The 72089-nt window shown below is 31.7% G+C and overlaps 3 protein-coding genes and 1 long non-coding RNA gene across 5 annotated transcripts; 2 read left to right on the top strand and 2 right to left on the bottom strand.

Moving 5' to 3' along the window:
* The first annotated feature begins 12703 nt into the window (after positions 1-12703).
* LOC143048687 (uncharacterized) lies at positions 12704-19875 on the top strand. Its single transcript, XM_076222494.1, has 3 exons — positions 12704-13327; positions 17225-17380; positions 19631-19875. The coding sequence occupies exons 1-3, from the start codon at positions 13268-13270 to the stop codon at positions 19802-19804; spliced, it is 390 nt and encodes a 129-aa protein (XP_076078609.1). The 5' UTR covers positions 12704-13267; the 3' UTR covers positions 19805-19875.
* Positions 19876-28821: 8946 nt separating this feature from the next.
* Positions 28822-38027, top strand: LOC143049434 (sulfotransferase 1B1-like). The gene is made up of 6 exons (XM_076223070.1): positions 28822-28979; positions 31010-31203; positions 32019-32342; positions 35850-35950; positions 36205-36376; positions 37057-38027. Exons 2-6 carry the CDS (start codon positions 31044-31046, stop codon positions 37164-37166), a joined length of 867 nt encoding a protein of 288 aa, XP_076079185.1. The 5' UTR covers positions 28822-28979; positions 31010-31043; the 3' UTR covers positions 37167-38027.
* On the bottom strand, positions 33344-35181 carry LOC143049433 (uncharacterized). 2 transcript variants are annotated; one of them, XR_012970239.1, is made up of 3 exons: positions 35051-35181; positions 34621-34698; positions 33344-34056 (listed from the first exon to the last, which is right to left on the bottom strand). It is a non-coding gene; the product is annotated as an uncharacterized LOC143049433 (long non-coding RNA). The 2 variants fall into 2 exon arrangements; XR_012970240.1 differs by lacking the exon at positions 35051-35181 and adding an exon at positions 34843-34909.
* Positions 38028-55576: 17549 nt separating the features above from the next.
* On the bottom strand, positions 55577-60140 carry LOC143049436 (uncharacterized). The gene is made up of 3 exons (XM_076223072.1): positions 59709-60140; positions 58048-58203; positions 55577-56840 (listed from the first exon to the last, which is right to left on the bottom strand). The coding sequence occupies exons 1-3, from the start codon at positions 59772-59774 to the stop codon at positions 56667-56669; spliced, it is 396 nt and encodes a 131-aa protein (XP_076079187.1). The 5' UTR covers positions 59775-60140; the 3' UTR covers positions 55577-56666.
* Between the last annotated feature and the right edge of the window lie 11949 nt (positions 60141-72089).

Below are 72089 nucleotides of genomic sequence, written 5' to 3' on the forward strand. Positions count from 1 at the left end.
AGGGTTTGTTATAACATGAACAACACGACGGGGTGGATGTGGAGCAGGATCTGCTTACTCTTCCAGTGCATATGAGACTACCTCAAGTTTTTGGTTGGGCTCGTGTTGATTAGTCTTTAGTTTTCTATGTTGTTTCTTTTGTACTATTCTTTGTGTTTTTGTCCCTTTTTTTTCAGCCATGACGTTGTCACTTTATTTTCGATTTATGAGTTGGAATGTCTCTTTTAAATCATACATTTAGTTATGAGAAAATGTAAAGCGGGAACAAATGTTCAACTTTTCTTAAACTGTCTGAAGTATAATTTTGAAATACTACACTCAATTTCTAATCAATTGCTTTATGATGACCTGATTAAGACTATATAACTATATAGTTATTTTATTTTGTCAATTTTACTCTTAACGGATTTGGGATATTTGAAAATCGTTAAACTAACTTTGCTACTTTTTCTCGAAGGAAAACATTTAATTTACAGATCACAAATCACAAACTGACAGATCAGAATGCTTACTTATAAACTTAAATATAAATTTTAGGTTATCAACTGTGTTGTTTAGAAAGAACTTTTAAGAACATTTTTTTTAAATTCGACATCTTTTATTTATTCTTTCAAATCAATAGTTTGCGTAGTGCATGGATGTTGAGTATTCTTAAATACAATGTTTCAAAATACTGTGGAAAAGATTGATTTAAGTTTTCTTTTTATTCATCATCTTGAATGTTTGAGCATTAGTATAATATATCATGGCAGTAAAAACCACTAGTTTTCGGGCTAGAGAAATCAGCAATGGAAAATGACTATGTAATTGTAACTCATCATGATAAGTGTTACGCATATACATAAGAAGGCTACATATAATGAGGTATAAAGGAAAGAAAGGAATAATTCATGATGAGAACCCTTCGGTTTGAAATAGTAAGAACGTCCATTGTTGCGTTTTGAAAGTAACACTAATGTAAACCAACCGATTTTACCAAATGAAAACAACCCTCACCTGTATCAAAAATTCTTATACCACAATATTAGACTGTTGGAGATTTTAAAATGGGGGGGGAACCTTGAAATATATATTACTACAAGAGGGACGAAAGATACCAGAGGGAGAGTCAAACTCAGGAGGAACTCAAAATGTAAAATTCATCCAACTTTATTTTTGTAATTCATTATTTGTCTGAGTGGGTTAAAACCAAAATGATTTGATATTATACTTCAATATACAAGTCATAATACCATATAAATATCTTATTGGCTAGTACGCATTTCAAAACATGGAGAGTCGTGCTGTTTTTTCTGTACAAATATACATGATATCATTAATTTTTCAACCTTGAACATTTCTTAAGCTTGTTATTCCTTTGTGTGGTTGATGAAACATGACGTCCATTATTCCCATGCGACAGAAGCGACGCTAATGCACTAGTTCTTTTTTAAATTAATTCTAAGTATGACACAGTTTTTATGCATATGTTCAGTGGTTGCGTTATATATTGTGGTTCATAGGTGTATCTCTTTACTCGTTTATATATATATATATATATATATATATATATATAGATTAGACCGTTAGTTTTCCTGTTTGAATATAATTATTTACTCTTAAAATAGTGTGACTTGGATGGAGAGTTGTCTCATTGGCACTAATACAACATCTTAGTATATCTATATTTGTTATTTGAATTGGTACAAGTATATGGAGTATATGCATATATAATCAATTTTTTATTCTTAGATATCAACACGTCTTTAATTTCCATAGTTTTCTATGCTGAGGTATTGGTTATTTTAAAGAGTTGCATGTGCTACATATCTTTTGAGAATTGGTTTCGTGTTCTGTGAGCTGTATTGCTATTGAATAATAGAAAGTTATTACTTGAAAATGATGTCTCGATTAGAAGTATGGTAATCATATTCCCTTATATATGTAATAATTGGGAAAGTCATATCTGCATTGTTGTTATATTAAATAGAATATATGTTATCATTGGTATTTTAGGTTCATGTATACATGATATTACTTTTTAGACATCTTTTCAAACGACAATTACAATTCCATTTTTTATTATGCTTGAAACCTAAAGTAACTTAGTGTATTGTTTTATGTCTACCATGACTCATAGTGCAATTTCTTATATCTTCCGTACCATGTTTACATACATTGTATCATAACATAAAGACAGTATGGTATTATATAATTTGATAATGCAAACTTGGAGAATAATGTCTAACTTTATTAACTTCCTCATGAACAGTTCACTGTACTTTAACATTTATCTATTTGATCAAACATAACCATATAAACACTAATCGCTCATTCATCATTTTCCTTTGAGTTGCAATTTACTAAAGTGAACAAGAACAAAGACAATTACGATTACAGAACTATAAAATGATCCTTAGCAAAGAAAACCGTAAACGTTATCATATTAAAGTTGACTGTCGGAATGCATTGCAGAAATACATATCTTTGTTACATTTGTGCACTTTACGGTACAATAGATCTGTCTGTCCTGAACTGATCGGACGACAATATACTGTTATGTAATACAACACACATGTGAAACTATATCTAGATTATATTCAAAAAGTAAATTGTTCTATTTTTAGTGGCCATCAATATTTTATTTCATATCTTTGTCAAAAACAAAAAATATCATTAAGTAGAAACCGGAATCAATAATTTAATGAAAATCAAGTACGTTTGAATTAAGATTAGACCGTTAAGACCCCAGAAATACGAAATACATAAGCCAACCGTACGTGTTAAACTAGTAATTTTGTCATAAAACATTTTTCCTACTTCATTTATGTTATCAGATCTGGAGTGCTTTTAATATAAATTCAGGCTAATATTTGTTCCTAATATTTTATTATGCATTTGCATTCAGATATCGCAGATCAAATTTATTCGTTCATAGTGTGTTAATTTGCGTTTTTTTATTGAGTTAAGCCTGCCAATTGATATTTTAACGTGTGTTTTTCTATGTTGTGATGTTATGCTATTGTTTCACAAAAAAGAAGAAGGTTTGGTACCATCAAAACGTTTAATCCCGCCGCAAATGTTTGCACCTGTCCTAAGTCAGAAATCTGATGTACAGTAGTTGTCGTTTGTTTATGTAATTTATACGTGTTTCTCGTTTCTCGTTTTTTATATAGATTAGACCGTTGGTTTTCCCATACACTAGTATTTTATGGGCCCTTTATAGCTTGTTGTTCGGTGTGAGCCAAGGCTCCGTGTTGATGGCCGTACATTGACCTATAATGGTTTACTTTTATAAATTCTAATTTGGATGGAGAGTTGTCTCGTTATACTCTTTATATATTTTGCGCGTATGTTTATTTTCAGTTGACCTTTATCAAAATTTTACAAATAGAAAAAGAAAGTTGAATAGAAGTATTTGGTAACATGCATAATGTTTTGATTATTATGACGTTGAATGATTTATAAGATAAAACGGATACGTCTTATTGTGCATTCTACAGTATTAGTATACTAATGTTTTATCTGTGTTTAAAGATTTACACTCTGGGGACCTTTAAAGATGTACACCCTGGGGACCTTTAAAGATGTACACCCTGGGGACCTTAGGTGATTCATAGTTATTTCTGGAATAATGTACCGTCATAGGAACAAATCAAAGTAAATAGATAGAGAGTTTATTTTATTTAAACCAACTCTTAACTTTTATCTCATTTGATTATAGGTGTTCAGATAATGATGTTAAATCAAACAGATTGCTTGCATTTGAAGTGAATTCTGTTTTCAGTAAATTAAATGCTTTGGATACAAAACTAGCTCATGTGCTAGTCTTAATAATGATTCAAAAGTCTCAAATATATAAAGGTATTCAAACATATAATCAGACAATGGTTAAAGGCATTATATATAATATCTTATTTGACATATACATGTAAGCTTATACTTTAGAGTGATATTTGAAATTGGGTTATAATCGCAATTCGAAAATATCTTAATATTATATGTAGTTTCCAAAATGTTATTTCAAGCGATATTTTAAAAAATCAATTAAATTTTCTTTGTGTTTTCTGCATTACAAGAAGTACATTAGCGTCCTTTTAAGAGGTATGTATTACAGTGGCCTGATAGCTTTTGTCGGCTTCTTGAATTTCGTATTCTATAGATAGAAAATGAAAATGAAAAAATGAAATATGTTACCGATTGCGTCTGTCGGTCTGTTGTTGTCGCACTGACGTTTATACACACTAAAGATACACGACTTGTGGTTGCAAGAACTTTAAGTGTAGAAAGATACCTATGGTGTTATAAACATGCATCGTTGTCAATATAATCGAATTGATGCGACTGTCTTACAAGTGAGATGCTTAGCGCTAAAAAAAAAAGGTCCAATCTACCATTTTCTACATAAGAAAATGCCTGTACCAAGTCAGTAATATGACAGTTGTTGTCCATTCGTTTGATGTGTTTTTTCTTTTGATTTTTCCATCTGTTTGGGGACTATTCGTTTTGAATTTTCCTTGGAGTTCAGTATTTTTGTGATTTTACTTTTTTGTAGCTCAAACATATATGATCAAGAGCGTAGGACAAATAAATATGTGATTTTTTTGTATTTGTAATCAGTTTTGGGCCATTACACCAATTAAAGGTTTCTCACAGGGTTGGGTTCGTCAGTCTCTAGTTTTATAGGTTGTGATTTCTGTACTGCTGTTTGTTTGACCTATTTGCTTTCTACCGAGGCGTTTTTTTAGTTTGAATATCCCTTTTGTATTTTTTTGCCTCTCTTTTAAGATTTCGTAACGTCACTTACCTAGAATTAACCGAACTTATTTTCACGCTATAACCTGTCTTCCCCAATATGAAAACATTACTATATAGTTTAGTTTGGACCTTATGTTCAAAGTATTTGTAAACTGAAATTGCCATTTTAATAATAAAAAGTCTGTTACCTGTCTTTAAACACTGTTATTTGTAAATAAATTTTATATCCCTTAACAAATGTTTCATTTGACAGGTTTTCTGCCAAGCTATCCCTAGCGACATCTGTTTTCAGTATTCAATGTCCTGCTTTTTTGTTTCTGTGAGGGTTTTCTGAAAATCAAGACGTTTCAAAAGTTTAAAAATCATGTAGAAATTTAAAGACATATATTATGTTGCAAATATCAGACAGACTAATATCAGCTGAGTATAGGAATGACGTGCAATTTATTTGATTAATTCGTACTATTTATTGTTTGTTTATAAGTGACAAGGGATAAAACATGGCTTTGTCATTAATTCGTCTTTGCTTGCAGGGTCGAAAAAATGTTAGCCTAAATATTTTTCTAAAGTTCTTTCTTTATGTATACCAATCTTCATACAGTGAACGATACACTTCGGAATTTTGTAATGAAATATTTTCAACCAGTGGTAACAATCAAATATAGATTCTTAAAAAGTCTAATGCTATACTCAAAGATAGAAATTAGACTTTAAGATCTACGCTTTCTCGTGGACACTTGAAAAATCGGCTACGCCTTGAGAATTAATACACCTGTACCTTGTAACAATGGAAATACGGAGATGCAAAGTCTATCGTTTAGTTATGAATAATTTGACATGATTAAACATATTTGCCAGAGTTATCTTACCTGGCTATTTTGTCTGTCGCGTAGTCGTGTATGTTCTTTCGCATTTATAAAACAACGATACTTATGTTAATGCAGTCATCATAACGAGTTGACTCATTTGATATATGAAATATGGATATATATCCCAGATATAACTTTGATTACGACTTTGTTCGTCTGAAGATCTGAGTATGTTTTGTTTAGTCACAGTGTAGTTTGCCTTTAATCATTCTTCGTTGGGTTTTTATTTTTATTTTCATTTTTCATTTTTAAGGAAGATATAATTTACCTGAAACTTTGATCTCTAAATTATTTGTTATTAGTTTTCGAGTAAGACATATGAATGACATGTGAATTTTGCATGTACAGTAGACTTTTTTTATTACCTTATTTCTGTTTTACTACAAACGTTGTGAAACTATAAGTGAAGTTAATGACAAGGATGTTAACTTCTAATTGTTATAAATTAACTTCGCTGTAAACTAATAAAATCGGCCAGTTGTGTTTAACATTACCCTCGGGGAAAGATCGTAGTTCTCCGACATGACATTAATTAACTTTAGTATGATAAAATACATTAAAATAGATAAAGTTCGAATGTAACTTAATCGTGGGATGAAAATATGTTTTAAGTGCAGATGGACCACATAGAAAAGTACAAACATCTTATTGGGGTCCCTTTTATTGTTGTGTTGGTATAAACATGATCTTCATTTAGAAAGGAAATGTGCAGGTTAAAAATAAAACATTCAATTCTTTCTTTTTCTTATATACTACAAAATCGGTAAAATTCGTTCCACTATATAAAGTTTGTTTTCAGATATCTCTTATTCATATTTTGAATGATACGGAAAACAAAAGGGGGGAAAAGAACTCGAGCAACTGAATTTCTTTCGAAAATATAAAGATTGATATGATCTGTCATAACAAACTGCAGGCAATCTTAATCACTTTGAAGATAAAACAACTATGTCAACAAAGAAAACAAAACAGCATATAGAGAAACCACGTAGGAAACAATGAAAGACTAGAATATAAAACAATACCATAGCAAACACAGTAACACAATATCATAATGTGTAAATACCGAGCCACGCAAAAAGGATTATATAAAAAACGGACTAAACAGTAAAGGTTTATTATATACAAAGACAAATAAATATTACACCATTACACGTAATTGGGGATTCAGAACGTCAGTACCTAGAGTCTTTACCTCAAAGGCATTATATAGTATCGTGAAGTGGATAAGGAATATTCATCAATAAGATCTTGATGAAGCTGTTCTTTCACACTACCCTAGTTCATCCACTTTCTGCTCAGACACTGGCGACGTTGTAAACCAATCTGAGTAGCGACTACAAGCTCTTGAATGCCGAAAGTGGTAGAAATTGTATAGGCATTATGCAAGACAATTTGATATATTGTTACTAAGGTGGAAATTGATAATAAACATCATACGCATTGGTATATGAAACAAACAAAATAAAAAATAAAGTCTGCCTAATGGAATGTAAGAATGAAAAGAGAAAATTGTTTGATGTTTTGAAAAGAATTACATTTAAAAACGTTTGAAATTATATGAACTCTACTCAAAACAAAAACCCAAGTAGTAGATAAATAACAAAATGTTGAATCGTTTAGTATTCATGCATAACCTTAAATAAATACGATTCCAGACATATTGCGTGTCCAAAATATGACAAACGCTTGTAAAAAAACAAAAAAGTTGAGACAAATATACAGAACACGAAAAAGTTTATTTTGGTATTAAGAAATGAAAAGCTACAAGCGTAATAGTCATGAAACACTCCCTAGGGCCGTGCCTTTAGATAAGCATAGACTGCTGCATGTCAGAATTAAGATACATTAATTGTCTCGAATGATTAAAATGGTAAAGAAATTTTTCTGATGTCTATTGTGATGTAATATGTACTTTTTTTGTAATACTAATATGTTTTTATTATATCATGTAGTGTGTTGTTTTGTCAGCCAATTCACTTTGCAGAAAGACTTTTCATGCATTTTGATATCCCTCTGGCCATGGTTCATTAATGGTTGTTTGACTCAATTGTCGAATTGTATTGGAAGATTGGCTGAAAAGGGTCAAACTTGTTTTTAAGTAAGCAAATAGGTTTATATCCAAACGAAAATAAGGTGAATCCCGTTAACAAGCAAAACTATTATTTGAAAGAAAAAAATTCTTAGAGGTTTTTGAGTTTTCTTTATTTTTTACTTTTATTAATTTACAATATTTACAATACTTGTTCTGTGAAAGTAAAATCACAGAAATACTGAAGTCGGAGGAAAATTTAAAACGGAATAAGTATTGTTACTTGTACAAAATAATTGCCACAATGTAAGGTCTGGATCGAGACTGCTACATCTTAACAACAATTTAGGATTCGCATGGCGGGAAACGATTGAAAGCACTGTATACTTAATTGCACATCTCCTAGGCCCTCTTCTAAGAATTCGTATGATAGTTATAACATTTCTAATAAGTTATGAAAAATTCATTTTCTCTGTCATTTCAATTTTGAATTATTATGTAGGCGCAATAACTATTTATTTTTAGCCTGTCGTTTTCTGTCTTATATGGGTCAATTCGAAATTTTGATACCAAATAAGCTCATTTCATTCTCTGTTGGGAAATATAAAAGGATGCATTTTAAATTATAAAATCGAAACTGAAATAAACCAAATCAATATAGTATTAAATCTGAATTTAAGATGTGGTTTGATAGCAGTTTTTCCTTCGACAAGGGAAACATTTAATGGCATAGACCTTTATACAATCATTGTTTGTGACATGGTTTTTCTCTCTGAGGACACAGATGACGTTTTTTAATTTCTGATTCAGATTACAAATCTAATGGAAAACCACTATTTTTATATAGTTTTATTAACGCAATTTGTCTTTGTGTGAACGTCATGATTCATTGTCCATCGGGCGGGCTGATAGTCGAACAAAAGCGATTTGGTAAATACTCCTGCGTAAATCGAAAAAGTTGAAATTGATGATAACACCTCTAAGTTTATTACTTCATGTAATGTTTTTTTTTTTTGAATGGAGGTACAGTTTAGCTACAATTGTCAAAATCAATTGCCCTTACAAATAGCTCTCGACTTGTATTATGATATTACATTATTCTGTTTCAGCCATGCTCAGTTAGAGATCAAAAGACGATTTAAACCTTACATAGGTTACGGACGGACATGGGCTACATAGAACAAAATCATTTGTTCTCGACAAAAATAAAAATTTCGAGGATGAAAATAATAAAAGTTCGTTTCATCAAAAGGATGGCAACCATTGGAAGATGGTATATATGGAAAACTAACGTGAACATTGCAACATCTGTCGTGTTGGAGTGCGGCATTGATCTGGTCCGTCAAAATGCGAGTGACTTAGCCTTAGACATACCCTAAATTGTAGATAAAAGATAGTTTGAGTTGCCTCTCGTAATAATCTGTGAACATATGTAAGCAATGTTGTATAAATGAATTTATCTAGAAAAACAAATAATTTTCAAATTGCATTTTAATATATTAGTGACACCGAAATGCATTGGCGTAACATTAAATTGATGTTACCGTAGACAAAAATATTGTTGTTAAGATTTATCAGTCTTGAAACCGACATTACATTCTGACAATTTTTTTTAAAAAGTAACAATCATTTTTCATTTTGTTACGTGTTTAATCTTATCGTAGCTAGTGCCAAATTAGAAAGAAAGCAGTAATCGCATGACAAATTAATACAATATTGTAAACTATATACAACATATGCATTAAAATGATACAGCATAGATACATTTAATCAAAACCACAACAAAGTCAGGTTGAACGCATCTATACTATTAAACGAGAAGACCTCATTTTGTGTGTCGCTTCTCTCCCTCCCACAATAAATTAATCATCATGCCTCTGTGTCCTATAGGTACCATGCATAGTCGCATTTGTCATCCATTATTACGACTATTCAGTTTGGGCTATTTTGGGAGAAAAACGATAATTTAAGGCGTCCGAATATTGCTTCCGTCATCAAAACCGACTTTCATGTCACACATGACTTCCGGTTTGAACATTGAGAACCAATCGTATGATAGATAACAAAAATGACAAATAAACAAGCCAATCAAAGCGTTGTCCATATCGTGGTTTTTATGTCGTAAGAACCACTACTATTATACTTCTGTTTTAACTTACACATACTTTTCATAAGTTCTCGGACGGTGGAAGGACAATTATTGTTGGGTGTTTATCTCCATGTATACTATGATTAATTTACTATTATAATACCTTTTTTGAAATTCTCCAGACACAAAATCTCACAAGCTTTAATGATGCCCGCGATTTCGCGGGTGTGTTCTGGTATAAATTAAGGCGACTCACTTTATCGCTGCTTGAATTTCATAAATCGATAAGAAAGAGACACAACAACTCAAGGTAACAAACAATAACTGAGATTTTATGAGACAAAAAGCATCGAAAGTGAAAGCATTATATGCTATGTATGTATCAGTCATATTGCAAATTCACACCAATTCAAAAGAAAAATAACCAAAAAAAGCAAACTTCAAAAACAATTTAAAATGGCAAAATCAAAAGCTCAAACACATAAAACGAATGTAAAACAGCTGCCGTATTTAAAAATAAAATAGAATACATTATCTTAGGCTGTATTCACACCAAACGCTATGAACAGTTAACATGTTTACAATTAGTTTAATGTAATGTACACTGGTTTCACATTAAATTTGGTTACATCTATACACCTGGTTTAGTTACCTGTGCATAATTAATAGTTATCCCATAAGGACGCGGTGTGTCAGTGTAAGATCACCCCGATGGCCGGAGGCACCAAGTCCGACTGGGATAAATATTTTACACCCCAGCTGTTTTAGATTAGACGAAAAACCATTTACAATTCATAAAATCTAGTTTAGAACGCCACACAACCATAACAATATACTTTATATATTACTATATGATGTATACCCATGTTGAACCCCAAACACGATGAGTAGATATCAAACAATGTCAACTCGCCCCACTTGCCAATCGGCCCACACTATATCGCCACTTTTTAAAAATATCGTCCCACTCTTGTTTTCCGACTTGCCTCACTTTGAAAAAGTGTAAAATCAAATTGAACAATCAGTCTGAAAACTCACTAATTAACGAAAATGGTTAAACCCCACTGAATAAAGGTTTCACAACTCGCCCCACTTATCAAAAGATCTCACTTCCTTTAAGTATTTCAAATTACTATTATTTCGTATCAAGTCGTCCTGGTGTAGTGGTATGTGTCGTGGCTTGATATGCTAAAGGTCTTGAGTTCGAATCCCAGCATATACACTGGATTTTTTCTACGTGAATTTTAATAGATAGTCGTATAATTAGTTATAAGTTTTATAGTGGATTTTACATTCCCGCCAAAATGTTACAGAACAAAGGAAAGCATGCATAACAAAGAAACTCAAACTGGGGTGATCTGGCAGGGGTGATCCGGCTCAGATCACCCCTGTTAGAACAAAGGAACTGGGATGTAAGTTTTGTTCACACTTATTAACTATATGTCATTTAAATGTTCATTGCATAAAATCGAATTAAAGTTTCTTGGATAACTTTTTCAGCAGTGATGAAAGGCATTTTGATTATTTGCACCTATTTTAAAGATACTAAAGATGTTTCGATTACCAGAAGCGGATAAACGGATTATTAAAATGCATGGGGTTCCAAACCTTGATCGTCCAAAAAGGGGGGTTCCAGCCCACGGAACCCGCCGCCATCTGAGTCCGCCACCAATTACGCAATACATCACGTAGGCTTTAAACAAGAAGGATTGAGATGTTTGTGGTGTTTTGAAATGCATTTATAAGTGAATCGTTGATTGACCAGTGACACATATTTCTGTGTATGTTCAGTCAATTTTCAAGTGAATTATGTGTTTGGCAATGATGATGCTTTGAGTCTTGATTAGGGGTTCAGGAAATGTAAATTCAACTATAAAAAGGGGGGTTGTTTTATTTTCGATGCAAAATATTCTGATTCTAAAATTGATGAAAAAATATTTTGTTCAATGAGAAAAACACATTTCTGAATCCAGATTTTCCCCATACCTTAAAGTGTTAAACTTTAACAATATTATTTGATTGATAGCTTTGAAAAACTATAATAACGTTTGTATTATGCGCGAAAAAAAATAATCTGTGTCGAACATTAAAACCATAACCCCCTTCCCGCATGTAGTTAAGTGGTTGCTCCCTAATAAAGAAGAAGAGATGATTTCAGCTTTCCAATTGTGAACTTTCCATTTCTAAGTAGCAACATTCCAGCAGCACCTGCATACGGGGTATATACATGTATCTCCCAATTGATACGATATTCCCGTGCTTGCATTTCCTATAATGATTTTCTTGATAGAGGGTTGCTGCTCACAAGGAAGCTATTAAACCAAGAGTTTCAAATGGTGAAGTTGAAATTATCTTTTCGTAAATGTTACGGACGCCATCACGAGTTGGTTGACCGTTATGGAATAGCCGTTTCACAAATGATATCGGATATGTTCCTAGCGTCGTAACTACAATCCCCTTCCCTTTCATGAATGTGACCTACCGAATTAGACTATTTACCGGATTTGTTATCACATAAGCAACACGACGGGTGCCACATGTGGAGCAGGATCTGCTTACCCTTCCGGAGCACCTGAGATCACCCCTAGTTTTTGGTGGGGTTCGTGTTGTTTAATCTTTAGTTTTCTATGTTTCTTTGACACATTAAGTCTCTTGTTAAAAATTGTCTAATTTCCAATCATACCGCATCTTCTTTCTTTATAGATAAACAGATGTCGAAATGGTCAACTATTAACTGAAAATATATTACCCTGACTATTTCCAGTTAACAATTAAGCAATTAACTTATATCATACTGCTAAGATATTCGATAAATAGAGGTATTGTAATTAGAGTCAGCAGACAGTTGTCTGATTTTATCGATAGAGCTATAACGTTTTCATTGTTACACTAGAGACTGCTTATTGGTCAATAATAACATTATACAATTACTCAGACGATAAAACAATTAACAGCTATACTACTTTAATCACTGCGAACTTTGTTCCAATGAACACAATGTCTTTTATTGAGTTTATCTGTTCTTGATGACACTTATATTTTCCATGTCGTTTACATATATTCGGAGGACTACAATGTTCTTTATTGAATTTGTCTCTCCATGATGACAGTTATATTTTCCATGTGATTTTTTTATATTCCGAGGAACACAATATTATTTACTGGATGTGTCGCATCTGGATGTGTCATGTCACATTCAGATTGTATATGTAGTTTACGTGGATGCTATTGATTGGATGTGAGGAGTTAATCCATCATTTTGTTTTACAAAAACAAACATGTAAAGTTTTTTAGGATGACTTTTTATTTCCAACATAAAAATTATGTTTAGGGATGTTTAAATTTTGATACAACGGGTTAAAGAAAATCTAACGTCGTAATACTGTCATCATTAGACCTCAAGTTGTGACAGACATGAGTGTTGCCAGTTTTACTGACACGTTGGAATATAGAATTTAAAACAAGAATTATTCTATCTATGACAAAAGGTGAAAAACAGATTGATATCTTGGAAAAAAACTGTTTCCATATAAATTAAGGATGGACGATGCACTTCTAGGAATAACAATACTTATCGTGTTATCAGAGATTTCTTGTCAGGTAAGAGTAATCTTATTCATAATAATTAGCAAAGCTTATCACTAAAGGTCTATGCGAACTGCCGAATGCTTCGTGGTATTGTACTCGAGATCGCTCTGACTGTGGAAGTTAAGTTACCTTAACCCGTCCATGTCAAAGCAAGAACATTACATTCGATAGTTGTTGCTCTATAAAATGACAAGTTATAAGAGACTGGCAAGATAGAGTCAGAATAATACTTCCGAAATTTGTGGCACTGTCTTAACACATGTCTATTTTTCTAAATTATATTAAATTAAAAGTAATATGGGTTTATCTCAAATTTGATTTGAATTTGCCACATAACATTAAACAGCCTGTTGTTATGATAATCCCTGTAAACTATTTGTTTTAAGTCATACAGATAGCAATAATACAACAAACACTGCGACTTTTGTTCCTATGGACGGAAAGACAATGCAATTTATTCTCATAGTCTTTTCTTGTTGCTTCTTATACTTTACATCTCATATTCATATATTCCGTTTATTCGATGTGTCTCTTTACTTAAAGATACTTGCATTTGCCATGTCACATTCTGATTGTTTGTGTCATTTTTGAAAGTATTTTGATTGGGTATAGAAATGTAATCCTTCATCCGATTTATTATAACTGATATGTTCAATTCTTGAAGATAAATTTTACATCCAACATTAAAGATATCTTTTTAATCATATACCGTCATGCAGACGTGTTTAAACGTGACAGACTGATTAAACTAAATCTCAAGTCGTAATACCGTCATCATCCGACCTCAAGTTGTTTTTTGGACGAGTGTTGCCAGTTCTATTGATCCATTGGAATATATAATTTAAAACATGGATTGTTCTATCTATGTTAAATTCGATAGGCCACACTCATAAAAAATCTGTCTCAGCATGTCAGTCAAGTATGAGGCAGGATTCGTCATTTTAAAATTTGGTTGATAGAAGTATCATTGTTGGGAATCATGTTATAGCTCCACAATTCGATATTCATATAAATCATGTGAATGTCCCATTTACATGTGTTATGCTTGAATATGACTGTATTTGACATTTGACGTTAAACAACCATTCATCACTTTCATAATTCAGGAAGACTGTAGCAGCATAACTTTCGGTAAAATTTTCAGTCCTACATTTTCTTACATGTTTTGTACTAAGATATTGGTTTGAAAACGTCTGGCGAACAATAACATTCATTAGTAAATAGGGTTTGTTTGTGTTCATCTCTAGAATTAAAGAACCATTAATTTGTATTTTAAACCGTCATAACATATCTTCTTTAAATCAGCTGTTAATGAATTTTACAAATATCGAAGACTATATGGTTGCCAAAAAACAGATGTTTATCACCTCTCTTTAGTCTAAGCTTGGATTTAATTTTTCAACCTCAAACAGTCTAACTACATACAGAAATATTTTGTTATTTGTGTTTTTTGAATGATATTCGTTGACTTATGTTTCTCGCCGTGTTTTTTTCTATAAAAGAAAAATATATAAAAAAAAATTAAAAAAAACACTCAACACAAAAATAACAGTATCTTGGTTAAACAAATCAATATGAATTAAGTGGAACAAAGATATGTTAAACAATTAAAAAATATCTGTACAAACAATTGATCTATTAACACTTTTGTTTAAAGCGTAGAACATATCAGAATTATTTCATTGTTTACTTCTCCTCATGACTTATGATCTGACCATGAATCTCCAGGGAGATATTATGTATAGTCTTTATTGATATATACTGGAGATGTTAAAAGTAATAAATAACCTACTCAATATAAGCTGTGACACTTCAAGGACTTTTGTCTAGATCTGCTGCCTCTGAATCAAAGAATCCGTTTTTCTTATATCATTCCATGTTACATTTTCTAGATTTCGCGACGTTTTCCTGTGCATCGGTAGAGTACACTTTCCGTCCATACATTGCCTACGCCTACCATATGAATTTTATGCATCTGTCACACAAGTGAGAGGTTATGCTTGCTATAAAACCATATTTAAACCATCATGTTTTACATAAGGAAATTCCTCTAAACCAAGTCAGGAATATGACAGTTGTTTTCAATTCGTTTGATGTTACGGTATTGGTGCTTTTTAATTTCTATTTGTTCCGTATTCTATTTTTCCTTGGAGTTTTGTATTTTTGTTACGTTTCTTTTTTACATACTATTTTTTTCTAAACTATATTGTTTGTTCTGATTTAAATTTGCTTGCTATCTATCAGGTGATCACCTCTTCCGTCGCTCTATGTAAAGGTTGTGACTATGCCATAGGGTAATGTTCGTCACCTTTTAATACACAGAACCGACGTGGTCTAAAATTAACATTAATTAAAATAGTAAATGGTAAAATACTGATTGGTATAAGCCAGACAAAACATGTAGGCTTATATGTACGTCATTGTTTTCTCTTCTTAAATTCTCCCTCGCCTGCTCGTCCGAATTTAATATACATATTTATATATAAATTATTACGAAACTACCCCTTTACAACGGGGGCAAGCGCCAGCGGGGTACTGACACCTGCATCATCAAAAATAAACATCATAGTATTTACAAACCATATTATATGATTGTAATAAGAATGGTACAAGATACTTGCAAAAGGCTTTATAAGTCTTATAAATAGACTAACGCTAAAATATCATAATACATTGGTTATTTCGTAAAAGTGCATGACAGTAACAAATTCATATGCATATGTAATCGGAAATCTTTCGTCCATAAAAGACTATAGTTCGTTCTTATGTTGTACTGTTATACCACTGTCCCAGGTTAGGGGGAGGGTTGGGATCCCGCTAACATGTTTAACCCCGTCACATTATTTATGTATGTGCCTGTCCCAAGTCAGGAGCCTGTAATTCAGTGGTTGTCGTTTGTTTATGTGTTACATATTTGTTTTTCGTTCATTTTTTTACATAAATAAGGCCGTTAGTTTTCTCGTTTGAATTGTTTTACATTGTCTTAGCGGGGCCTTTTTTAGCTCACAATTAATGCGGTATGGGCTTTGCTCATTGTTGAAGGCCGTACGGTGACCTATAGTTGTTAATGTCTGTGTCATTTTGGTCTTTTGTGGATAGTTGTCTCATTGGCAATCATACTACATCTTCTTATTTATATAAAAATTACAATCTTGAAACTAAAAACGTTAGCACACAGTTCAAGATATTATACATTGGAAAGTTATCAAATAGAAAAGAAACTTCATTCATAACGTCTACAGGGTATTTTTTTACGATTTTATCTAAACTATTACCTAAGTCTGGAGAATACAAGAAACCCAGATCACCTATAATGAACTGTATTTGTGATAAGGGCGGGAACTCTGAAAAGCAGACTCTCGAATCATGCTTGTATGTCAGAACTTGTTCTTTTTCTGATAGCTGACAAAAAAGGACAATCTAACATAACGTGAAAGATATTCTCAGTCGCATTTGAGGAACATAACTGACACTCATTATTTGTTATCAGATTCATTCGATCAGGCGTTGCATTTATAGGCAGACAATTCGTTCTTGCCAAAATTTTAGCCTTGTTGAGCGTAAAGCATTTCTTATCCAAATTTCGTAGGTATAGGTTTGGTAGCAATAACTTGTTCTTTTTTCTTGCGAAAAATGTTTTATAACACAATATTTTGATGAAATGAATAACCGACGCTCAACATTTATATAGTGGTATTTTCAATTAATGATTAGGCTCTTTGAACAGAATAAATCTCAACTATTTTAAAAAGTTAGCTGTTTGGTCAATAAATAAGTAAACTCCTACAGGAATGTTCATTATTACATAGTTAGTTAAATGTATGTTTTACAAAGTGTGAGAGTAAAAAACGCTTAAATGTATTATGATATATATAATATTAACGTATTGTATATATTTATTTTTTCTAGATATATGAATTTGATTCCACTGGTGCCTGTTGTAACGGTACACTGGGTTACGCCTTTTATGACATGCCGTGTTCCTCACTAAAGTGTTGTGATCCTATTGAGACTGTATCCGTCTCTCCTGTCAATGCTGCCTTGGGATATGTATTCCGTTGCACGGTATGTTATCGAAGTATTGTATAATTAAGAAATAATTCATGGCAGCCGTAGATTTGTTTTCATTTAACCATCGGTTGGGCATTTATAGTCGATTTTTTTTTTAGCCCTCAGTTTTAGGAAATAAGGAAGTTTGGTATGGCTGTTAATTCGACAACTATCAAACTTTCCAATTAAACTTTAAGCACTTCTTGGTCACCTTTCGATTTTTAGCAATGAGCAAAATTCAAACCTTGTAGTATGCTATACTAGGACACATGTTCAGTTTACCTTTACTACAAACTAATGCTGGCGTCTATTATTGTGGAATGTCAAACAAACACAAATTGAAGAGCCAAAATTTCAAGAGTACCATTACAGAACTGTTTCAATTGAACCCATACATCTTCAAAATAGAAAATGATATAGAAAGAAGCTTATTTTTTCCATTAACAAGAGTAATACTCCAACGGATCTACTTTCATTTGTACAAATATAACATGAACAGTATCTACTATCTTTTCACGAATTGTCCGTGACGTAATATCTGTTAAGAAAGCTCGCGGGTACAAAAATTTCAGCATAAAATTTTTTTTCATTACAAATTTTATTTATAACACTATTAGTTATTACTTTATGATATGGTACAAAAATTAAACAACAAAATTGTTTCCGTTTGGCCCCAGATGACTTTTCAAATGTTTATTTCATTGAAAAAGCTCCAAATTATCTCCCTTTGGTGCAAAAATGCCATTTATTTGGCAATAAAATTGAAATATCTTTTTTAACATATCGATGACCTATATTTTTATTGTTGTTTTCAAATAAGCTACATAAACTAAATAATTGTAAAATTTAAGCGATTTCTGTAATAAGGTTATTTTTTTTTTTATTTCGATGTTACCTATATTTCTCCTATTAATTCAACAGAAAAAAAAGTCATTTACAAAAATGCATGCTTCCTTCAGGTGTAGATTGTGAGCTTAAATGAACGGTGAACCCACTTTTTTAAATCATTTTTCTATTAAGTATAAATATGATAAAGTTCATTTACGAAAAATATAGCGAAATCCTATATTAAAAAAAAATATTTATACCCTCGAGCCCCCTTAACGGAAGATTTTCGCCGACTTATCATTATCATTGTTCTTTAGTAAATGTATCTCCCGCCTCTTTTATATAGTTTGATCTTACTTCGTGCTGTAACACATATCAAGTTTACTTGAGGAAAACGTCCTCTAACTGTGTTAAGCCAGCCAATTTCTGTATGTGGCTGTCCCAAGTCAGGAGCATGTAATTCATTGGCTGTTGCGTGTTGCTTTATGTCATATTTGATTTAGGTTTTGTGTATTGTGCACTATTTAGATAGTTTGGATTAATCTTTTTAATGGTTTTTGAATTTTTTCATGTTTCGGACTTTTAAAGGTTGCTATACTATATGAGTTTTTGCTAGTCGTTTAAGTCCATATAGTGACCTATACTTTTTAACATCTACGTCATTTTGGTCTGTGCATGATAACTGTCTCAATGAAAATCCAATCGCTTTAACATATAGTATATATCTACAATATAGGATTTAAACAAAGTTATTATATTGCTTATTTATAATGGTTATGATATTTGCTTTCCCTATAATGATAGCCAAATTAATCATGTAAAGAACTGACCAAATCAAACTGCATCTTTACGTACAGTTTATTTGGAGAAACAAATCGATACCAACAAAGACAAACGACAGGACGTATTAATGTTAACGATACATAATAGATGATCTTTGTTCTATTTTTACTTGAAGATACCTTATAATTATTTCGAAGTGATTCCCAGGAGACATATTTAAGAAATCATAACAAACTTCATTCCTCGACAAGCACACACAAGTAATAAATTCTAGAATGTAATTTGATTGCCCTTCACGAGAGAACATATGTTGTATGGATGAAATGTTTTCTTATAATGGATTTTCTAGCTTTATATATAATAAGCAGTAGTGTGATTTCTTAACTTGTCCTTTATGTTTTATGTTGGATATGATTTACTCAGGTGATTGGTTAGATCTATTACGTAAACAAACCACGTGGGTTCAGATAATACATGACAGTTCGTAAATCATTATAGAGTTAAAAAGATATGGTTTTACATATAGGTCCTTACGTAATCAGTTGTTTCTACATCCTTAGCTTTCAAATTTGTGTGAAAGGAAAGTAGTTAGAAAAATCTAATTTTTAGTGTAGTTTTCATACTGTAATTTTCTTTTTTTCTGTTTTGTTTCAGACACGATCAAAAGTAAAGAATAAATGTGTAAAACGTGGGAACTTGCTGATAAGTACAGACGAGCCTGGAATCAAATATGGCTCTCGTATATGCTGTAAAGGATTAGAACTAAAAGTGTACTTTAACCAACCATCCGCTGCCTTTTCTGTAAAATGTGTTGATAGTTATCGGTAGCACTAGTACTGTGTGTTTATATTTTAGTTGTTCGAGATTCCATGTTTTTAATATAAATGTTAAGTACCGGTGATTCATGATATATGTTCTAAATGCTTCGTCAGTACCTGATTCAATATGAATAAGAAGATGTAATATGATTGCCAATTAGACAATTCTCCATTGAAGTCACAATGTTAAAAAGGTAACAATTATAGGTCAAAGTACAGACTTCAACACGGAGCTTCCGCTCACACCCAAAAGTAAGCTATAAAGAGCCATACAATCACTAATGTAAACTAATTTAAATAGGAAAACCAACGTTCTTAATATCTATATTTTTTTTTAAAAGAAACGAGAAACGCCTATGAACCACAGAAACAAACGACAACCACTGAACAACAGGCTCCTGACTTAGGACAGGTGCATAAAAATGAAGCTGGTTTAAATGTGTTAACAGGCGCCAAACTTCACCCTAACTTTAGACAGCAGTTCTAGTTTCATAAGGATGGCTAGAGTTTACTCGAAAACATATGTGAATCATCAAGCTACCCTTTTGATGATATCCTGACTGTCTAATTATTCTGCACCAGTCCTATTTTATAAACTTTTTACAACTCATCAACTTTTCCGACGCATATTTTATCTAACCCTGGTCAGTTGTATAAGTCAGAGTATTGACAAATATGCAATGTATTAATAACTTTACTCAGATCAAAGGATGCATTTTCTGAGGAGATTGCACGCTAAAAAATCGTAGGTGTTTCTACAATAATTGCATGTATGAGAATAAGACACACAAGATGACTCTAAATTGTTATGCTGGTATTAAATTTTGTTTTATCCGCAGAGTCAAACATAACCTTTTGATTAAGATTTACAGCGATACACGAGTGGCTGAGATTTCCGATATATTCAATCTGCTCAAAGGAAAAGCAAAAACACACTTCACAAAATTTGTTCGAATATAAAAAAAAACTATTAACATAACATAAACACTATCTACTATGCCAGTAGGAATTGGAATAGATTCAGAATATTTAGAAGTCGCAGAAAAACTGACATCATGGCGACAAAAAACGAAACATGAGATAGCTTATCATATGTATGTTTATTGCCGTGGTTGTTAAGATTCTTTTATTATTTTGTATTTAACAGTGGGATTTTTCAGGCTATAATTTATTACGGTGTTTGTAAGATTCCATGTCATTATTTAATCATTTGCAGTTGCGATCTGGAATTACAGTTTGTGTCAATTCATGATGCAACTACGACTTTGAGATGAAGAACAGCAATACAATTGCTGTTGTTTTGGATATTTTTGGAATAAACTGATACGCCATATCCTTACTTCTGTCGTTCACAAACATTCATAAAAGTGAAACATTATTCAACGGTCAGTCTTGTAAATGGCATTTCGCATGTAAATTTAAATAGGGTGTAGGGTACATAAAATACATCGATGTATACATTCTTCAATTTGCAGAATAAAATTCGAATCTTTAAGTTATAGCAAAACATAGCAGATGTGCATAAAATATTCTAGTTTTAGTCAAATACTGCTAGCGAGTAACACCGGCCATACAGCCAACTGTTTGAGATATCGCAAGCAATATTTGACTGTAATTGACAATACTTTTTGAAGTTTGGATCCTAATTGCTCTTCAACTTCGTACTTTAGAATTTTCAACGCTAGATGCGCGTTTCGTTTACAAATGACTCATCGGTTGCGCTTGAGCCAAACAAGTGAAAATTCTAACTATATAAAGTTGAAGAGCATTTGAGATAGTATTGCCAATTACAGCTAAATAAAGAATTATAACTGTCAGTGAGACAACTATCCACCAGTGACAACACTATCGTTTCTGTTCATATGGGCAGAAAAATAAGTTACTCCTTCTAACTAATTTCAACGTATCCTTTTGTTGTATTGTTAAACCATTATAAGAAAAGGGGATGGTGAAGATCTTGCAAGCATGTTTCAGTCTACTTCATTCTGGATGTGCCTGTCGTAAGTCAGGAGGACGTAATTCAATAATGAGATTTTCTGTGCTGTCCGTCGTATTTGTTATTCGTTTGATACAGATTATTCCGACAAAGTTGATTTATTTATAACCTGTATGTGCAGATCATACTTTTCACATTTATAATCAACCGCACACTAGGTCGCGCTAATGTTCCTATTTATCTTGACCAAAGCATGAAAAATTTGAAACGCCTCTGTGTGCTTTTTAATAATTAGAACGTAAAATGTAAGACACAAATGGCTTCCATATAGATATTCTATAGACGAGACTCCTTAAAGAAATATATATGATAATACATACATTTTGAAAACAGAGGTTGGACATAAAAATAAAGACTATTTAAGAAAAATAAATGCCCGATGACTGGAATAAAACTTTCGAAATAGGTGGATTGATTGATTGATGGTTGCTTAACGTCCAGTGGCAAATATGTCATGCATATTCAGAACGAGAAAAAATTAATAACAAACACAATAGGTATGTTCTGTAATAGAAGCGTCGGGATTATGATCTGTGAAATTTAGACTATCATGGGCAATGAGGGTATATTGGATAGGAACAGATATTCAGCCTTGCAACAAGTCACCTACGGACCCATTAAAGTGCTGCTGCATTGGTTCTTAACGTTCAAATAGTGTGTCACTCTCTTCACACGAGGCATCGGATTTAACGTCCCCATTTTGATCGGACGTGGCAATTTTGTACACACACAGCTAAACGGACGACCCACTTTGGTGAGGGTTTAACTGCCGTTCGGAGGAAGACCAATGGTGACCATACCTATATCCCTATTATCTTCGAAATAGGATTGATAATTTGTGGGAAATTGAGAGTTTACTGGTGTGCTACTCCTGGGGATTTATATGATCCTTATATATTTACTACTCTTTATCAGATACGTTTGGGACGATATCTTTCTAACGCCTATATATACATATGCATAGATAAATGTAAATAAAACGACAACTAACCAGCAGATATAACAGGTATCGGATCGTCTAGAAATGACACCACTACACGAATAGGAAAAAAAATATAAAAATGAGCAACGTTACTAATGTAAAATACCAATATACCACAATGTTGAAATAGGATAGTTATGTAAATTGTCTTCTTTTAGGTAAATATCTTGAGTTTTTTTTTTTTTATACGCAATAACACTAGTACTAGTACCTAAATATGTGTTATCTATGTGTTAAATGAGCTAAATTGAATCATAAGTGTACATTTGTTTTCAAAATGCAATTTACAATATGGGTTCTTTTTTATTTGTTAAAAAAATCAGGAATTTGATGTTCAGTAGTTGTCGTTTGTTGATGTGGTTCATAAGGGTTTCTCGATTCTGGTTTTTTATATAGATTAGGCCGTTGGCTTTCCCGTTTGAATGGTTTTACACTGGTATGTTTTGGTTCCCTTTATAGCTTGCTGTTCAGTGTGAGCCAATGCTCCGTGATGAAGACTCTACTTTGACCTATAATGGGTTACTTTTATAAAGTGTGACTTGGATGAAGAGTTGTGTCATTGACACTCAAACCACATCTTCATATATCTATGTAAATGTTTCACTTCCTAAAAAAAATATTGAGAAGTCAAAACGTAAATATATACAAATATAACTAATGAAAACAACAAAAACGCCTCTGGTGTTGTGTTAAAAAGGATAAATATAACACTAAATGATATATGAAACAGAATTGCCGAATCAGTATATTAACACTTTTACCTAAGTATTCATTTTCTTCCTATTGAACAACTATATGAGTAAGTAAATGATATGTTTTAAATAATGGTCTAACCGGGCACTTATGAGAAAATTTTTTGTTACCACAGATTGTACTTAACGTATTCATTAATAATGCACTTTATGAAGAAAGCTATTGTATTTCCAAGTACAGGATAAATAGCAAAGAATCGCAAAATTGCAATAAAATGGAAAACATCAAGGAATTATAGAAATATGAGGACAATACAATTAGAAGAACATATGGCGTTACATTAATGAAATATTAAGTTTCTATTTCAGGAAATATATATTTGATCTTTTTAGAATTTAAGCTTGCAATGACTTGTTACGGATTTCCAAGTTCATATCAAGATGCACTTTTAATACCGTAAATAAGGTTAAGCTAGAAGTTAAGCTAGAAATCCAATTTTCTAAAATGGCATGACAAACGAATCAGTTAAACCTTTGATTGATCGGAAGCTGTACTCTGTTTTTTAGATGATAAATTACTGATCAGTTTTAATGACAACAGACCGTGTTATAGAGTCAAACGCAAAGAATCAGATGAGAAGGAATCGCCGATCTCTAATACATCGGAAGTCATTATCCTATCTTAATACGTCTACTAACAAGGGAATCCGATGTCTTATGGAGAAGCATTAACTCTGATTTTCTCATTCTCTCATAATCCTCTATGAAGTCTTGTCAGAAGCGACAAATATTAATTTAAAATAATGATCCATTGTAGACAAAGACATTTTTACGTGTCACAGCATATTAAGTATAAATTATGATATAATACGAAAATGAGAACTTAGAAATCGAAAAAAAACTAGATGTACCATTCTTACTTGTACAAGAGGAAAGAAAAAGAACATAGAGAAAGGAAATGGGAAAATTGTATTGTGGAAATGCCCTCAACATGTCTCTTGGTGCTGTTTTTTTTTTTTTTTTTTTTTTTTTGTTAGGTTACTGTCTTATTGACGTATTATCCTCATCTCAGTCATGTTATTAACGGGAGTTATATAAATGCTGTTTGCTTTGCCTAAATACGCTCATCTACTTTTCTTGACACGGGATCAGAATCATTTTCCTTAAGGTTCTATTATGATCGAGCTGCCAGTTAATGTTGTAATTAGTTCTTTAAATATTTGAATTCTAATCAAACTTTGACAAGCGGTTGTACTGATTTTAACTGATATTAAAGAAATGTAGAATTCTTAATATTTGTTTTAGTCCCACACTGAACTAAAATATAAGATACACAGCATATATTGTTGTGTACGTGGAAGGGTTCTACTTTCATAGTAAAAAAGGAATAAAGAGATAGATAAAAACGATATACGGAATGTATTAGACCGTAACTTAAACAAATTATCTCCTGTCTATTTTTTTTTTAATCTTTGTTGGACTTTCTGTATGATGAATATCAATGGTTGTAAATGTCACAAAATGAAAACATGTGTTTTTGGTAGAATCCAGCATCCTCTCATATTCATTTTAAAAGTTAAAATTTTACAAAGTCACCAGATTCTGATATGACCGGGTTTTTTTTTTTTTCTCTCACTTGTTTTACTTGCCCACATCAGTCTCGATGTATGTGTAGTTAGCAGCCGGTTTGTTATTCGTTATTCGATATTTAATATACAACCGGCTGCTTGCAGTCGGTTGGATATTCAAATTTATTTGAAAATCATAACAAAATACAATATGTGATAACATTAAAAGCATGATTTTTATAGTTGAAAGGAACGAAAAGATACATAGGAAATCGTATTATGACCCCATCGAATTGTCTTAAACTCTCGTTGTCCTCGAATATAAACACTTATCAATGCTTAATTAAGTTGCATATTTGTCTTTATGATGTATATGTTTTATTAATAAAACGACGCCAAAAAATGTTGTTTTATATCTAATATTTCTTAAAACAAAAACAAAAACCGATCGCTCTAGAAACATATAGAACTATAAATAGAAATAAATATGGAAAGCCCAAAAACAGAAATATATAGTGTAAACCTACGTAAAATCGCTTAAATGACGGTCAGACCTCTCTGTTCTTTCAATATACGAATATATAGACTCTGTATATAAAGCTTTTATAAAAAGAATTTCCCAGAATAATGTCATCTTCGATATCTACGGAGGGCTTAGATTGTAACTTTTCAGCTAAAAAATGTCAAAACTTCAGGACAAAGGGCACAGGGCAATGGGGAAAGCCCCCTGATCTCTCAATCTTTCTAATATTATGCAGACATTTAGATAATATGTAGATATAAACGAGACTCAAAAGAATTTTGGTAAACTTCCTGTCTTCCATGTTTACGGAGCGCCCAAAGTGCCAGTTGGATATTCAAATTATATAGTGAAAACCTACCTGAGTAAGACTGTTTAAATGAGAGTGAGACCCTCCTGGTCTTTTAAAGTCCATAAAATTCAAGTAAATCATAGACTCTGTATATATATAAAGGTTGAATCAAAAGGATTTCCCAGAATAATATCATCTTCGATATCTACGGAGGGCTTAGATTGTCACTTTTCAGCTAAAACTTGTCAAAATTTCAGGACAAAGGGCACAGGGCAATGGTGAGAGCCCCCTGATCTCTCAATCTTTCTAATATTATGCGGAAATTTAGATAATGGGTAGATACAAACGTGAATAAAAGGAATTTGGGTTCACCTCCTGTCTTCGGTGTATACGGTGCGTCCAAAGTGCCAGTTGGATATTCAAAATTTATAGTGAAAAATCTACCTGAGACCGCTTAAATGAGAGTGAGACCCCTTGGTCTTTTAATGTCCACAAAATTCAACTAAATCATAGACTCTGTATATATAAAGGTTGTATCAGACGGATTTTCCAGAAAAATGTCATCTTCGATATCTACGGAGATACAAACTTTGCACAAGGAAGGCAACCATATCTGACGATCTTGCTGGACTTCAAGTCTGCAAGACTCAAAGTGTTAATACGAACAAATTGTTTACTTGTAAACAAAGTCTTGTATAGGGTGAATCTTAGCGAGAGTCCCACTTGCCAAATGTGTTTATTTAATTCTGAAGAGTCCATTGAACATTTCCTATTAGAGTGTTCTGGCTTCTCCTCAATCCGTAATAAATACATATCTGATATAAATGAATGTCTAAGTTTTACTTTCCCGGGCCTCTGCTTCACAAAGTTATTGTCCTACGATGAAATACAAATACTGGTTGGTGATTGCTTTTATCAGGTTGATCCCTACATTAGTAAAACATTGGACAGTTTGAGTAAAAAGATGTTCAGTGAAATGTACTCTAAGAGACAATTGGTTTTGGAACCTAAACTTTAAATGTTATTTTTTTACGTTACTTTTAGTTCAGTTCATATTTTTATGCTGTACATTATGTTTATTTTTCTTATGTAAAGATGATGTCTTATTTTACTATGTACGAATTTTAAGTCTGAAAATGTTTTATGAATATTTTTACTTGTCTGTATATATTCATTGCATATGTTGTTAGACGCATTTGTGGATACCCCGTCCGCAAGTGCCCCCGTTCTGAAGGGGTAGTTTCTAAATAAATATATATATATATATAATATATACAACTCGTCTAAACATCAACCCAACAATGTTAGATCTGTAAATTTGCTTTCTCAAATTTTTTGTTCTTCCCTCGCCGGGATTCGAACCCATGCTACTGTGATATCGTGACACCAAATCGCCTGCACTGCATCCGTCCAGCTAGACAACACGACCACCTGGGCTCTATATCTATCTATCTATCTATCTATCTATCTATCTATCTATATATATATATATATACGGAGAGCTTAGATTGTCACTTTTTAGCTAAAAAGTGTCAAAATTTAGGACAAAGGGCACAGGGCAATGGTGAGACCCCCCGGATCTCTCAATCTTTCTAATATTATGCAGATTATTTAGTTATTAGGGGTAGATACAAACGTGACTAAAAGAAATTTGGGTACATTTCCTGTCTTCAGTGTATACAGAGCGCCCAAAGTGCCAGTTGGATATTCAAAATTTATAGTAAAAATCTACCTGAGACCGCTTAAATGAGAGTGAGACCCCTGGTCTTTCAATGTCCACAAAATTCAACTAAATCATAGACTCTGTATATATAAATGTTGTATCAGATGGATTTTCTAGAATGTCATCTTCGATATCTACGGAGGGCGCAGATTGTCACTTTTTAGCTAAAAATTGTCAAAATTTAAGGACAAAGGGCACAGGGCAATGGTGAGAGCCCCCTGATATCCAAATCTTTCTAATATTATGCACACATTTAGTTAAACGGTAGATACATACGTGACTAAATGGAATTTGGGTACACTTCCTGTCTTCAGTGTATACGGAGCGCCCAAAGTTCCAGTTGGATATTCAAAATTTATAGTGAAAATCTACCTGAGACCGCTTAAATGAGAGTGAGACCCCTGGTCTTTCAATGTCCACAAAATTCAACTAAATCATAGACTCTGTATATATAAATAAATAAATGTTGTATCAGATCCCATTAAACAGTTATATTTAACTAAATCATAGACTCTGTATATATAAATAAATGTTGTATCAGATGGATTTTCTAGAATGTCATCTTCGATATCTACGGAGAGCGCACATTGTCACTTTTTAGCTAAAAATTGTCAAAATTTAAGGACAAAGGGCACAGGGCAATAGTGAGAGCCCCCTGATCTCTCAATCTTTCTAATATTATGCAGACATTTAGATAATAGGTAGATAAAAACGTGACTAAACTGAATTTTGGTACACTTCCTGTCTTACATGTTTATGGAGCGCCCAAGGGGGGTCTCACTCTCATTTAAACGGTCTCAGGTAGGTTTTCATTATATAATTTGAATATCAAACTGGCACTTTGGGCGCTCCGTAAACATTCAGTCTTGTCCAAACTTATTTATCTTAAATATAAAAAAAAAGGGAAGATGTGGTATGATTGACCATGAGACAACTCTCCAAAAGAGACCAAAATGACACAGAAATTAACAACTATAGGTCACCGTACGGCCTCCAACAATGAGCAAAGCCCATACCGCATAGTCAGCTATAAATGACAATGTAAAACAATTCAAAAGAGAAAACTAACGGCCTAATTTATATAAAAAATGAACTCCTTTGTAAAAATATAATATTTTCATATGTAGAACATATATCCTGTTTATGTGTAGTTATGGTATTCCCTACGCAATTCAACATTTTTTGTTCACATATCTACAGGTATAAAATCACACACCAACACACTTCCCATTAAACAGTTATATTTAAACCTTTGCTCGGACGGTTGATTTTAGAATATCGTATAAAAAGATTTTCAACGAACCAGAAAAAAAGCAGAAAAGGTAGCTATTTTTAGATCTATGTTTTACTGTTTTAAATGTAAGGACATACCAACTGGAACTTGAAGTATTTATTTGTGTCGGACTTTAAAGGTTAGTGATGTTTTATTTTATTATTTATTCACTTAGATTATGTAGATAATTCATGTCACCATACTAATTAATACACTTAGATCATACAAAATGTATGGCGTTAAAACAGTTTAAGAAGATTCATGTATAACTTTTACATATTCATACACACACTAGCTGCTACTTATGTATTCCCATTGCATGTTTCAATTGACAATACAACTATAACAGAACAAATGCTGTAATAGTAAGATGATGCAAATATCAAATGCACATTTAGTAAAATTGATTTGTATTGTTTAGTGTAAAGTATATATGGACGATGCGTGTTACAAATAAATATAAATGTAAGGCAACGTAGAAATTTTGTCAATGAGACATATATCCACTATGCAGTATTACAAAACGAGAAACTAGTATTTATAAAAGAGAAAACATACTACCCGAGTTGATCTTGAAACAACGAGCCAAACATCATTTTGATCGTAGGTAACCCAGTTCGTGGCTCAAGAAAAGCATGTTTACACATGGTACAGAGTTTGTAAGCGGTCGCCATTCCTTTAAGTTTGTGAACGGACGCCCCTCCTTTCTGTTTGTGAGCCCTCCTCTCCATTCTTTTATGTTTGTGATTCCTCTCCATTCATTTAACACTGGAACGTAATGAGACAAAAGGGCATAAGTATACAAAAAGTAAACATCAGTTGAATTGAGCTAAGGCCACACAAAGTTGTATATATTTGTAGTTCTGTTTCCTATACTTTCTACCGTTTCTGGCCTTATCTCATAACAACAAAACAAAAACAAAAATCAGAATGAAAAAAGGCATAAAAAATTACACCTTATAAGTTCAATGCTTCCTAAGCGCGATGTTACATGTACCGAAAGCGAATTCAAACCCCAATATCAACTAGTAACAAATTGACGTTATTTCCCCACACTTCAATGTTTATAAGCACATCTCTCTTACTGGTTTTGTGCAACGGCTTAATAAGTAGTAGAGTGAAATATGACCATGTATAATAAAACAAAAATATTTAAACATCCCTTGTAGGATCCTGCTGTAAACAGGTTTGATTATTCCAAATGGGTTTGCTGGGGGTGGAGGGTGGTGGTTGCGGGACATTTCACCAGCACGTTTAGAGGTATATTGACAAGAACTATACATTAGGCTTTTGAATAAGTCACACGAGGACAACTAATGGATTATTTTGTTGTTTTTATATCCATCAACAACGCATAGTCTTTAACAACCTTGATTTCCCATACTGAAAACCCTTTTTCTAAAAATAAAAATGACTCTCATAAACAAAAACAGTTTTAGAAGATAACTTACACAAATTATAACAGTTTGCAGTTTATTTTATCATTAGGGCAAGTCATATTGAGCAATTTCTAAACTAAAGTTGTCTATTTCTTTTGAGAAGTAGCGATGACAAGAAAAATACCGGTTCGAGGAAATAACTCCCAGAAATACATAACAAGACATTCTTTAAAATATTTCATTTTTAAAAGTATTGAGGTTAAAAAAAACAAAATTAGATTGAGGTTATAAATCAGAGAGCTATATTTTTAGTTTTGTGTTTATTTTTTATAACACGAATCAGTGTGTTAACGTCACATTCTTGTGTAATTATATATACATTTTCAGCACAAGTTTACTTGTTTTTTTTCATATACAAAATATGTGCATTCCAAAGTGCTTCTATGTTTAGTACCAGTAACATTGATCTTTGACCAATTGACCTCGAAATCATTGTCTTCTAACCCTTTAATTTATCTTTCATCTGTCTGAGTTTTATTCCATTCAAGAGAGTGGTACAGGAACACAGTTGTGTTTGAACACATAGATGAACGACGGTCTGACGTTCAACGTGCTTGCAATATACTCCAGAAACGTTTTTGGTACCTTAATAAAATTGAAAAAAACCTTGAATCTTTACATTTTGTAAATCTTACTGATTTTGTATTGAAAGGGTACAAATGTAATGCACAAAGACACAACAGGCTCAAACTAACATAAATGTTATGCAATTATTATTGTCATTATGTAGAATTGTATATATTTCCGCAAGATAAAAAAAAAGAATGCCAGTACTAGAACCCGTACCTTTACCAGAGTATGAAGGTGTCACTTATATATCACTAAGAGCCTTCAGAGAGAAAGGGCCAGAACAAACAATAAAGGATGTCAAAGACTTCCAGTCAAGGGAAACAGATGTAATCATTTGTACTTACCTGAAAGCAGGTAGGACCCATATACTTTTATTTGTTGGGATAAAGATAATACTGAACATAACAGTTCCTTTAACAAACTAAAAAGAGCATTTGTCACACGAAGTCATCGACATTATCATTATAAATTTTATTATATACGCATAGATTAATACGTCACAAAAATATATGCAGTCTTCGACAAATGGAACGAAGTAATCTATACAATTAGTTACACTAAAAGCTCTAAATCATGTCTGATACAGGTTTAGATAAACTCAATTCAATGATTCAATATTTATATTTAAAGAGAAAACAAACTGACAACACCATGGCTAAAAAAAACAGATCAACATACAAACAACAATTAACAATAACACAACATAGAAAACAAACGACTGGGTAGCACGAACCAGCATCTTGGGTGATCTCAGGTACATTTAAAGGGTACGCAACATCTTTTCCAATAAATAAAATTTATTTAGTGTTCACATCTCAATAATATATAATACAACATTGCAATAAGTGTCAAATATAAATATAAAATGGAGAACTATTCTGTTCAAAAAAAAATATGAGTTATAATATAAAAACATTATAGGAAATTTGTCTATTTTAAAACATATTTTTATGTACAGTATTTACAATGCTAAGCACTCATATGAATGAGTGAAACAAAAGTATGTGTATATCACCTGTTTGTTCACTAGTCGTAGACTCTGTTAGGAAAATGTACCAAAATGTATAACAAATTCAAAAATGGGAAACCTATAAAACCTGACAACTGTGTGAAGCATATAACAATACTAGTTAATCTTATTCAAATTACTTCTTTGAATTATATTGCAGGCGTTCATTGGCTGGATGAAATTATAACAATGTTAGTAAACAATACTACAACCCTTGCTTCTGGAACCAAAGGTCAAAGAACGCTGGAGGGAATAACGGAGTTATCTGTCTTAGATTCACTTCCGTCACCTAGAATTTTAAATACTCATTTGTCGTTTAAGTATATCCCTACAAAACATGTACAAAATAAAGGGAAAATTGTTCATATGATTAGAAATCCTAAAGACATATGCGTTTCTCTTTATCATCATGCTAGGAGAGATGTTGTGATGAACTACGATGTTCCATGGGAGACATATTTTGAGAATTGGATGTCAGGAAAAGGTACGTAGCACCAGAGTTTCAAACTGTATTTGTCTATTAGGAGTAGTAGCACTATTTTATGTTAGATAAATATTCCTCTGGTAAAGGTAGAAGATATTACCACAATTCTAGATGAATTCATATGGTAATGGAAGACGAATTTCATCATTCTGACGTTCTATATATGACTGAAATCACTTTTTACAATACAGAACAGATCATATTTACCGTTTACTGAATTGGCGAAAGAATTAATAGACATTTAAAGTACACAAACAGCTAATAAAATAAGAAACTAATGGCAGGGTTTGTAATTAAACGAGCAAACATCTATGTATTCAAATATATCATCAAATATACTAAACTTATACTTTCAGACCAATATTTCGAATGAAAACGTTTGATAACAACGGTTTAATGAATTAAGAGCACTATTCCAAAAGGTTGTGTCATATATTGAGGCAATCTGAGTCAGAGTTTCAAAGTAATTAAGTGTTTCAAAAACAGTTTTATGATATCAATTAAAAACGAATAGCTCGTCATAAGTTTTTTTGATGCTGAAATGATCACTATTAGTATAAAAAGTAAGAAGCTACCAAGAGATTAAAATTCTAACAGATCATCACGTGTAAAAAAAAAACCAATATGACATATAAGAATCCACAAAACAATATTCAAAAACTTATTATTTCCATTAATTTCGAAAACTGATAACCCACCAATATTTTGAGTTAGCTATGAAAATTGAGAAAAAGGAAGGTGATTCTTGCTCAAACAATGACACCTGTCGCGTTACGCTTAAGGAAAAGAACAGGCTACTAGTCTCCCTCGGCATAATAAACACAAAAGACCTCCTTAAAAAGGTTGTAACGTAAATAGGTGTAATACCACCATTGATTTTTCCCTATTAGTCTTTGTTAAATTGGTACTTTTAAAAAAAATGCACAGAATTTACCTTTATTTCAACCAAAGAAATACTTTGCATGAATAAAGTTTAATCCTTTCCAGTGCTACAGTGAAAATTTCACACTACATTTCATTGCATATAAGAAAGTAACCTGCACCGGAAGTAAACAATCACATTTTTACCAGGTTATTTACTGGTTACCTGCTTTGGCAACTATGTAACCTTAACTTTCCAAAATATTTTATAAGACCATCAAATAAAAAAAGAATGATGCTTTCAGACACCCAACATACATGTTTATGACTCAGAAAAATTTAAGTGCATTGAAATGCAGGGTTAATTTTCTACAACTGTCAAATTCAAGGGAATATTTTTTTAGACCTACTTTCGTATGCAACCGGATGTGGCGTATCATGATTTGGTGGTATTACACCTAAAGAACACCTAAATGTCAAATAAACTTAATGTAATTTTTTTCCCTCCAATTGCAAGTTATTTCAAGCATAACTGCCAAGTTTTGTCTCAGTCAGATCTATAGTTTCAGAGAAAATCACTATAATGTAAGGCCATATCCTACGGCAATTTCAGTCTTATTTCTTCGACAAATCCAAATTTCAGTGTATCATTATAAAATGCAGTGTTGACTAATATCTGATCAAAAACTCATGATCTATGCATTCAAACAATTAAATAGAATACAAAAGACAACTTTTAGATGATAAACAATTTTATTGCACCTTTTAGAGTTCATTTGAAGGTCTGTTTTGGTCTGTTTTGGTCCATTTTTCCTCCTTCCTTCCTTTTTCATCAAAACTTGATATCTTTTGTCTAAAAAATAAAACAAATGTGATTATTTCCCCACAAAAATGATATAAATGTAATGTTAAATCAATAATTAAAGTGTTTTAGCTGAAAGAACTGTCTCTATAAATGTTAACAGTCTACACGGAAGTTTCTAGAAGCCCTTATGTGTAACTCGAGTTTTTAGTCTGTTCGCCTAGTGTGACAAATAACGGTTCCCTTTCAGTCAACCATTTATTGTTACTGGTATCAAAGTCTTTTTATTTACTCATAACAGTATATTTCTAATAGATTTACACAAAGTGTCCACTTTCTTGTATTTTACATTAGAAAATGGGGAGAAAGAGTAATAAAAAATACCTCAAAATGTTTTTAAAAAGGGTTATGTCCCTTGGAATGCTGGTACAAAAAATAATTGGTAAGAATTATAAAGTTTAAGTATGTGAGACTGGATTCTGATGTGTATAAATCCAGGGCAAATAAGTGTTTAGATGATTTATTGTCTGTGCAAAATGTAGATGGCACAATGGCAAATTGTAAACTTTTGCGGCCAAAAAAAACACAAAAAACATGATGATAGTTGATACTTACTTTAATGCTGAAGTGTCATCTGCAGACCAATTCACATATAAGATTTTTCAACAGAATGCTCTTCAGAACATGTGAACACTGAAATAAAAAATTCACATGTTGTATAAACAAAACTGTTAGGGTATTATTTAAAATTTAACACAGTAAACTAAATACAGCTTTGTCTGTCCACCAATTTGACTTAGAAAACACCCGTAAACCCCCATTTCAAGGCAATTTTACCTCAAACGTGCTTTCTGTGTCTCAATCCATTCCGAATAGTCCATGTTTACAATGTATGAACTGGTTTATTAATAACTTTTAAAAATGAAAGTACAATAAGGTCACGAGTGCACATGTAGTTTCCCTAAATAGGTGTAATACCACCATTGATTTTTCCCTATTAGTCTTTGTTAAATTGGTACTTTTAAAAAAAATGCACAGAATTTACCTTTATTTCAACCAAAGAAATACTTTGCATGAATAAAGTTTAATCCTTTCCAGTGCTACAGTGAAAATTTCACACTACATTTCATTGCATATAAGAAAGTAACCTGCACCGGAAGTAAACAATCACATTTTTACCAGGTTATTTACTGGTTACCTGCTTTGGCAACTATGTAACCTTAACTTTCCAAAATATTTTATAAGACCATCAAATAAAAAAAGAATGATGCTTTCAGACACCCAACATACATGTTTATGACTCAGAAAAATTTAAGTGCATTGAAATGCAGGGTTAATTTTCTACAACTGTCAAATTCAAGGGAATATTTTTTTAGACCTACTTTCGTATGCAACCGGATGTGGCGTATCATGATTTGGTGGTATTACACCTAAAATCCTCATTAATCATTATTATCAGTGAAATTCAGCTTTCGTTTGTTTTCCTACACACTCTTGTATCACTGCAATGCAGAGCATGTGCATATCAACAGTATTTAGGAAAATTTCTTTTGATAAAAATGCATCGATCTATCTGTTTGTGCTGACGCGTCGTAGATCAATTACCAATCAATCAATCAATCAAACAAAAATGCTAGAATTTTACACTTTTTTTAATTTGACTTCTCACATACACACATTATTCAACTTCTAACACATTTGGTATATAAAACACTGTACATTACACTATTAATTATAATGAAAGTTTTTAAAGTCATTTCATTTTCTATAATAATAAATAAGGCATGATGGTATAATCCTGTGTTTTGAGATACAGCATGACATGTCTTTTGATTCTTTTGTAGTATTTTATGGTTCTTGGTATGATTACGAATTAGAAATGGAAGAGGCTTCTTTACAATACCCAGGAATAATTTATACCTGTTATTATGAGGACTTTAAAAGGGTAAGTTAGCTTTCATATAAACAAAGGACACGTATATGTAAGGCCGATATTTTAGACCTTTGACTTATTAAATAATAAATATTATACATTTATTTAAATTCCATTACCTCTATTTAATCTAAAAAACCAAATGTTGGAGATTTATTGAATGATGAAATAGAGTGTTGATACGCCGATATCAGCTGTATTTTTAATTTGTTCAGCTTATATTATAAATGTATACATAGAATGAATAAGCTATCTATGCATTTTAGGAACCTAAAACCCAAATAAGAAAACTTGCAGATTTTCTAGAAATAACTGTTTCGGACCAGATATTGGAAAACATTATAGAAGCAACTTCGTTTAAAAATATGCAGAGCAAAAAAACTGATCACACCAAGTTTGTCAACATGAAAGAAGAGAAAGGATTCATTTACAGAAAAGGTAAAACTAGTCTATTGTTTGTATCCAAAATATGTAATCAGTATTCAAACATATGTAAATATAAAAATCCATAGCAAAGCATTAATCTTTAATGGCAGTCATTGCTACATACCATAGATAGAATTTGAAAATTAAGTTAAACGATTGTATTGAATATAATAAACCGTATAGTAATAACTTTTCACAGGAGTCTAAGTCTCCAAACGTCAATGTGATGAGAATAATTTCAATAAGGAGCACCAATACAATGCTCGTTCTTATAACAGTTTAGTATCTGTACTGATGGATAAAATGTATCAGAGGAATAAACTGTTCATCATTGGTTGATTATTGATTGCCTAGCGTTGCCTAGCGTTGCCTAGTGTTGCAGTGGCTTAAAATGGCTATACCACCAAGAGTAAGAACAATCATCGTAACCGCTGTTCATAAGTCATGAATCAATTGAGAGAAAACAAATCTTCGTTACAAACTAAAAACCGAGGGAAACATATGAATTGTAAGAGAGGAAAACAACTAAATAACAGAACACTGAAGTGCAACAAAAACAAATAACAATGCAACATACATATAAATGTACTTTTAGATAAAAACTGCTCGTTTTATTTATGATATTGTGAAAGAAAATGTTGAGAGCAACATTTTTATCTTTTTAATAACTTTGTTATTCTTTTTATTACCAGGAGACATAGGAGACTGGAAAACTCATTTTACCGTAAACCAGAATAACAGATTCGATGCACAATTCAAAGAACGGATGAAGAACAGCAAATACACTATAACTTTTGAGTAGCAAGTTGTATGTAGAAACAATACAAATCGAATTGAATGAAGTCTGATAGATGTGTTCATTTATTGTATGCGTATTGGTGACTATTATTTATTCTAAATATTATCATTAAACTAAATATTATCATATAAAACAAGCATTGAGTCATAATAACTAGATTGAAAAAGCAATTTTATTTTGAAATATAAGGAAAGTTTGATGCTATGAAAATAACCTGAATGTAAAAAAGTTAGAGTACAACAATAATAAATACATAGCTTGTAAGCCCACATTTACTTTTTTTATATATATAAAATGCGACATGTCTGCGATATTTCGAAAGATCTAATGGATTTCTTAAAACATTATTCAATATATAATTTAAAAATTAAAGAAATTAGCAACATAATATACGAAACCATTTTACGATACAGTTGGATATAAAAAGGAAGTTATCCAATTAGGTTACAATTTCATGTTTCACTGGCTCTTGACAGATTTATTGTAATGAAATAGAGCTAAGCTTCAATTGAAGGCTCTGAATTGCTGTTTGCAGTAATTTGATTTGAACTTAGCAATGAAAATGTCTAATTTATCGTCATTACGTGAATGTAAAAACTATCAGTGCTGAAATCAAATGCTAACTTAAGATTTTATAATTGACTTTCCTCGTCTCAAATAGATAATAGAAGAAAATAGATTTTGTTAGAAATTCTAGTGGAAAATGTCATTACACTGTTAAATGGAATAAATCTTTACAAATAAACCATTCTGATGGAACATCATTTTTGTTTACAAAGATTTAAACAAAGATACAACTGTTTGAAGGTTTGTTATTATATCAGATATCTGTATATATAGAACATTCTGTAGTGGTTGTCATATGGAGTTCTGAACGTTGCTTTCTGTTGAAAGGGATATTTTCGAAAAAAGTAAATTAGAGACGGATGATACCAATGAGACAAACCTTATAAGTCGATGAAAAATCAAAAACGCCTTGGCTTAAACCGGAAACCGATGAAAAAATATTAACAAATCATCAAACACTTCATTATGACTAGTGACAATCTTAATAAGGATGATTGTTCAGATAATAATAATAATAATTACTATTATTGTATAGCAATATAATATTTCCCACAGAACGTAACCAAAAGTTAGCGTGCAATAAATTCTAATATTGCACTAGTGCAATAAATCTTCAAAATTCATGACGTCATCAACGTTTAGATCTTAGTTTAAACCAATTTTTACTTTCAAATATTATATTGCTATACAATAAAAGAGTTATTGCATGAATATTGGGGAATATTGTCCCTCGTAGAACATATATTGCACTCGCAAGCTCGTGCAATATAAAATTCTACTCGGGACAATATTCCCCAATATTCATGCAATAACCCTATATTATGATCTGTCTATAAATCTCTTGTAAGGGATGAATTTGAATAAAAGGAATGCAGGCACCAGTTGAGCAAATATTGTCGATCCTCCCTTTTTGCATGAGTTAACCATAGTTTTCTATTGTGTTTTAGCTCCTGAATCTTTAAATTTTCTGTTAAGTGTTTTGTGAATCGTTTTTCGTTTATTCGTCTTTTTTTTCGTTTGGTCGTGATGTTGTCTGAAGTTTTGATTATTTCCGATGAGTTTTTACTACCCCTTATCCATTGCTCATATAGCGAAAAGACCTGAATTGGTATTATTCACATGTACAAGGTTACGCCAATCCTGGTCTTATAAAAAAAGTCTAAAATATAACTGGAAAATAGTTTAATAAATTACATGGGCGAAATAGTAATATAATAAATATATACATATACAATCTTTGAAATGATTTCTTTTATAGTTAGAATAAAACAATAATGATATTGCCAAATACTTTATATAGTATCTAAATAGTGATGTTCATATCTATCATGAACAAATGAGAAATATTACACCCAAGTACATCGTATACAGTAAACACGAGAGATCTTGACACTGTTAATAAAATCCGATGTCATCCGAAATATTACTGCTGAACCCATACATCTCTCTCTTATATTGTCAAGAATGAATTGATTACGTTTGCAGATTTAACAGTGCACCTCATCAAACATTTACTGTTTCTAAGATGTCTAAGATGTCATTAAAGTTTAGAAACATTTTCATACTGAATTTAGTTTCTATTCAATTAAGTATTGGGATGTATATGATAAATGGTGCTACAAAGCATTAAGACCGTTGGTAACATCTCAAAAATGAATTACGGAAGGCAAAATATAACACATTTTTAATAAAGTGTGTTTCATACGAAAACAATAAACAACAAAATACAAAAGACATGTAAAATAACTAAAACATTAAAAAAGAAAATTCTTTCTTTAAAGTGAATATATCAACATCAGAAAATTCCTGTAACAAGTCAAGAATATGACAGTACCGTTCGATGTATTTGAGCTTTTTTTACCATTAGACTACTGACTTTTCATTTTGAATTTGCCTCCGAGTTCGTTGTTTGCTATTTTATACTTTACAAATTTATAACTCATAATTCATTCAAGTCCATAGATGTATGCTGTTAAAACTAGAACAGCTTAAACATTTCAATATGATAAGGGATATATTGTCAGGTATCTTGTTCGATATATACCGTATATAACTTCTGATCATAACCAATTCTTTATATGTGTATCGATACTTGTAGAAATTCGATTTGAATGAAGCTATTAACAGTCAACGAGATACTCTGACTATAGATATATACAATACCACTTCAATAAGATGTTTATGACCGACATATAATCAGAATAACATTCTTAAAATCGCTCCCCAAAGAAGAATATAATGTTTTTACTGAAAATAGACACATCTTCTTATATCTATGGTTTCCTTTTATGTGATAAAGTTCACAAATATTCACAGCTGAATGTTGAAGGTCAGTGGAAAAATGGTTTTGTAAAGAAAAGCTATCATAACAATTATAACATGAGCATGTCTATAGTGGTACGTGTTTCGAGTTAACAACATCAACTGTTACAACCAAAAATTAAGATATAACTGGAAAATAATTTGAGCTACTTTTTTTGTGTTTCCTTGGTTCTGATAACGTGACTCTGTACTTAAAAAGATCCCGTCCGTATGATATTGTTCTATCTTATGTCATTATGATATATTTCTATAATGAATTAGAAAATACGTTGAACTACAAATGTAATAATTATTCAATCGCGTAGTGGAATTACCTATTTGTGGATTCTTATAAATTCCATAGAACTTTTGTACTATTTTAAATCTCGGTCAAATTCTGAAATTAATTCTTACATACTTTTGATTTTTAACCCTGTATGCTAGCATTGTCCATGTGAAATTTATAAAATTGTTTGTATAAACCTTAAACGACAAACATATGTGACGTATAAATTTTCTGACGTCAGACAAGCGAATCAATGCAAGTGTTTTTAACTTGATAGATGCTTTTGTGTTCTGTTTAATTGTTTCTTTTAAAATTAAAACACGATGATGACTGCTGTACCCATATTTTGACTAGATTATTTATTATGTATGTTTACTTCATTATATTGTAAATATAACGAAATTTGATGAGACTGCCGTACAAAGTGAGAGGTTTAGGCTATAAAACCAGGTTTAATCCACCATTTCTACATTCGAAAATACCTGTACCAAGTCAGGAATATGACAGTTCTTATCCATTCGTTTTTGACGTGCTTTTTTATTTAATTTTGTCATGTGATTATGGACTTTTCGATTGGATTTTCCTCTGAGTTCAGTATGTTTGTGATTTTACTGTTTACGTTCTCAACTTTTGAAGGTGAAATATAAATTTATAAATGCAAATAATAATACATATGCAATCTTGAAGATGATTTCGTTAATAATTGGAATAAAACAATAATGGTATTGCCAAATACTTCCTATAATATCTACACATTGCTTTTCATATCTATCAATACCAAAGGAGAAGTATTACACTCCAGTACATCGCATTCAGTTATACACGAGATATATTGACACTGTAAATAAAATCAGATGTCATCCGAAATATTACTGCTAAACCCATACATCTCTCTCTTATATTGTCAAGAATGAATTGATTAGGTTTGGAGATTTAACAGTGCACCTCATCAAACATTTACTGTTTCTAAGATGTCTAAATGTCATTAAAGTTTAGAAACATTTTCATACTGGATTTTGTTTCTATCCAATTTAGAGTTGGGATGTGTATAATAAATGGTGCTACAAAAGCATTAAGACAATTGGTGAAATCTCAGAAATGATTTAGGAAAGCAAAATATAACACATATATAATAGAACGTGTGTCATACGAATACAATAAACAACAAAGTACAAAAGACATGTTAAACAACTAAAACATTACAAAAGAAATTTTTTTTTTAAATTGAATATTACCTATATAAGAAAATGCCTGTAGCAAGTCAGCAATATGGCAGTTGTTATCCATTCGTTTGATGTGTTTAAGCTTCTCTCCTTCCGTTTTGAATTTTCCTCGGAGTTCGGTGTTTGCTATTTAACATTTTACATTAGGCAATATTTATAACTTTACTTTATTGAAGCCCATCGATATAATGTAATAATTAGCGCAACTTAAAGGTTTCAGTAAAGATATAATGTCAGGCATCAACGTACCTTGTTAAATATATATATATATATAACTTCTGATCATAAACAAATCTTTATATTTGTATCGATACTTGAAGAAATTTGATTGGAATAAAGTTTTCAACAGGTCAATGAAATACTATAAATGAAAATATATACAATACCACTTCAATAAAGATTGATGACAAAGATATAAACGTATTACATTCTAAAAACCGCTCCTCAAAGCAGAATATAATGTTTTGACGGAAAATAGACACATCTTCTATGGTTTTTTTTTTATGTGACAAAGTACGTAATATGCACAGCTGGAAATTGAAGGTCAGTGAAAAAAATTTGGTATAGAAAACTATCAGAACAATTGTAACAGAATCCTGCCTATGGTAGCACGTGCCTCGAATTCACATCATCAACTGCTACAAAGTCATATAAAAATGATAAGCATGGCCAAATAAAGGCAACAGTAGTATTCCGCTGTTCAAAACTCAAAAATCCATGGACAAAAAACAAAATAGGAGTAACAAACTAAAACGGAGGGAAACGCATTAAATATAAGAGAACAACGACAAAACATTAAAATGTAACACACACACACACACACACAGAACGGACTTAGCATTAGACAAAATCCTTTGAGAATAACTAAAATAACATCAAAACAAAATACATGAATTTGGGATAGATAAGTACAGTGACACGTCTTACAGTAATGTGAATTCACACTCAAAAATAAGAGAAAACAAACGACACAACGGAAACACAACGTTAAAGTGTAACACACACAGAAACGATCTATAATTTAACAATGGCCATATTCCTGACTTGGTACAGGACATTTTTAAAGGAAACAAATGGTGGGTTGAACCTGGTTTTGTGGCATTTCAAACCTCGCTCTTTTATGGCCATGTGAAATAAAACATTAAAATGACAACACAACATTACAGGAGTACAATATAAATAAATAGGAGAACACAATTGACAAAGAAACACACGAATAATAGCTAACAAAAGGCAACAAGTTTAAAAAGAAATAAATACGCCAGAGGTGCATTTTGTCCACACAAGACTCACCAGTGACGCCCAGATACAAAAGTTTGAAAGCCAAAACAAGTACAAAGTTGAACAGCATCGAGGACCAAAAGTTAAAAAAAGGTACCAAAAACGGCCAGGGTTTTCTGTTAGGTACCAGAACATCCCTATTATTTAGAACAATTTATACTTTTGCAAACAGTAAATTTTATAGAATGCCTAACAAGATGTAAATGATAAAACTGAAGTATTAGCTAATTGCAGGAAAAAACCGAAATACATTACATAACCCGACAAAATGCAACACATCCGAATAAGTTTAAACCTCAACGCCAAGTGACGTCATATTAGAAATTGTCAAAAATGACAAAAATATGACGTCACATTTGAATAAGTTAATCAGATCATCAAAAAATGAAAAATGACGTCACATTTGAATGAATTAGATAGAGTTAGGATTGATTTAAGTTGATATTTGAACTAAATACTGATATTACATTAAATAACAATGCACATTTCAATACTTATTAATAGCAAACTAAGGTAGCAATTAACTGTATTATATAACAATGTCCGGTTTGTTTTGAATCTAACTTCAAACGTAAGTAAAACATTGTACAGATTACGTTGAACAAAATCAAATCGAATAAATGAAGGCGGTGATTAATTTTCTTTACCATAACACATGAATATAATAGAAAAGACGTCAACACATTTGGCAAATTCCGATGAGAATTACAAATATAACATTAAACATTTAAACTAAATGCATGAATTTGGGATAGATAAGTACCGTAACACGTCTTATGGTAATGCGAATTCACACTCAGCAAAACAGTCACAATCGGGAATAAGTCACGTTTGGAAATTAAAGATTAGACGACGTAATGACAAACCACAATCTACCATGTAGTAAAAATGTCCTTAGCTACTTTGGTCAAAGACACCTCGTATGGATCCACCAATTGGTGATGGTGTCCATAAAATTTACGGAGTGTCAATTGTAATCTGTCCTCCTCATAACTTTGTTGGAGCAGTTTCTGCGTAAGGAGCACACTCCTGTATATGAAGTCCGTATAGTGTGAACAAGCTCGAGAATAACGTATCAATTGTGATATGTAAACACCATACGAAGGGGCAGAGGGTATGTTACTGCTGAGAAATGGGAAATTGATCATTGGGAAGTTGAAATCGTCCCGTTTATCATAGATTTTCGTGTGAAGTCGTCCATCTGCGTCAATATTGAGGAAAAGATCAAGGTATGAAGCAGTCCTTCTAGTATCGGTAGTATTCTTAATTTCAAGTTCACTGGGATATATGAGATGTAAGTATTGGCTGAAATATGGGTTATTCAATGATAGAACATCATCAATATATCGGAAAGTAAAATTAAGGAATATCGCAAGGTGCTTTTTCTTTAGAAGGTTCTAAATGAATTCTGCTTCATACGAGTACAAAAACAAATCGGCCAGCAGGGGTGCACAATTAGTACCCATTGGAATACCGACTGTCTGTTGAAATATAAATCTTCCAAACTCAACAAATATATTGTCGATCAAAAAGTCCAGCATTTTGATAATATCATCTTCAGTATACTTTCTGAAAGATTCAGTGTGATTCAAAATATGAATTATTGTAACCCAAAACAAGAAATTTGTATCTACGATTCCCATTTTTATAGAAAAAGCTCTTTTTATGAGATGGTGAAGTCGATCTTTCAACTGAGCATGGGGAATAGTAGTATATAGCGTAGAAAAATCAAATGTTTTTATGTTGCTGCAAAATTGCAAAGATCTTTCGAATTTTTGATAACCCACATCTGGTTAACACCACTGGCAGAATATATCTCATCACAATAATTTTGAAGCCCATCTTTAACTGTAGAAAGAATAGTAGTCAGTACTTTAGAAAGATGTTTAGTCGAACATTTTGACGACCCAGCTATGTATCGTTCTTTATATGGAGTTTTGTGTAATTTAGGTATCCAGTATAATGACGGTAAGTTGCGCTGAAGAAAGCTGGCATGCACACAAATCATGTCAATCATAACAAATCATTATTTTACGATTAATATTCTATTTCAAATCAATGACACAAGGGCCAGGGTTGACCCTAATAATACAATAAGTCGCTACATTCTAAAATGTCCAATTTCGGTCTGAATTCGTTTTAACTATGTATAAACATTTTGAAAGGACCAGTTCTATTGAAATATTCTTTTATTTTATTATTTCTTATCACTGCCTTCATTTGCCTTTGTACATTATGAACAGTTTTTTCAAAATTTCTACTAGCTCTTCTTGCCAAAAATCCTATAAGTCTTGGCTTAAAACTTAGTGCAAATAACTCTGTAACAGTCTTTGATAACCCTTGTCTGGAAATGTATCGAAACATAAAACTAGAATAGAGAGAAAGCTCTTTTAACAACTACACAGTAGAAGGTACACCACCTCAAAAATCCAAAGTCTAAAATTAAAAAAAAATGCTTCAATTATAATTAGAACAATTAATAAGTTCATTAACTTTAAATTCCGAAAGTAAAGAAATTTGATATAGTTAAGACATGCTGACCGTTTTATTTTTTTCGTAAATTGTTTTGCTTTGGATTAGGCCGTTATTTTTTCACGTTGTTTAAGGCCGTACAGTTGCCTATATTTGCCTATATCCACTTCATTTGAACTTTGTAGATACTCATATAAAACTCATAAATCATTTCCTTATTTTATAAAAATGTGTTGAGCAAATTCAATAATATCTAAGAATATTTAGATTTCGGAGTTTTAAGACAAAATTAATTTCAGAATATTGTGACTTTGTATCGAAATTTAAGCTAAGAACTTATGTTTGGTGTCATGAAATTGATTTCATGCATTTGAGTAGGATAAGAAAAGAAAACAGAAAAAGTTAATCAAATTTAACGGTGACTAAAAATCCAATCAAACTTAATAACAAAAAGAGAATAAACTTAATTGAATTGTTTTAACCATAAAATAGATTCTGTTCAGCTGACACAACATAGACATTAAATCAGAGAGAAAACTAGCTCAACTAGAAAAATGAAATAATAATTTTGATAGTTGATAGTGTAAACATTACGCACAAATATATTAAAAAATAAACATGCATGCAAAAGTATTTGAGATATTCAATAAAAGTCCATTAACTGTCAAATTTGAGTTTACTGATTTGACTCAAATTCATATATTTGATTTAAAACAACATCTAAACGTTTAACCAAATTACAATGACTCCAAAACAAACGATCAAAAACAAAAAAGCAATGCATGGACACTCTATAATGTATCAGCATTTTACTGAACGACATCTACTTAACCTTTTAGATGACTTCAAAAACCGACAGTCAAATCGACAGATACAAATGTAATAATGAATAGATAGACGAGCACAGACAACCGTATAAAAGAGGGACGAAAGATACCAAAGGGACAGTCAAACTCATAAATCTAAAACAAACTGACAACGCCATGGCTAAAAATGAAAAAGACAAACAAACAACAGTACACATGACACAACATAGAAAACTAAAGAATAAACAACACGAACCCCACCAAAAACTAGGGATGATCTCAGGTGCTCCGGAAGGGTAATCAGATCCTGCTCCACCTGTGGCACCCGTCGTGTTGCTTATGTGATAACAAATCCGGTAAATAGTCTAATTCTGTAGGTCACATTCATGAACGGGAAGGGGATTGTAGTTACGACGTTAGGAACATATCCGATATCATTTGTGAAACGGTAATTCCACAACGGTCAACCAACTCGTGATGGCGTCCGTAAAATTTACGAAGGGATGTTGGTTCCCACTGGAATGCCGACAGTCTGTTGAAAAACACGTCCTCCGAAAATAACAAATATGTTGTCGATCAAGAAATCAAGCATCTTGATAATATCAGTTTCAGAGAATTTTTTGTTTGAATCAGAGTGGTCCTTTACAAAGTAGGATTTATCCCTCCCTAAGACAAGATACTTGTATCTACGTTGGCCATTCTTATTTATAAAGCAAAGCAATACCAACTCTTTCAATTGGTCCCTTAGTTTGGAATGTGGAATACTAGTGTAAAGAATTTATCTGAATTGTCAAAAATGTAGATATTTGTTTTACCTGCATACATATACATGTAACAATGATTTGTGCGGGCCAAATCAGTCAATAAATTGTAATTAATGGTGCCTCAATTATTTCACCCTTTAATGTTAATATTCTGTTCTCTTTAATGGAAAGCAAGCAGAGTAAATTTGGAATTAAAATTATTCTGAATAATTTACCAATCTAATATCCGTGATGTCTTTTGGGCTTTTTACGATAAGATTTCTTTTTTTATCACCCCGTATCAAATTGATACATTTTTTACCGACTCGACCTACTTTTAAAAAAAAATACCCCCTGTAGTTTCCATACTCGTTCCACTTTTAAAAAAACTCGATTCATTCTGGTTAACCAAGTCGCCCAACTTATTAAAAAGGATTAAATCCAGTTCAATTGATTCCTGCCAACTCATCACTCTTTAAAACATGTAAAATTTCGACGAATATATAATAAATTTCTGCCAACACGCCCAACTTATCAAAATCTATTGTATGCCATTTTCATGTATTCATGTTCTTGTTTCTAATGTTGACCTTCGTGCTTCGTTTTGTGTAATCACCATGAGCATGCCAGTGATACTCGTAATTGACTTATTGTGCAAACTTGTTATCTGGGAATAAAATTATGTTAACATCCATGATTCTTGACTTATCTTGTATATGATATAATGTCAATTTATAAAACGCGTTTTCTCAATGCTCTTCAACTTCGCACTTTTTTGCACTTTTAAACATTTTGATTCGAGCGTCACTGATGAGTCTTTTGTAGACGAAACGCGCGTCTGGCGTATATATAAAATTTGAATCCATGTATCAATGATGAGTTTATTTTTAAAAGAGAGGCAAATGATATCAAAGGAACTTTTGAACTCATATAAGAAAATAAACTGACAACTCCTTGGCTAAAAATGAAAAGACCAACAAACTAATAACGTTATCAGTACACAAAACAAAACAAAGAAAATAGAGGACATAACAACACGAACCCCGCCAAATACTGGAAATGAATCAATTTGCTACGAAGGGGTGGGTAGATTTTGATCTATATAACACTCGGATTGAAAACACGTGGTGATAGAGGCTTATTAATATCATTTACTACCATAAATGATTGAAAATTATTTTCTAATCCATAAATAATACATCTTAACATTAAAAAAATACCGTACATTGTAATAAAACTAATGATGAACTAATGTTCAGTAAACAATTACAGAATGTTTTGTAACTCTCAACAAAATGAATTAATATTTGCATGCTGATATCCATTAATGTAGTGCTACATTTGTAAGCCGGTACATTTCCTTTAAAACATTAGATTGTAATGCATTGAAGACATTGATGAACCTTTATTACGAGTCTTGCAAGAGTTGTTTATGTGTGAAATAAATGAAATATCAATTGTACAGACAAAGACAACTTTGGTCTGATAATAAAATCGTTGTTTGCCAAGCAATGATTACCAGTATTCCCAGAGGACGTTATATTTGGGTATACAAATTCAATATCCTAGCTAGTTAATGATGTCATTAAATCTCGGAATATAAGATCTTGCTGTTCATATATAGTCTTTCTTATCCAATTGTTATATGAATTTCAAGTGCAAGGTAAAACTATAGAACTTCATTGTCATCCATAACCTTACTAAAAAAAAGTATAATCACAAAAATTCTGAACTCAGAGGAAAATCCAATCGGAAAGTCCATAATCACATGGCAAAATCAAAAAATAAAACACATCAAAAACGAATGGAGGAAGAACTGTCATATTCCTGACTTGGTACAGGCATTTCCAAATGTAGAAAATAGTGGATTAAACCTTGTTTTATAGCGCTAACCCTCTCACTTTGATGACAGTCTCATCAGATTCAGTTATATTTACAATGATGCGTGAACTAAACAGACATAATAACTAAAATAGTCAACCTTATTTTTGTCAAAAGTTACATTTGCTATCTTCCAAATCTGTTAAAAATATATTTCTTTGAGCAAGTTTTGGATGCAAATGATTTTGTTAAAAACGAGATTTAAAGGGCGTGACCGTTAAATCGCGTTATCAGAGGAAGGCAAGACTTGCGACAATTCATGCACACATGTCTTAATTCGATTACACGGCATATCAATTTTAACAGCTATAGCACTCCTCACAATATTCTGAATGCACGGTCTGCTAGGAAGTAACTGAATATATCTAAGGTCAGATTTTTTAGTTTATTGTACGCATATTTAATGTAAATCCACCCATCCCTCCTCTTTTAGTTTTTCCATACTGCTGTTTTATGTCTTATTTTACAGGTTTCTACTGGTCTCTAACCCCAACATAGAACTTCTGTCACGGCTTCTGGATTTACAACTCTTCGCCAGTCTATAAACACAATTAACCACAGTACGACGTCCATCTGATGAGTGATAACGAATTAACAGTCATAGTTTACAGATAGATAATGTTATGACAGTATTTTAGCAGAGTTCATCACTAGGTCGGACTTTATAGGCTGCACCAGTACCGATGAACTGGATTTATCACTGTATTATTATTAGAACATTAATCCATGTAATCTTCATTTCCACCTCAAACGTAGTTTATCATGTTAATTTTGGACATCTGTTGCCAGGGTTCAATTCAGCACCCCATTATTTCAAAATTTCATTTCATTTTAGTTTTTATTTGAATTTTAAATTTTATTTATCTATTTTATTTGCATCTAATTTACGGTTGCCCAAAGACCCTTTGTTTGTGGGTTGGTAAGCGACAGAAGCCATGATCTTACTTCGCCAATAAAATATATTTTGACTTTCATAACGTCTTCTCTCTTAAAACTTATTTTAAGGTTTGACCTTTTCTCTCTTTTTTCGAATTTGCAAACCACTGAAATTTGACGTCAGACTATAGATTTCAGAAATTCAACGGAAACACAATTTTGTTTGAAAAAAAAAGAAAAGAAACATAAAATGTGTGACGATACCTCATTAAAAGGAGTTTGAAGATAGGTAAAATAAAAAATGTTTTCTTGATATTAATCATAATCGGTAAATCTAATAGACACCTCTGAATACAATTGGACCAGTTTAGTTATATTCCCTTATTTGCCTGAGTCGATGTGATTTTAATACATCTAGTTCATTTCTAACTTTCTTATGTACGTATCGTTACACAAATCTTGACCTTTTGTAAATTTTTGATATTTGTGAAGTATGGCCTATTCAAGACCATCCGATTAATATAAGACTTGCTTGAGGTAGTTTGTATATACTTTATATATATAACCACAGACATTGTCTATCAGATAACATATGGATATATAGAGGAAATACTATAATTCTAGACTTGATAACACTGCATGCAATGTGTCCAACGCCCAAAACTATTTGACCAATTAAGTTATAATATAACATTATTGCTGTCGCTGGTCAAATAAGTCTTTCCTCGCATGCTTTATCTAGGTTTATAACATATTTGACTGTTTTCTTGTTATTAAGATTATAACACAAGGTTGACTGCTATACCCCAATATTTGACATGTTTACCTATTATGTCTGTTTGTTTTATTTTGTCCACACATCGTTATCAATATAATGGAATTTTATGCATTTTATACATGTAGCTATAAATAAAGGCAACAGTAGTAGAGCGGTACTCAAAAGTCATAAATCGATTTAGAAAATCAAAATCAGGGTTACAAACAAACAAAAGAGGGAAAAACATCAACTATAAGAGGGAAACACATCAACTATAAGAGGGAAACACATCAACTATAAGAGGAAAACACATCAACTATAAGAGGGAAACACATCAACTATAAGAGGGAAACACATCAATTATATCAACTATAAGAGGGAAACACATCAACTATAAGAGGGAAACACATCAACTATCAGAGGGAAACACATCAACTATAAGAGGGAAACACATCAACTATAAGAGGGAAACACATCCACTATATGAGGGAAACACATCAACTAAAAGAGGGAAACACATCAACTATAAGAGGAAAACACATCAACTATAAGAGGGAAACACATCAACTATAAGAGAGAAACACATCAACTATAAGAGGAAAACACATCAACTATAAGAGGGAAACACATCAATTATAAAAGGGCAACTATAAGAGGGAAACACATCAACTATAAGAGGGGACACATCAACTATAAAAGGGCAACTATAAGAGGGAAAAACATCAACTATAAGAGAGAAAAACATCAACTATAAGAGGGAAAAACATCAACTATAAGAGGGAAACACATCAACTATAAGAGGAAAACACATCAACTATAAGAGAGGGAAACATATCAACTATAAGAGGGAAACACATCAACAATAAAAGGGCAACTATAAGAGGGAAACACATCAACTATAAAAGGGCAACTATAAGAGGGAAACACATCAACTATAAAAGGGCAACTATAAGCGGGAAACACATCAACTATAAGAGTGAAACACATCAACTATAAGAGGGAAACACATCAACTATAAGAGGGAAACTTATCAACTATAAGAGGGCAACACATCAACTATTAGAGGAAAACACATCAACTATAAGAGGAAAACAAAGGAGCAGCAGAAACAACAAAGTTCAACAAAACAAACGCCAACACACATAGAAACAAACTATTTGCTGTCTGTCATATTACAGACTTGGTACAGGATATAGTTTGAGAGAAAAAAATTGTAGGTTGAACCTGGTTTAATTGCATGCCGAACCTCCCGATTTATGGCAATATTGAAAAAAATATTACTGAAACACTACGTCACATAAATACATCACAAACAAACGCAAAAACATTCATAACAGAGAAACACACACACACAAATAATATAACAGTCGACAGAGCATGCAAACCCCGAACAACAACATATATATTCTATCAACGATAAACACCTGTGAATATCAACAACAGTGACGTGTTTGCGTAACTTACATGCAATCTCGCAATTTTGACAATGACTTAACAAATACTTCATCCAAACAACTTTCCTGACAGTGATGTTATGGAAAGGAAATTTTATAATTATTTGGACTACAAACGATAAGACATACATGTAACAGGTTATGAAACGTGGTTAAATCCATCATTTTCTTCATAAGAAAGTGCTCAAACCAAGTCAGGAATATGACAGTTGTTATCCAATCGTTTGGTGTGATTTAGCTCTTAATTTTGCAATTTAAATAAGGAATTTACCCCGGCGTTTTTTTTTTTTGTTTTTTTTTCTTTGTGACTTTAGTTTTTACACAGAACAGGATGTATGATAACACGTAAATGTTAATATAATACCTTGCCGATCAGATCACTGTTCAGCAATAAGGGAAGATAGTGACAAAAAAATATCTCTAATCAAAACCGCTGATTAGTTTGGAGATTTTGATACATAATGACATGCACGTGATTACCTTATTGATGCAGATAATTATTCCTTTTATTATATACAGTACATATTCAAGGTCACACCGAACTATAACATTGATTGGAACTTGTTCCCTCTTCATTTTCAGTGCATCCTGTGAAGTATTAGATCTGCACACATTCCTGCATTTGATTTAATAACCTCATCTCATATTGCTAATGGGATTTGTCCAATCAAATGTGACTAAAAATCTATTGAGAATTATAATTATGAAATCAAATTTCTTCATGGTTTTGATCGTATTAAATAGATTTTCATTTACATCAATTTGAATGCATCAAAGTACAATCAATTATATCAAACCCATTACGTCACAATATTGTAATGTTAAATAGTATATGAAGCTGTTTTGTCATTTTTTGTTGTTTATTTATATTCTTTTTATCTTATCTGAAAGAACCCTGAGCAATGTAATACATGTACATAGACTTATATTTGTAAACTGTTATATAACTATTACCATTGAACTTGTCCATAACAGTCTCAAATAAAAATATTAAAATCGCTGCATATTTTTATAGTAATGGTAATAATTCATTATTTATCAGGATCACAAATACATTCAACCTAAGAGTTTATTCAAACGCCTACTTTTAAACATACAGATTAGGGAAAATCTCTTCGAACAATCATCATAGACACAACTTGGTTTCTAACTTATATGTTGTTGAAATTGAAATAAAATAAATTGCAATAACTTATGAGTGGGGTTTCATTTTTGCTCGAGGTTTCTGGAACCACTTGAACTTCCCCTGTACATTATAAGTTTCTCACAGACGAACAGTCAAAGACTGAAATAAATCTTTAAAACAGGATGCATGCAATTTTATTTTATCTGTTTAGTTGCTTATTTAGAATGCTCGTCAAAAATATTGAGCTTCAAAAATTTTAATTCAAAGCAAACTGAAGATACCACAATGTAATCGTCTCAATTCAAAATGTGTTGACGGAAATACAAAATTAAAACAACACACGGTGTCTTAATTGCCTTTCTGGATTTACCTTCATCCGGAACACTCGACGCTCGAGTATTTGAAAGCCAAGGATGTGTATGAACCGAAAGATTTGAAGAATTATATGACATAAAAGCAACAGACAGGTCAACTTCGCATGATGGAGTTATGGTTATATTTGAATAAGATTCTCTAGTCAAAATCGTTTATAAATGTTTTTTGTCTATATGTTTTTTTTTCCATTTGTGTATTTTTGCTTTAAGCTTTTAATGACAAAGTTTTACATAGAGAATAAAAAACCGGATTCCTCATATTTACTGCATACGAGTGTTGTGCTTACTTAAATGGAAGAATTACACAAGTAAAAGCGAGTACCCAAAATTTACATGAACTGCATTGAGGACCACGCAGAGACAATAAATCGTTCAACAGTGAGGTCGTTTAAAGGTATTTAAAGTACTAATTTTAGATATGGAAAACAAATGTGCTGAGCTAATGTCAAGCAGCAATTAAGAAAATTAAACTGGAATACCAGTACCACTGCTAAACTATTACATTAAATAATTAAATGTTTTACTGTCAAACGGAACATTGGCTATATCGATTCATACTTACTTAACTGTATTTCGTAATGACAGACTAGACATGTAGAATATATAATGAAGATGTTACTGAATTTAAATTACATTGCTAAAAGGTAATTGTATGAACAGTTAAAAGTGACAATCAATTAGCATTAGTTAAGTCGAACTACAATAAGTAAAAACCAAAAGGAACACAATTCAACTAATAAACTGAAACCTCATAAGAATATGTCAAATCCGTATTTCGGATTATGTTCATGTATTTTGTTGAGGTACATGTATTCCTAAGGTACATGTATTTCTGGTAGGTTACTACATGTTTTTTCTGATAAGGTACATGTATTTTGATTAGGTACATGTATTTCTATTAGGTGCATGTATTTTTGGTTATGTACATGCATTTCTAATTAGGTACGTGTATTTCTAATTAGGTACAGGAAGTTTTGATAAGGTACTTGTATTTTGCATGGTAGCTGTGCATCCGTTCTCGCAAACTTTGTAGTTTATGGGATTCTCTCAAGTTTTATTTCATGGTTACGTTGTTTTTTTCTCTTCTAGGTAAATTTTCGAGAAATAACATAGGTAGATTACAGCTGCCCTAATTCATAAGATTGTAAACACATACATATGTCATCAATAGGCAATGAAAATGAAAATACTCAAATGTTTGCATCACATAAAAAAAAAACTTCTTTGCATGGATCAACACATCCGATCAAGGGTAGCCCGTTTGGCTGTTACGGTTTGACGAATTTACATTTATTCTGGTTGGAAACATCGTATATGATTCCTCGTGAAAGTAGAGTGCCATGTTCCCTGAACACTAAGAACTCTTTTACAAACATACCTTCATTTCCAGCGACAGTCATATAACGTATGTCCTATATCTGGGTCAATAATATCTTAATTTACCTTTTTGATTTATCACATTTGTTCTTTTCCTAAATATACATGATAGACCAAAATGGTTTACTTTTACAAATTGTGACTAAAATGGAGAGTTCTGTCATTGGCACTCATACCATATCTTCTTATATACGCAATCATGGCTTCTGAACGCAAACAGAAAATCATCCGACAACCAAAAAAAATCTTACACACTTCTATTTTGAATGTTGATTTTCTAAACATTTAGGAGTTAATTGTATTGTATTTTAAACTACCACGGCATCAATTGGGGATTTGATGGTCGCAAATTAGGTTTACTGGCGACGCGTTAGTGGAGACAGTAAACGGGTATTTGCGACCATCAAATCTCCAATTTATGCCGTCGGAGCTTAAAATACAGTATTGTTATATCCATTCTAATAAAACTGATAGAAAATAACGTTAAAACATGTATTTAAAATCTGTCATATGCCGTCTGCGCTTGTGCGTACGTCCGATAACATTAATTGTCAATTGATGCCATGTAAATAAGTGACGTTATCCAACAAAATGGATGTTACAAACGTTGTTGCATTAGAATTACTTGTAAATGTTGATCTAGGATAACAAACTCAGTGTCCTTCTGCCATAACGACAACAAAACCGTAAAATCACTATCTAAAATAAAAAGGGAATACAGATTTGACGTGGTTTCACAAAATATAACAGTCAAGATTAATCATAAACAAAACACGCTTCCATACTCCCAAGAGGGTTTTTGAATAAAATTAATACTCAAGTTTACTGAACCATTAGTATTTGTTTTTTACATTTGACAAGTCAATCAAAACAAGAACAAAACACAAACACTTTTTAAAAATATAATTTTATTCATAAAAAATACACGGAGATAATAGATAATACAATGTAAGAAGAAACTTGAAAAGTTTTGCTAACATAATTGATTATATTAGAACGGAAAGGCTTCGGACAAAATGTTTATCACTTCAGAAATAGAAAGGAGGATAAAGGACATAGCACCTTAAGGGATTGATATGTACAGATTAGCTTAACAAAATAGTGTAATGGTAATGACAAGTTTTGCCATGTAAGTACATTGTAAATGTTTAGATTCATCACACATACCAATGTAAACTATCAAACGTCACATGACAGTTGTTTATTGAGAATGCATAACTTAACCTGTAAATGCTCTATCTCGACAATCATAAACGTCATATGGAAACAGTAGGTATAACTAATTGATACAGTGTTGCTATATCAACAAGAAAGTTTATGTGTTTCTCACCCCTTTTGTATATTTAAGCCAATTAAATATGTTCAAACTGCACAAGAACGTCCAACACAAATTAGAAAAGAAGCTGATGTATAGAATTTATGGTAATCTTTCAAAATTGCAATCGCTACAAGTAAATAGATATAGATAAACATTTGCAGTCGCTTTTATCTAGGCATTATATTCTGTTAGTATGTTTTGCGAAACTGCAACATTGAAAGGTTTATGAATGGAAATGCAGGAGCGAATAAAAGAAACATACTTTTAATCCCTTCTTATAAATCATAGATGACAGAATTAACTATCTTTAATTTCCCAATGACAATAGTAGAAAATGATTGTAAATAACTTATCCTACATGTACCTCCTATTATCTATCCCAACACCCTACACTGGTTATATGCTGTCCTCCATTGTATATAATAAATGAGAACCTGATATGTATACATAGTTACAGATGTGGAATTTCTATAACGATATTCCTCCTTTCACGCCGTATATGACACCTTTACAAATGATTAACATCACATGCAGCAGACGTATTACTTATACAAAGTCATTCCAGGATAGTAGAACGCCACAAATTCATTCCCACACTGCACAAGATAGCCGAAAACTATCGACGATGATTTACACATTCAACAGTCAAGACGGATAAGGATTACCGAAGATAATCAACACATTCAACAGCCAAGGCAGCAGACGGTTGATTGAAATAAATTTTGGGCACTAATCCATCACAACATATACGAGTGCCATATTTGGTTGAAGCCACTTTTGAGTCAATCATGAGTTTTCCTCGTTTGGTACAGTCCTTTTTAACTTCTGATCTATCCTAGAAAGAAAATAACACATACAATACTATATATAACTCCCTTAGATATTGTAAGGAAAAGTTATTATAATGCACGACGTTTCTAAACTATGTCGACTAGTATTAAGATCTTAATTTATTTCGTTCATTTAATATCTGAGTGTCTTTTTGTGGTATGTGTCGTCGGGTTACAGTATCATTGTTGTATACCCTTCATCGTTCCTTCATGAAAATGATACTTAAAGCTATCCTAAGGCAGAGATAATAAGGGTACCAGAACACAATATAATATATTTCAGACAAACATGAGGCAGCGAAAAGAACACGAACACCACAGGAATAGAGATGTACTTGTTCTTTTTTATGGATTTATATCTTTTGATGATTCAAGATTCAAGAGCCGAGTGCCTGACAAGTAGTTGCTTCACGTTGACTTGTCTAGTTTCAAAATGCAGACTATATTTTTTTAGACTTGTGATGCCAAATCGTATAATTTTAGAACCATATGACATTAAAATCAATATATATAAGCGTCTTTTACAAACTAGTGCTTCTCTTATTAATTTTTAGCTTTGCTAATCTATATTTAATTTCTGCTGTAATTGCTTTGCTATTCATGGGCATGTGTTGATAAACTTATGTATGTGTTCCTGCATGCTTGTCTGATGTTATATGTATGCTTGTACTCTAAGAACGTCGGTTCTTAAAGCCTTGCTATTTTGGCGATTTTAAAGAAATTTCTTTTGTACCATCTCGCTATATTTTATATAATAAATTACAATCCATCGAGGATAACTTTGAGGCAGATGTGACAATGATACCAGAACAATATACACTATTCTGTCGTACACCGGAAGATATATCCGTTGTCAGCAACTTTGTAATACATTATCGTTCTCTAGAAGATGTTCCTTAGGCAGATATACCAATGATATCAGAACATGATATATTATTTTATAGTCCATCCGAGAAATATGATAAGAAAGAGGAAACCAGAACTCTATATATTAATGTTTTACCTACAAAGGAAGAATTATAAGGCAGACCAAACAAGGATATCAGAACACTATATGCTATGTTGCCAACATATCCTAAGACAAAAAAAAACAGAACACTATATATTAAAATGACTTTTTGATCAACCTTAGGAATAGAGAATAATGTTCCAGAACATTATATAATAACTTACAGAGATAAAAAGGATACCGACCACTGAATTATAACTTACCGTACACCGGAAGACATATCCTAAGGCAGCATTTACAAGAGACACAGATACTGTTTCGCTTGAATTACAACATCTTAATGAGGAACATGGCATATTATAATAAGCATAGCCAAGAGTCCCATTACAACATGGTCCGTTGGAATCAAATTCATATATCTGTAAAAGAAATGGAATATTTCTTTAATTTTGTTATGAGTTTGCTTTTATTTCTAAGGGGATTAGATATTGATTTATTTATTATTATGCAACTTGATATACACATTAAACAACTTATAGGCACTACGTTTGTCAGTTAGGCTCCAATATTTACGATTCACTTAACAGAAACTGTTTTATTATATCAAATTATTATTTATATTTATCATGTCAATTTATTAAAGTGTTTTTTTTTTTAATTTTGCATTGATATCGAAAGCAAGTTAAGAAAATTACAGCACTTAAAAGCTGTATAATAATGGCCAGGGATAAAAAAAAAAATAATGTATACTAGTTTCTAAAGATCATAAAAACATAATAAAATATGTTTTAGATGTAAACTTGGAAATTTGGCTTTTCAAGTGACTATTTATGATATTATGTTTTGTTTTAGTCTCCTGCCTACAATTATTGGGTAACAATAACACAAATTCCTTGTAAATTGTCTTCACATAATCTTTCTTGCTTAATCTAGTTAGTTTCCTCTTAAAAAAGTGGAACTGCTTGTTTCTTTATATATTTATAACCAACAAAAATTATGGAGATTGTGGATACAAGATATCTTATCATAACTATTCTATTTTGTGTTAAAAGTAGTGAATACGCCGGATAGTTAGTTGGTATTTTAATAATATATAAAGGTTATACCACACAACAGAACATACTTCTTTAGAAAAAGTCAAAAAAGATAATGAAGATTTTTTTTTGGCAAGTAAAATAAACCAAAGTTAATGTAGCGGTCCAACCACAATTATAAAGAATTTAAAATCGTCTTCTCAAATACAAAACTGAAAAAGAAGAAAGGTCCGATATCATCTGCCATCCCTTCTATATTAATACAGTTTGGTCAAAAAAAAAAAAAAAAAAAAAAAAAAAAAATATTTTCAATGTACTTTTTTAATATTTTTTTTTTTGAAGGAGTCTTGCAGGATTTTTTTTTTTATTTCAGCTCGATTTCAAATCGTAAACTTATGTTTATGTTTTGTCTTTTTGTCTTTTTTTTTATCTATAAATACCTATATGATCTGCAGTTTCAAAGGACAACAATTACAGAATAAAGTAAAGAAATAACCAAATAATGTATATCCTTAGTCTCATCTATTTCGTTTTACCGAGAAGTTATATTACTGGAAATTTTGGTGTACAGTTTTACACATTATAGACTAGTTTGCGCCTTGCATCAAAGTGTAATAATTATCTCATCATATTTCATCAGCAGGTCCATTCCAAGGTCCAGGAATTTATATTACTATAATGTTTTTAAATATATATTTTTTGGGGTATGCTTTTGATATAACAATAAAAGCTCTTTCAACATATTAACAAACAATAAAATATTGAGTAAATAATATAGTTTTCTACTGCTCATAGAATATACCATAATCTATTTGTTTAATCAACTTAGATAATTTGATAAGACCGTTATTAAACAAAAATCAAATCATAACAAATGTCTATAGTCTTACCTCACTATTTATATCACTAAATAATAAAACTAGAATTGTAATCCAACATGATAAATCACACATCATATTAACCTGGACAGAGAACGTATACAGATAACCATACTATCCCTTCAAGCTTTAGACATGCACAACTTTCTGCATTTGATTTTATAACTGCTGTAATCCTTTACTTTATATTGTTAATGAAATCTGTCCAATCAACGCTTGAACAAAATCCTATGGAGAATTATAATTACAAAATCACATTTCTTCATGGTGTTGATCGAATTAAAAGTATTTCCATATTAATCGATATTTCAACAGCAAAGTAGCTATCAAAATCAATTATATTATAATAACTGAGTTTGATAACAATTATTTTGATAGTTGTCTGACTTTTTATAGTGTCCAAAAGAAAACAAGATAAATATTTGAGGTTATAACGTGTAGTGACGAGTTCCTGACAACAACTATCATATTACCTACAAGACTCCGCTTATGACTTATAACGAAATGATTTTACCAATAGTTTTAACACGACCAATCATTGTTCGACATTTTGAAACTATTATATTTGACTACCATTCCCATTTGCAATATGAGATGCATGTCCAAAACCACAATCGAGATTCTTTTTTCAGATAATGGGTGATGTAGAACTGAAGTACCGTTCTGAGATTAGAAATACATTAGGAAAAATAGAATTTCACTCATCCAAAACGTCATTAACTGTTTGGTTAACTTTGCTGTACTTAAGGGCTATGTTTCAGATCTAGCGTTGATGGTTATTCAATTCTTAACAGGGTGATTTAGGAACGAATATATAAATGACACATGAACTTTATAAACATATACCCTTTTAAGGTTTTTTTTTCTCAATAGTGTATACGTCATTTTTTCCCTTAAACATGTATATTTATTGCTGTGGGGTGCATTTTTGGAATGAAATTACATTATGTGTGGTGAAAAACGTCAGCGCAGGGATAAACGACCTACTTTTTAAAACTCATCTGAAACAAACAGTTGTGCTATATACAACTGTCCCAGTTTAGGAAGTGGTTGGTTGCGCTCTCACAATCTTGACAGAAAACCCAGCCGTATTTTGTATGTACCTGTCCAAAGTTACGACCCTGTCATTCAGTGGTAGTCGTTAGTCACTCTCTGTCATATATGTTTTTCGTGTATATTTTTTGTCATATATAAGAACTCGAAAGAAAATTAAATACAGAAAGTCCCTAATTTAATACAAAATGTAAGCTCCATCACACCAAAGGATGAAAACCACTGTCATATTCCTGACTTGGTCTGGCATTTCCTTATGAAGAAAAGGGGGATAATAACTTTTTAAAATTCTCATATGTATGGCAACCGAATTTGTATGAATGTTCTTCGAAGAAATTGGTAATTTCAACTCTACAGACATTTTGTGAAAGCTAAAACGGCCAATCGTAATTTGAAATTATGAAGATAAGGAATTGGTTGAATTGTAAATGTAAATTGTACATATCGACGCGTAAAAGAAAATGCATCAATGAAGATGGATATCAACAGTATCAAGACAGACATATTGTGCAGTAGCAATATTAATAATTTCAAAGTTTTGTAAACAATTTTAAACATGTATATGTGTTTGGTTTTATTAATAAAATGCATTATCGCTATTTTGTGCATTTCTCCCTTGAACTTTTTTTTGTGATAATTTTTCATAACATTCTACTCGCTTGAGATGGAAAATTATCGCTAGAAAATAAGCAGGCACGTGGCGTTGCTAACGAAATTGACATGAAATTGACAACGTCGTCATAGGTAAAATATCGATAAATAGATTATCATTGACCATCTCAACTCGATTGCCGTTCTCGCTTTCGCCGTCCCGGCTCAAGCGAGAAAATTAATCTCGTTGAGATGATCAACGATAGTCTATAAGGACATACATTCCAACTGGTCAAGCTTAATTAAATATCAATAAATGAGTTGCAAAACACTACATAGATGAAAGATCGACCAAAATGAATACAATATAAGGTGAAGTAAAAGTAAAAAGTATAAGTGTAATGTATAAAATACAAAATTAATAGAAAATGACGTTTGTAAGAACTTTGAAGACAACAGTAAGATTATTCTCAAGAATTACATGGATCATTTAGGTGCACCAGTAAGATTATTCTCAAGAATTACATGGAACATTTAAGTGCACCAGTAAGATTATTCTCAAGAATTACATGGAACATTTAAGTGCACCAGTAAGATTATTCTGAAGGAAACTTTAAAGAACAACAGTCAGATCATTCTGATTTCATGCTTCGAGAACCGTAATTAGCTGCACAATGACATCCGTTAGATATCTCTTTCTCTTTCTTATATTCCTTGATTATAGCTAATGATGATTCTCAATAACTCCTACAGATTATTCTAATCAACTGGAAATATTGCAGAGAAAAAGGAAACTAGAAGATAATAACCCGTTGGACATTGATTCCCTACTGGGTTAAATAAAGCACAGATAATTATTTCCAATGTTTTGATATTATTCTTTGTCTGATATTTGAAACGCCGATACATTATTTCTTTCATTTGATTCCATAACACAGAAATAGTTATTGCATACTTTTGATGACTCCACAGTTATTTTTTTCATTTGATTCCATAATACTGCAATAGTTATTGTATACTTTTGATGCTTCTATAGTTCTATTATTCACTTGATTCCATAATACAATAATCGTTATTTCATACATTTGATGGTATTTTCTAATGTTTGATATAATTTTAGTCCGTTTACTGTTGATTTTTTTCCAACCGAAGTCATGACACAGTCCTTTGTAATTTTATACTCCTTCGAAATGTTAGATATTCATCCATTAGAAATAAAAGATATGCTTTTACACATCATAAAAAAAAAGAATATCGGTGAGACTTTTTAATTCTGTAGGTAATATTTTAATATAAGTGTTAATAAGGATATACTATCGATTATCGAAACATTTAAGAGTTTAAACAATGATCTGTCAAAACACCCTCCCACCCTTTCAATTTAAACGTCAAGTTAAAACGATGTTGTTGTGTAAGTTATTGTATACATTTGGCATCTCCTTTCTAGTAAACCAGTTGTCCTGTTTCTATACCAAAAGCCAAGTGCAAGTTAATGCTACGTCCAATAATGTCAATTTTCATTTTCTATAAAGGTTTAAATATTCGCAAGATTTGTTATTTCCATTACTGTATTTAGGTAGACATAGATCTAATTGATTTGTAATGGTTATTAATTTTGTGAAAACGCCTTTGTTATAGTCTGTTTTGTTTACTATTATGTGTTGTTTTATGTTTGGGTGGTTTTCATCTTTTGTTGTAGTATCATTTATTTAGAGTTATATGCATTTTTAGACTGATTTTTGTATTGGTGTTTTTCTTCAGCATTTTCTATTCCATGAATCGAGGTTAAAAATGGGGATGATATACTAAATAAAAATTCCAAAATCGGATCTAGTAAACAGAATTCAAAGGAGAAGGTTTGAAGTATGATTAAGATTAGTTTTAACATACCATAAGTCTATGTTTTCATTGAAAGTCAGGAACATTGTCAGTGGAAGTCTTAAGTCTCATTTTATATTATTTGTATGATTGTTGATGATTGTAAATCTTTAACATTTTCAGTATAATTTGTCACAACTTTTCAGATACGGGCTTAATTAAATCATTAAATTGAAAATTTTTTTTTTATTTTTCACCCAAAAATCAGCAAAATCAACCAATACACAGTTTCCTTTTTTAGTTACCTAAATGGACTATTGAGAAACTGAAAATAACACAGAATAGAAGAATATTTACAAGTGATATACAATGTTAGCCATTAGACATCTCTGTGACATTATTCTAATGTTGTATTTGGAGACATGAAGCAATTAGGTAGATTTCCAATCTGTAGAAAAAGGCTTGATTATTACTGTCTTTTATCAACATTGGTCTGTAACACCTGGTGCCGTCTATTTATCCTACAATATTTATAGCTGGCAGAATAGTAAATTCAAATTAGTTTTTCATATAACAAAAGGAATGTTCATCTAAAGATAAAAAAAAATCAAGTCTCAATTTAAGGAATAATTGTACACACTTGTTGACTTTTTATGTAATGCAAGTGCTTTCCGAAAGATTGTTTTATAGTAACGTGGTATTTAAAAACATAGGAATAATTTTGCATGAATGATTGTATTTTCTTCGTGCATTTTAAGTTCATTTGTCTGTATAAGGCTACAGTATAACAATAATATGTTTTTACTTATATATCCTCTTCAACGAATGAAGGTTTTTTTTTTTTTTTCATTTTTAAACATTTTGTCTTGGTCATCACTAAAGAGTTACTGCTGAAATGTTGATGTAGTGCATGCCGAATAATATTATTACTCTATCAAATCACTCAGCTTGCTTCTATTGCAATTTCATGAGTTTTTTTTTGGCTCTGATTAGCATCTTCTAAATGAATTTATGACATATTCGGCATATCATATCGTTCAATTATCGCGCTTTTGAAAAGTAGCACTTGCAATATCTCCGTAAAATACTTTTCTTGTCTGTTTGAAATGTGTTTCTAATTTAAAACGCTTGCAATCAGCATTAATCATACGGTTGTTATCCAGATACTTCAGATTTTTTGCGTTCATGTTAAACAAAATTCACTTGTTTTTATTCAGTTAAAACTAATAATGCCAAATATGATTTTGGTGGAATATAATTCATTGATTCCTTCACTAAACAGCCGCATGTTCATGCTAAGAGCACATTAGACAATGTTTCTATACATTCCATTGTGTTCCTACTGTCTTTTGTTAATGGAAGTTTGTTGAAATATGAAACAATATATTTCATCATATCAATCATTAATGATTAACCAAAGCTCAATTTCTTTGTTTGAATAATATGGATTTAGTTGTTATTATTTGCAACTTTTGAAGCGAAATGGAATACATTATTGTATATCAATAAAAGATAATTGTTTGAAAATTAATGAAACTACCATAGAAACACATTTAAAACATTTAATAACTTCTCTTATGGAATATCATTCCATAAAGTTTGAATTTAACTATAGTATTTTAATGATATGCATTTGGTTTCCTTTCCTAAAAGAGTTATTTTAAGAAAGAGTTTTAAATTTAGAGTAAAGTCAAAGTAAATAATTATTTGGGTGGAAGATTAGGAAGAAAAAATTCCAGGAAACCACAAATCCAAAAGAAAACACGAAGGATGTTCAAAATGCATTGCATTTCTTCTATTGTTGTGCTTATGACACATACATGACAAAAGTTATCATACTGTGGAATCATCTATGGACTAAGTACCATGTTATGTTTGCACTGAATATACTACAAGGACGTTTAGAGTAAGACGAGTATCCCGGGTTATATAAAATTGCTGTTTACTCTATATATTATATACATTTCTAAAGTATCACTTGTTTGATTTTATCTCATTATGAATTATTTCTGTTTATTTCCTATACTGGTGTTAATGTTACGAGTGTTTTATTTCTAATATAATTCAGTCAGTTCTGTTGACATGATCGTTAAACTAAAAGCTTTTGAAAATGAACAGTAATGATCTTACTGCAGTAGCAATATTTTACATTCAAGACATATCTCTGATGGCTGATAAACTATAATGCATCACATACAATGCTACGAGTGAGACATTTTTGTCTAAAAGTTCAACACAAAGCCATTCTTGCAATCAATGAATGATATCTGGTTTCATGTTTGTTTTTGAAATGTGAATTTCTTCTTGCGCGTTATTCCCTACAGACATAACAGCATATACGACAAAATCTAAAGCTGTCATAAAAGTGTAACACTAATAGATATGGATGAAATGTATGAGGGTATTGATGGAATATACAGAATAGACATAATAATTAGGCACTGGCTACGGTTACATGGAAATGTAACAATAATAAAAATATTATTGTTACATTGGAGACTAATTGCCGGAATGCAAAGTTGGGTAAGGAACCGATTAATTACGAATGTAACAATAATTATTGAGGCTACGGTTACATTGCGTTATTGTTACATGAAAAGCAGCAATGTACGCTAGATTTATTAAACTTAAATCTTCTAAATAGTTTTGTTGCTTAATTCATTCATGACTACTAAATAATACTTGTTATAATAATAAATAATAAATATCATTATTCAACAAATGGTGTTTAAATAGTTTTAGGTATTAATGGATTTGATGTTCTTAAAGATACTACTTCAAATTAGTAGTGCCAAAGGCGAAAAATATAGTTCAATGGTTTGTTGTTGAAAGCTCGGGCTGAGAAAACTGTTCACTTTTAAGTATTTCAAAACTGCACACCTACTCGTATTACTGTCATTATACTTTGAACAAAAGATGAACAGATTCCTATTACCAATTTTGTTTGGGTGAAAAATTTAAAACTTGCATGGGATGCGTTTGAAACGAAACTGAAACATCAAGACACAAATTTCATACAGCTATACAAACGCACTTACCAAAAATTGATACATCAAAAGCAAAGTTTGCTAACTGTGAACTAACACTGTGAACTTCTGTATACATGTATAAAATTGAGAATGGAAATGGAGAATGTGTCCAAGCGACAACAACCCGAACATAGAGCATACAACAGCCGAAGGTCACCAATGGGTCTTCAATGTAGCGAGAAACTCCCGCACCCGTCGGAGGCGTCCTTCAGATGGCCCCTAAACAAATATGTATACTAGTTCAGTTATAATGTACGTCATACTAAACTCCGAATTATACACAAAAAACTAACATTAAAAAATCATACCAGACTAACAAAGGCCATGAAAAGGCTCCTGACTTGAGAAAGGCGCAAAAATGTGGCGGGGTTAAACATGTTTATGAGATCTCAACCCTCCCCTATACCTCAAGCCAATGTAGAAAAAACAAACGCACAACACAACGCATAGTAAAACTTAGTTAAGAGATGTCCGAGTCCGATTTCAGAATCCATGGAGGACGTACTATAAAAAAATCAAAAAATTGTATGTTATACTTGTATGTATTGTAAATATAAGATAATGTCTTCAATTTTTATTATTTAGTACATATTACTAGTCCCATCGAACATTGCTGTTTTTCATGTAACAATAACGCAATGTAACCGTAGCCTCAATAATTATTGTTACATTCGTAATTAATCGGTTCCTTATCCAACCATGCATTCCGGCATTTAGTCCCAATGTAAAAATAATATTTTAATTATTGTTACATTTCCATGTAACCGTAGCCAGTGCCTAAGAATTAATTGGATCAAACGTAAAGACAAAAGAATAAAGAATAGGGAATAGGGCGTCATTCAAATAATAAAGATAAGTTTGCAAATAAATAGAATGTAATGAGATGTTGAAGTTAACAGGAAAACATTATGTTTTTCTGTATATAATGATTCTTCTTTAACCTTCTTCTTTTATGTAACGATATCCGGAGACACCATTTTTTATTTGATGAGTTTGATGCAATTGAACAATACGTCAACAATAAAAAAAAAACAATTAATGTTTCAATTTCTTCAAATCATGATTTTCACTTCTATTTTTATACTTATTATGACACTTGTTAACATGTATCAAAACGTTTGTTTCTATGTGTTGTTGCGTTTGTTTTTTTATTGCACTTTGGTGTTTCTGTTGTTATTTTACCGATATTTTTTAACATTGTCATACAAAAAGCCGGTTCAACCCACCACTTTTTTCTTGAAATGTCATGTACCAAGTCAGGAATATAGCACTTGTTATCAAAAAAATTTTATTGTTCATGTTGTTCCTTTATTTTCTTTAATAGTTTGTGTGTTTTTTTCAGTTTGAGTTCGTTACCCCGATTTGCTTTCTCTTTATCGATTTATGACCCTTCAACACCGGTTTACTACTCTTGACTTTATTCATTATCCTCATACAACCATTTAATCAAGTGATATATTTATCTTTTCTTGCAAGCAACCTGTTGAAATAATCATTGATTACTTAAACAAGACTGTTGAAAATTCAAGTTGAGAATTGGTATATAGTTCATGTGATACCTTCAGTCGCCTGAATTTATTTGGTAAACAAGTGAAAATGACAAAAAATCAAACTATATTTGTGCAAATCGCTTTTCTCAATTTATCTTAATTTGGAACGCGCAAAATATACCAAATTGATGGTCAATGGTTTAAAAAAAAAATGGGAAAAGCTATATGGATTGAAAATATTTTTTCAATTTGCAAAGAAGAGTTTTGGAGGAAAAAATACCGATTGTCCAACAAAAGCAGTATCGTTTTAAGGGAACGTTATAGAAAGTTATACTTTACATTTTAGTTTTACTTTCCTTACCCGTATACGTCAATTACACCAACTTTGTTGCTATAGAGATTAAATCCAAATAATTGCTTAGTTTAGACAACATAATCCTTCCAGTAAGTTTTATTTTCGTCGCAGCGTGTTCGTGCATATAATGACAACATCTTGTTTAATTTAGTCCTTGATTAATGACTGATTTATTTATTATACAATCGTTTAGTTATGCCAACAACAGAAAACATGAACTCGTTGTAATTGTTGTCCCGAAACGTAACTTACATCCTCCTTCGGGTTGCATTTAATTTACTCAAGATATCTACCAATTTACAGACAGTTTAGGCTAATGATCTCGTATCTTTAAAAAATCACAAAAAGTGATATCATATAAAAACTGAACGCAGAGGAAAATTCAAAACAGAGAGTCCTAAGTCAAATGGCAAAATCAAAAGCTCACACATATCAAACGAATGGATAACAACTGTCATATTCCTAACTTGGTATAGACATTTTTTTTATGTAGAACATGGTATTATAGCTAGCTTAACCTATCATTCATGCATACTTTATTCAAATTGAGCACAACCCAGAGATTATACCAATGACATTAATGCAACAATTTGAAGTTGTGATGATTGAGGTTAGCACAATTCCATTTTGCAGTATAAATGCATGCTCGAAATACAGTCACGTTTGCTAAACATTGCGTATGACCATCGGTCAATTATTTCTTGAGAATTGACAATAGCAAAAAGAGATGAAATAATAAAAATACCTATCCTATTTCTATTTGTTAACAGTTTATACATTTCTATTAAATGTGTAAAATGTAATTATTCAGTGCTTGTTGATGAGACAGAAATGAAGAAATATTCTATAACAATTTCTTAATATAGAACAAACTGTATGGTTTCAAAAGACAAATGAAGCAGTTTCATTATGCCTCTAGAGATATCTCTAATTAAATTTGACGGATCTTTTGATTAAAATGTGGTGCACTCTGAATAACCCACATTCGCGAAATTCAAAAGTTTGCACCATATTGTTTAGGTTATTGCATATAGACAGAAAAATATTGCAATCATTCCTTAAAATGTAATTAAATCCATATTAATGAATAAACCATGAAAAAACGTTGACGACATCAAGGTCACATGACAAATTATGTGTTTTTAGCTGATAATCAAAATATATTTCAGCCCATCAGAGGAAATGTGACATCCAAAATTCAATTATTTGTTCATACAACGGTTAACGGTGTCATTTTTAATGCATAAACTAACTTAAAAATAATAAGTTAACAACAATATTAAAATGATAATGCCATTTTATAAGGTAAAAACTAAAGGTATAACTCGGTCACCTAATCTCCGTGAGTGAAATAAAGTCACAACTGAAGTTGCGGCAGTTCATCAAAAGAAAAATTCAATGACATGGTCGATTGCTGTTCATTAAAGATCAAGATCAACATGCGTATGTGTTCGCAAACAATATCAATAAACACATATTAACCATTATACGGTACGCATCATCCGAACATAGAAAGTTATATGACACGGTGTGAACTTAAAAGTAAAAGACAAACACCGCCTCCGGTTAAATTAGTTTTTAACATAACTAAATAATTACATTAGATGTATGTTTCATTATGATACTTTATTCTGATTGGCTAACTCCACATCACGTGTTATTCCGTAAGCAATTGCATTGCTCAATAAAACTTTTCATTCATGATAACACGTGGTCCCACAATAAAGTGCACAGGTGAATTAAATAAAACAATAATAAAATTCGTGTTTTCATGATCATTGATTAAAAAAATGTAATTATAAGTATTGAATGCTTCTAGTTGTAACTTCATAGGGTTGTAAAAGCGTTGACCGTGCGCACATTTTAAGTATGAAGCGCTTCCGCGCTTCATACAAAATGTACTTCGGTCAACGCTTTTACACTCCAATGAAGTTACAAAGAGAAGCATTCAATTCTTAAATTATTACTCCACTGGATATTTAGTGGATATTTACTGTGGATTGTTTTTATTTTCGTTGTGCCAATTTCCCTAGATTGCGGAAACCTTGCACTTTTGTGGATATTTGATTACGTGGTTCTGCCAAAGTCTGGATATAACTTTATAGAAATTTGTTTTTTCGTTGAACATTTAAATTCATGGTTCACCTGTACCCCCGAAATCCACGAATATTGGTATCAAACGAATAATAATGAATCCATATAGTAGTTGTCTCGTTTGCAATCAGTAAAATGTTATAAAGGTATTGACCTTTATATTGCTACTTATGTTGCATGATATATTCCAATTCACGAGTATGATGTATATATTCTTGCTATTGACCTGTCTTAATGATAAGACAAGCATTGAAGATATCACAAAAGCTCCTAGATTGGAAGTAAATTGTATGATTTCAAAAGACAAAAAACAGTCAGTTTCATTGAGCCTTGAGACATATTTATAATTACTTCTGCCTTCGACGAATCATTAAACTTTAGTTGATTGGAAGAGAAAAAGTTATTACACTATATCAAGGTTTTAAAAAAGCAAATCATATTTTCAGTGGAAATCTTTGAAGTGCACATAATGTATATATTGGCTTCTAGCACATATATCAATGAAGATTTTTCATCGTTTTATGTGTATGATTTGTGTAAATAAATATTTTACCACTTTGTTTATGCTTTAGTGTACTGAAACATGATTATTGATGCAGTTCGTACGTGACTTGTGATGTATGTAGATAGATTTTAATTCTTATGATTATCGGGATGCTGAGGCATTGGAGAGCGTTCAGTATCTTCTATTATTTGCAAATAATCGTGACATAACCGGTACTGAAAAGACAAGAGAGTTTTGAGCAATGTGAATCGCACTTAAAATACGATGTATGAGTACTTTATCCACTTACCCCCCCCCTAATTATAATAAAATTTTACACACAATTCATGGATCAATGGCGTTATATTTTCTATATTGTCATAAAGACGTTTTTTAAACTTATTTTGTGTTTATTTGCTATTGTTTTATTTATATACACACATTAAATCTTTCTGTTAAAAAACAAGATAAATTGTGTTACTAGGAGCTCTTTTGTTTTATGTGTAAGGTTCCTTGTGTTATAGAACATGATATATAATCCCTCACTAATGCTGAACTAATTTGCAAGAATCTTAAAAACCGATTTAACTTGGTGTTGGATTTCGCTGTGACAAATAGGATAAAATGTACAGTAAAGTATAGAAACAGACAAAAAAAAAACACGACGTTTAGATAAAAAAACAAGAATGTGTCCATAGTACACGGATGCCCCACTCACAGTATCATTTTCCATGTTCAGTGGACCGTGAAATTGGGGTCAAAATTTTAATTTGGCATTTAAATTAGAAAGATAATATCATAGGGAACATGATTGTGTACTTAGTTTCAAGTTGATTGTATTTCAACTTTATCAAACACTACCATGACCAAAAACTCTAACCTGAATCCGGACGAATGGACGAACGGACGCGCAGACGAACGAACGGACAGACGGACGAACGGACGTACAGACCAGAAAACATAATGCCTCTCTACTATCGTAGGTGGGGCATAAAAGCAGAAAATAATACAGAAACAAAATGATCATAACGAACACCAACAACACAGAGTATGCAATCTGTTGCCATGGAATGGTATGCACTTTTTTCAATAGTGGCACAACTTGTGAAGTAATAACAGTTAAACAAACCTAGATTTCAGTAGCGTTTCCATATTGCAGAGACAGAGCCATGACAATCTGAATAAAGACACAGTACTATTGCAACCAGGAATAGGTCAACGTAATGACGAGTTCACATCAACAATTTCTTCTTGTCCCGTCGTTACAAACACGGTACATGCGGGAGATGTAAATCAAATGACCACTTCAATAAATCTTCAACTCGCAACGATAGTTTTGAGACTGCATAAGACTGCCACGTCAACTGCTAAACCGTTCATCTGATGCCAGGGCAGACAAATTAACGCCAAAAGAGTTTCCAGTATACTGAAATGCCACAGAACGATACAACAAAACATTTTAAGGTTTAAGGTTATACA

The sequence above is a fragment of the Mytilus galloprovincialis genome, chromosome 10 (genome assembly GCF_965363235.1).
Source record: "Mytilus galloprovincialis chromosome 10, xbMytGall1.hap1.1, whole genome shotgun sequence".
NCBI classification, from domain to species: Eukaryota; Metazoa; Mollusca; class Bivalvia; order Mytilida; family Mytilidae; genus Mytilus; species Mytilus galloprovincialis.

Bases quoted from the DNA above. Each gene is read 5' to 3' on its own strand.
- LOC143048687 (XM_076222494.1), top strand. From the start codon at position 13,268: ATGGACGATGCACTTCTAGGAATAACAATACTTATCGTGTTATCAGAG. The intron at 13,328-17,224 runs GTAAGAGTAATC...TATTTTTTCTAG, and splicing joins TATCAGAGATTTCTTGTCAG to ATATATGAATTTGATTCCAC. The intron at 17,381-19,630 runs GTATGTTATCGA...GTTTTGTTTCAG, and splicing joins GATATGTATTCCGTTGCACG to ACACGATCAAAAGTAAAGAA.
- LOC143049434 (XM_076223070.1), top strand. From the start codon at position 31,044: ATGCCAGTACTAGAACCCGTACCTTTACCAGAGTATGAAGGTGTCACT. The intron at 32,343-35,849 runs GTACGTAGCACC...ATTCTTTTGTAG, and splicing joins GAATTGGATGTCAGGAAAAG to TATTTTATGGTTCTTGGTAT. The intron at 36,377-37,056 runs GTAAAACTAGTC...TTTTATTACCAG, and splicing joins AGGATTCATTTACAGAAAAG to GAGACATAGGAGACTGGAAA.
- LOC143049436 (XM_076223072.1), bottom strand. From the start codon at position 59,774: ATGATGTGTGATTTATCATGTTGGATTACAATTCTAGTTTTATTATTT. The intron at 58,204-59,708 runs GTAAGACTATAG...TTTCTTTTACAG, and splicing joins TTAGTGATATAAATAGTGAG to ATATATGAATTTGATTCCAA. The intron at 56,841-58,047 runs GTAAGTTATAAT...TTTTCTTTCTAG, and splicing joins GATATGTCTTCCGGTGTACG to GATAGATCAGAAGTTAAAAA.